The sequence below is a fragment of the Manis javanica genome, chromosome 7 (genome assembly GCF_040802235.1).
Source record: "Manis javanica isolate MJ-LG chromosome 7, MJ_LKY, whole genome shotgun sequence".
Lineage (NCBI taxonomy): Eukaryota > Metazoa > Chordata > Mammalia > Pholidota > Manidae > Manis > Manis javanica.
Window position 1 is genome coordinate 99,056,372 of NC_133162.1, and position 72,089 is coordinate 99,128,460.

Genomic DNA, 72,089 nt, shown 5'->3' on the forward strand with positions numbered 1-72,089 from the left:
AACATTGTGCCCCTGGTTAACACTACTGTATTGTATAGTTACAAATTTGTTAGGAGGGTAAACCTCATGTTGTGTCCTTTACCACAGTACACGAAAAGAAAAATAAAGACACAGGAGAAAAATTAGAGAATACACTAAATGACAATGCTGAAGCACAAAAAGAAAACAAAAACATAAAACATTGTAATCCTCTATTTATTCCTATTGTATGCTAAGTGAGATAGGTCAAAGACAAACACCAAATGATTTCACTTATATGTGGAATCAAAAAAAACAAAGAAACAAACAAGACAGAAACAGTCTCATAAAGAGAGAAAACAAACTGGTTGCCATAGGACAGGGGACGGAAGCATGAAAAATAGGTGAAGGGGATAAAGAGGGACAAATTTCCAATTATACAATGAATAAGTCATGAGGATGAAAAATACATGCATAAAGAGTAACACTTTTCCCCTTAGTTTATTGAGGTATATTGACAAACAAGTTTTTGAATATTTAAAGTGTATAATGTGACGATTTGATATACAAATACACTGTGACATATTTACCACAGTCAAGCTAATTAACACATCCATCACAGCGCATACTTTTGTGTTTGTGTGGTGAGAACATTTAAGATCTATTCTCTTAGCAAATCTCAAGTACACAATACAGAACTGTTAATGGTAGTCACCATGCTGTACATTATACCCTCAGAACTTATAACTGAACCACGTATCTTTGACCAGCATATCCCTATGGACCCCCACCCCTCTAGTCCTTGGCAACCTCCCTTCTACTCTCTACTGTGAGTTTGACTTTTCCACATACATAAGTGATAGAGCATTTGTCCTCTCTGCTTTATTTCATTTATTGTAATGCCATCCAGTTTCATCCATGTTGTCAGAAATGGCTGGATTGCCCTTTTTTTCTTCATAGTTGAATAATATTCCACTGTGTGTATAAGTATAAATATATATAATGAAATATAAATATATATAAATACATAATTATATATGTAAAATGAACATGAGAATACAGCTATCTCTTTGAGATGCTGATTTTGCTTATTTTGACTAAACACCCAGCAGTGGGATTGCTGGATCATATGGTTGTTCTATCTTCAATTTTTTGAAGAACCTCTATACCATTTTCCAAAATAGCTGCACAGATTAACATTCTCACCTCCAGTGAACAAGGGTTCCCTTTTCTCCACATCCTCACCAAAATTTGTCAAAACAATTTTCAAAGGAAAAAATCAAAATAGAAATACATCTTAATAAACATAATCAAAGTAAATAAAACACAGAAATGAGAAACTACTTATAAAAAATTTTACATTTTATTTGTTGAAAATATATATTGGAAATTAATAAAGAGAACTGGTGCTAAGTAGTAAGTTTTTCTTATACTGAGTAGTGATTACTCATATTAAAAGCACATAGGTAGATGGTGAACCAGTTTTGTGTGTGTACCTGAAAAAAATAGAAAATTAGGAATGTATAAACATTATAAGCACATAATGCACCTAACAAAAGAACAGCTAAGTATAGGAAGGGTAAACTGACAAATGAAGGAAGAAATAGACAATTCACAATAATAGTTGGACACCTAATAAATATGTGGAACCATCTATGAAATAAGTTGTCTAGAAAGAGCAGAATATACATTCTTCTCAAGTACACATGAAGCATTCTGTTAAGGAGACTATATTCTAAGCCACATAACAACACTCAAAAGAAATTCAGAATGATTGAAATATGCAAAGTATGCTCAAATAATACAAAGAACATTTTAATGAGATAAAATTAGAAATCAATAACAGAAAGATATTTGGGAACTTACGAAAATGTGGAAATTAACCAACACACTATTAAATACCTAACTGGTTAAAGAAGATATCACAGATTAGAAAAACTTTGAGGTGAATACAAATGAAGATACACAAACCAGATCTTATGACATATATTTAAAGCTTTGCTTAGATATAAATTAAAGCTACAAATGTCTGTTAAAAGAGAAAATAAATGCCAAATCAATAACCTAAACTTCCATCTAAAGGCATTAATAAAAGAAGAACAAACAAAACCTAAAACAAGCACTGAATGGGAATAATAATGCTTAGAGCAAAAATTAATAAAATAGGTAACTAGAAACAACAGAGAAAACAAATGAAACCTAAAGTTTGATATGGGAAAGATTTAAAAAATTAGCATATCTTTAACTAAACTGACTAAGGGAAAAGAAAGAAGATTTAAAGTTCCAGAATCAAAATGAAAGAGGGGACATCATTACAGATGTTATAGAAATAAAAAGGATTATGAAAGACTAATATGGACAGTTGTAGACCAATACAATTGATAACTTAGATGAAATATCCAATCTGTAGGAAAGACACAAACTACCAAAATTGACTCAAGAAGAAATAAATTATCTGAGTAGACTAAAAAGCAAGGATATTGAATTGTGATTTAAAAAACATTATTCTGAAGAAAAATTCCAGCTCCCAGTGGCTTTACTAGTGAATTATGCCAAAGTTTAAAGAATTAATAACAATTCTTCACCTCCTATTCCAAAAGAATAGAAGAGGGACCACTTTCCAGCACATTTTCTTGGGCCCATATTTGCCTGGTATAAAGATGTCACAAAGAATGTAAACTACAGACCAATTTCTTAGATGAATATAGACAAAAAATAAAGTAAAAATAGTACACTGAATCCAGTAATATACAAAAGGAATTACACACTATGACTAAGTGGGATTTAACACAGGAATGCACAAGTGGCTTAATATCCAAAAATCAGTAATATGAAACATGGTATCAATAAAATAAGCAAAAAGCGCACCAACATCTCAATAGAGGCAGAAAAAGGATTTTTTTGAAATATGACACCATTTCATTATAAAACATTCAACATAATAAGAGTTGAAGAAACTTCCTCAATTTGATGAAAGGTATCAATAAAAAATAACTAAGATCATACTTAATAGTGAAATGGTGAAAAACTTTTGCCTAAAACTGGAAACAAGATAAATATATACTTTTACCACTTCTAATCAACATTAGCACTAGAAATTTTTGCACAACTAAGCAAGAACATAAAAAGCATCAGATTAGAAAGGGAGAAATTAAACTATGTTTATTCACAGATGACATGACATTGTATATAGAGCATCCTGAAAAATTCACTAGAAAACTATGAAATCAATAAACAAATGTAGCAAGGTTATAGGATATAAGATCAACATAGAAAAATTAATTGAATTTCTATGTAATTGCAATGAACAATCTAAGAATGAAATTAAGGAAACACATAAGATATAAAGAATAAAATAATTAGGAATTTAACCATGAAATGCAAAACTAATGCTCTGAAAACTATAAAACATTGTTGAAAGAAATTAAAGAAGATTTAACTAAATGGAAAGTTATCCCATGTTCATTGATCAAAAGATCTAATATTATTAAGATGGCAATAATTTTCTAATGGATGTACAGATTCCAAGTAATCCCTATAAAAACCCCAGATGGTTTCTTTTGAGATCCTGAAATTCATATATAAACTCAAGGGACATAAAATAGCCAAAACAATCTTTAAAAGGTAGAAACAAGATAGAAGACTCGCATTTTCAGATTTCAAAATTTACTACAAAACTTCAGTAATGAAGACACTGTGTACTGGCATGAAGAGAGGCACATAGACCAGAAAAAGAATTTTCAGAGTCTAGAAATGAACCCACGTATTGATGGTCAACTGATCTTAGACAAGGTTGCCAAGAGCATTCATTGTAGTCTTGTCAACAAATGTTACTGGGACAACTAGATATTCCAGTGCCCTTTTGTAAAAGGATCAAATGGATCAAAGTCCTTTTGCAAAAGGCAAAATTACAAAATTATTACAAGAAGGACAGGGCAAATCTACTTAGAAGTGACACCAAAAGCACAAGCAAAAGAGGAAAAAAAATAGATAAATTGGATTTCATCAAAATTAAATATGTTTTAAAGAAAATTACCAGGAAAATGAAGTCAACCCACAGAATGAGAGAAACTATTTGCAAATCATTTATCTGATAAGGAACCTGTATCTAGAATATATAAATAATTCTTATAACCCAGAAATCAAAAGACAATCCAATTTAGAAATAGGCAAAGTAATGTATGTCAATTATTTCTCCATAAAACTGGAAAAGAAAATGAAAACAGAAAATGTGAAAAAAAGACACAAGAAGTTACTATTTATAAAGAAAAAAAGGCGAAGTATCTGAATAGACTTTCTCTATAGAAGACATAAAAATGGTCAATATGTACATGAAAATATGCTCAGAGTTAGTAAATCATTAGTCATCAGGGAAATGCAAATCAAAATCAAAATAAGGTGATATTTCATACTCACTAGGAAGACTATAACCAAAAAGTCAGAAAATAACAAGTTTGGGTAAAGATATGGAACAGTTGGAACCCCCATACTCTGCAAAAGGGAATGTAAAATGGTACAACTATTTGTTTTGTTTGGGAGTGACTCTAAAAGGTAAACATAGAGTCACAATCTGATCCAGCAATTCCATGTCTACGGCATGTCCAAGAGAAATGAAAATGTATGTCTCCACTAAAACTTGTACATGAATGTTCCTAAGTGGGACGGGGCAGTCAGCCAGAGGCACTGCAGCTGGAGGATCAGAGGGGTGGATTCTCCACAGGCAGGACAGGCCTTGGGGGACAGGGCTGCCCTCCACACAGCAGGCCTGGCAGTGACGACATGCCTGAGGAGGACATGCATGAAGATGCTCGGGCCCAGGGAGGAGGAGCAGGGCACTTGTCCCTGGCCCTTGCTCCAACACTAAGGCTTCTACCCTGAGGAATCTGTGGGCTGGGGCAGCTCCGCCTGCCTCTCCCATTCCTCCCTGGAGTCTGGGACCACCCTTGGAGCACCAGGCAGAAAGGGCTGACAGGAGGGAGATGGGCCCACCCCACTTAGCAGGCCTCTGACCCATCTGCAGTGCTGCTTCCTCACCAGGAGTGGTCTCTGTCTTTGCCTACATGGTGGCCAAGGAGGACCTCTGGATTGCTAGAAAAGAAGGTGCTGGAAAGCTTGGGATGATAGTGGTGAGCGAGTTCTCCAAGGCAAAGAGGCCCTTGGTCCTGATAGGCTTGACCCCAGGCCAAACTCCTAGAGTGGTACTGTGAGTACTTGCCCAGAATTCTGGTTTCCTCCTTGTCAATAAAGCCTCCCTCTTCATCACCTTAAAAAATAAATAAATAAATCTGATTTTATGTTCTTGATTATGTATAAATTAGGCAAATGTGTATGATGAATTTATTACTTTTTATTATTATTTTTATTTTTGGTTTCCCAAGGAGTTGACAGACCAGGGGACAGAAAGGCTTGGCATCTGAAAGGTGTAGGCCTTCGTGGTGTCTCTTGTGTTGGTGACACAGGGCCAGTGAGGCAGCGGAAACTTGATAGTGGGATGGGGGCACTACTTGGTCAGGCGGGTGGCCCTTGGTGGCCGCAATCTCCTGCACCTCCCACCCCCGTGATCTGGACGGAGCAGACCGGGGTGCGGTGCTGGGAGGGGCGCCTCCATTTGGTAGCTCTGGGTGATGGCACTGGCAGTGGTCAGGTCCCCCTACTCCCAGTACATGTTGTGGCACCATCACTAGTCAGCACAGCCGGGAGCCAGGAATTCTAGGAGGATTTTTCCAACACCTGCCCACAGTGAACAATTTATCCTGAAGACTTCATCTTCTTCATCTGAAACTTTTTTTTGTTTATAGCAGCATTATTTATAATATTCAAAAAGTTGAAATAGCCGTCATCAGCAGAATGCCTAAATAAAATCTGATTTATCTATACAATGGATACAATTGGATATTATTAATAAAAAGGAATGAAGTACTGATACATGTTTCAACATGGATGAATTCTGAAGACATTATGCTTTGTGACAGAAGCCAGTCACAAAGACCACGTATTACATGATTCCATTAACTTGAAATGCCCAGCATAGGCAAATACATAGAGTTAAAACTTAAATTAGTGGTTGCTTAGGGATTGGGAGAATGGACAGATTTGGGGTAAACAGTTAAGGGTATGGATTTCCTTTTATGGTAAAGGAAATGTTTTTAAATTGATTGTGGTGATGGCTGCCCAGTTTTGTGAATATATTAGAATTCTGCACTTTAGGAGGGCCCATTTTATGGTATGTAGATTATATCTCAATAAAACTGTTACACACACACACACACACACACACACACACACACACACACACACGCATGCATGAACTGGTGCAAGGACAGGTTCCCACAGGCTCTAGGATAATTAAGAAACAGGGTGTTTCTTCTTCACAGAAAACTAATAAAAAATGCATCTTACTTTGTAACCCATAGAATGGTTGAATGGTCTCCCTTCCAAAGCCAGACTTCCTCTTGTGTATCTGTGTTGAAGAAAATTAGGAGCTTAATATTTGTATGTGCCCCATTCTCTTTTTCCCAGACTATAGGGATTGAATTATTCTCTTTATTAATAAAAAAAAGATAATGACATCCCAGTTTCTATTTACTCAAGCAATAGGAGGTTTGTTATCTTTAACCTATGTGATAAAATAACATGCTGGAGTACATGAGGGCAGCAATAGACATACTCCTGCTGGGGCTTGGTCTTTCCCTGAGCAGTCTCAGTTGCATGCCAGTGTTTTCCAGCTTACAGAGTTCATGTAACCAAAAGAAATTAGAGGCAGATATACAGTGGGAACCACACAGAAAGATCCCAACCATGAAAACAAAATTCAATTTGTTTGTTTGTGTTGGTTTCATAATTTCTATTGAATTAAGAGGTTGTCACTCAAAATGGCCTTTGATTATTTAATCCCTAGGTAGTCCAACTGATGTCCCAATTATAAATGTGAACCGTTTGATTACATCATAAACAACTACAAGCAAAAGTATTGGGAGTAGTAAGGACACATACTGGCTTGACTTCTGTTTGTAGGGAAGTTGTGAGACTGGCATTCCTAAGGTGGGAACTAGAATCATGTCAGAGACATGGCAAAGGACAAGAGAGTTGATGCAATCAGTATATTCCTAAACCTTACCTTTTCTAAATTTCATCTCTCTGTCAGGAGTTTAGCTAAACAACTCCATAAAATTGCTGTCTCAGCAACCATTTTGTGTGGCCAAGTGACAACCCACACCCCTGCATTGAACATACACCTTCAATAATAGCCCCTGCACAATCACAAGTAAAAGTAAGTTCCTGATGTGACCCTTGTGATAAATAGTCTCCCCATCCTTCCAGTGTATTCCCCTTGTGCAACCATTATGTAAGACCCCTGCAGAGCTTCTTAAAGCTCTGTTCTTTTTTACTTAAACTGACTAATCCAAACATAGGTTGGGAAACCCAAAGCACTTCACCCACGGACCTTAATAATGACACATGCCCCAAGTCCTGCCACTCTCTCTGCCTGCATCGTCCTCCCGAGTGGAACCTGGAAGTGTGCCATGTACTTTCTCCAGGACTTGTGAGTAATAAACTTCTCTATTTCAATTCCCTTGTGATCTTCTGTTGAACCATGGCTCACTATCTGACACCTAAAGCTCTACTTAGTATTGTTAACTTAATGACACCCTCCATTTTTCACTGGACTATTTCCTTTATTAAAAGACACACTTTCTGACATAAATGACAGGTGGATGTGCTTTCTGCAAATGATGTCCCAAATTTCTGCATGTTTTGTTTATAAAATGTTTGACAATTCTACTTTTCAGATTCTAATAGATGGGCTGTTAAAAAATTAACCACTAAATCTCAATGACCTAACTTGACAAAGTTTATTTCATACTTACATTATAAGTATAATGTGGGATGAGGGTTATTCCAAATAGTGTTAAGAGTCCATCATCTCGTATGTGCACCATCTCAAAAATATGGCTTCCAATATCCAGGGAAGAGAAAGCATAGAGGTAGTATATTTACTCTTAAATCCTTATGCCCACAGTTAATTAATTATATGTTCCTCTCCTAACTGTAACAGAGGCTGAGAAACATAGATAGTAGATAGAATATTTGCTATGCAATACTAGCTGCCATTGACTTTTATGGATGAATTAGGAATTAATGGGAGTAGGAGAACTAACATAATTGTAGATTATGCTTTAAACAGGGATTTCACTGTTCAAAATAAATATTTCAAGGGGGCATCCCACACAGAGGAAATGTTTATTGGGGTATCTAGAGAATGACACAACACTTTTTGATGTATGGTAGAATTTTGCCCCAGAGAAGGTTGGCTAAGTACAATCTGCAACAGAGCTAAGATTCAGAGGTAGAATGGGTCTACCTCTGAGACTGTCATACTTTTGTTGACCTGTTCCTACTCTCAGCATGCTTTGCAACCAAACCTATATACAGGTCCGAATTGGACATATGATAAGGGAACAGTAAGTTTTAAGGGCCTTGTATGGGGTTAAACCTTACATTTGGCTTTATTAACACTATGTTCTTGTCACTAATTTAGATAAGTAATTATCCAATAGTGCCTTTTTATTTAATTTTTGTTATAGTTCCTGTTGTAAAGAAGTATATAAAAATACATTTTAGGTTTTTAAAAATTTCAAACATTTTCTCAATGCTCTAGGCAACTGATTATGAGATATGTGGAAGAAAATATACTTTGATAATTGCTTCTGTGAATGAAAAAATTTTAAAATCTTCAAAGAATATTTTATTTTCTGTTTACGCACATATATGTCCAAATGTATACCCTCAAACTGTTCTTTTTGGCCTGAAAATCCTAGATTTTTCTGTTTTGTTTAAGCTTAATACATTTGTGAATGGCCTAACATGATAGCATTTGTAGAGCCATGCCCATGAGGATTTTTCATTTCATATATCATCCACAACTGGTCCAACGAATCCCATATATCCTGGACCTATATCCTTTCATCACAGAAAGTTAATGTAAATGATCCATTTACGAGTAAAAAAATCCAGACCAGTCATGCATTGCCTCTTCTTTTTCAGCATTCCACTTCACCCCATCGGATTGTTAGTTAACTGGAAAAAAGCCTGAGGCTCTTCCAAGATACAAACCAAGTTTAAGATTTCAGTCCTGCCACTTGTTTATGTGAAGAAATTCATCTCTCTCCTGCATTCTGAATTGCCACTTTGAAACTATCACTGAAAGAAAAGAAAAGGTTGGGAGAGAAATATCTCAGGCCATTTCCTATCAGACTCTCCTATGTCCAGTCCCAGAATCCAAGATAAGGTCTTTTGCAAGTCAGTGTCCTAGAACTGCCATGATGGAAGGGGGTCACCTTTCCTTGTATAACTGAAGGTATTTTAGTCCAAAAGCAAATTCGAGAATTTGTGTGATATTGATACATATTAGCAGGGAGATGTTTTGAGCTTCCACACTCCTTAGGGCAGTCTCTTTATTCATCCTTTCCTCTACTGATTTTAGGAATGACAGAGAAGTCATCACCACCAGCCTTACAGAAATTAAAGGGATTGTACATGAATACTATGATGAATTGTATAGTAACAATTTAGAAAATATGGGTATAATAGTCAAATTTCCAGGAAGGTACAAACTACCAAAATTGACGCAAAAAGAAATATGCCATCTGTATAGACCTATAACAAGCAAAAATATTGAATTAGTAACCAAAACCTGCACACTAAAAAATTCCAAGTCCATACAACTCACTGCTGAATTCTACCAAATGTTTAAAGAAGAATTAACAGTAATCCTACACAAATTCTTCTTCAAGGTGAAAGAGGAAGGAATGCTTCCTAGTTTATTCTATAAGGCCATTTTTATCCTGATACCAAAGCCAGACAAAGACATCACAAGAAAAGAAACCTATGGATAAATATCTTTTATGAATTTAAAGGCAAAAACTGTCTACTAAACCTCAGCAAACCAAATCCAAGAATTGCAATTATGATTAAAATCCCAATTAACTTTTTTTTTCAGAAACTGAGCTGCCGATTGTAAGATTCACAAGAAAATGAAAGGGACCCAGAATAGCCAAATATATATGACAAGAAGAACAATGTTGAGGGACACCTACTTCCTGAATTTAAAACAATGAAAAGCTACAGTAATCCAGATTGTGTGGTAATGGCATAACGAGAGACAATAAATATTAATAAATCAGTAAAATAGAATTTAGAGTTCAGAAATAAACAAACACATTTTAGTCATTGCTTTTTAACAAAAGTGCCAAGATAACTTAATGGGAAAAGAATAGTCTTTTCAACAAATTGTGCTAGGACAATTGGTGCAAAAGAATGAAACTAGAAATATACAAAAAAATAACTTAAAATGTATCAAATAATTAAATGTGATATCTAAAACTTTAAAACTCTAAGAAATAAAGAACAATGTAAATTTATGAGAACTTCGATTAGCAATTCCTCAATATCAAACTTAAAACACAAGGTACTTCTGATAGAGAAATTGGACTTCATTAAAATTAAAAACTTTTGTACTTCAAAGGTCACTGTCAATAAAGTGGAAACCCACAGAGTGGGTGAACATACTTACAAATCATAATTGCATATTCAGTATCCAGGATATATAGGGACTAGCATCTAAAATATATAAAGAACTTGTACATTCAAAATATATAAAGAACTCCTACAACTCAAATAAAATTGGACATTAACCAAACTGAAAAAATGGACAATGATTTTAATAGACATTTCTCCAAAGAAGATATACAAATGGCCAATAAGCAATGAAAAGATGCTCAATATCATTAGACATCAGGGAAATCCAAATCAAAACAGTAAAGATATACTGCTTCATACTTGCTAGAAAGGCTATAATTAACAAGTCAGATAATAACAATTGTTAGCAGGGTCTTTAGCAATTGGAACTCTCATACATTGCTGTAGGGATGTAAAATGTCAATTGCTTTGCAAAAGAGCTTGGCAGTTCCTCAAAATGTTGAACCATGGAGTTACAATATAACAAGAGGAATGATTTTACTCCTAGTTATATACCTAAGAGAACTGAAACATATTCACACAAAAACGTGACAGGAATATTCATAGCAATATTATTCATAATAGCCAAACAGTAGAAACCATCTATGAGTTCCATCCATTGATGGATGCATAAACAAAACGTGCTATACCAAACAATGGATTATTAGGTTATAATCAAAGGCATAAATTCATGTTATAACATGTTATAACATGAATAAACTTTGAAAATGTTACGGTAAAGGAAAGTAGCTAGACAAAAATTCACATGTAGTATAATCCCACTTATATGAAATGTTCAGAATTGGCAACTTTATAAAGAATGAAAATAGATTAATGTTTGCAGGGACTGGGGACAGAGGGAAGTGAAAGAAAATGGTACTGTGCTTGAATGGGTCTGATGTTTCTTTCTGCTAAGATTAAATGTTCTGGAATTACACAGTGGTGATGTGTGCCCCATCTTGTTAATATGTAGAAAATCATTGAATATTACCTTTTAAAAAAATGAAATTTGTTGTTTATGAATTGTATCTCAATAAAAAAAGACTTGACACTGCCTATTTAATTATTTATCTACCAAGGCATGGTGTCATCTATAGCACCTAATAGTTAGGAGATATTTAATAAGATTTTGCCAAAAACACACTTTCTGTTGATATTTTCTTTTTTACATTGTTTCTTCTGCTAGCGCCTCTTATACTTTGTCTTCCTCCAGATGCCCATTGTATCTTTCTTAGCCTCATTCATCTAACCAGCATTTTCCACCCTACAAATTGGTCTTCTGTAACCTTGATGTATGTTCCAGAAAAAAAAAAAGAAAAGAACCAACTCATTCACATCATTAAATAAAACTGTCCTGGTATGTTCCTGGGAGATAGACCCTTCTAGAGGATCCGTCATTCTGTGATAGTTTTGCCTCCAATTAAGCATTTCTATCATCCTCCACTCAAAAAATATTTTTAGCTGGGTAGGGAGCCAAGATGGCGGCGTGAGTAGAGCAGTGGAAATCTCCTCCCAAAAACACATAGAGCTATGAAAATATAACAAAGAAAAATCTTCCTAAAATAGAGACCACAGGACACAGGACAACATCCAGACCACATCCACACCTGCAAGAACCCAGCGCCTTGTGAAGGGGGTAAGATACAAGCCCCAGCCCGGCGGGACCCGAGCGCCCCTCCCCCCGGCTCCCGGCGGGTGGAGAGAAACCGGAGCAGTTTTTTTTTTTTTTGGCGAGCGCTTTTTGGAAGCCTTAGAGGGACGGGCCCCCGTTGCTGGGGAGGCAGGGTGGCGGGACCGGTGAGGAGGTGCCTGGGAACAGCGCCGGAGGACAAAGAATATCCCGCGTTTCTCCCTGCGAGACCTGGGGGCGGGTGCCTGAGACCGGTGCCTGAGGACGGAGGAGGTCGCGCGTTTTTCCCCTTTTTTTTTTCTCTTTTTGGCAAGCGCTTTTTGGAAGCCTTGAAGGGACGGGGACCCCAGTGCTAGGGAGGCACGGTGGCGGGACTGGTGAGCGGGTGGCTGGGACCGGCGCCTGAGGACAAAGAATATCCCCCGTTTTTCCCTGCGGGACCGGTGGGCGGGTGCCTGAGACAGGCACTTGAGGACAGAGGAAATCGCGCGTTTTTCCCCTTTTTTTTCTCTTTTCTGCGAGTGCTTTTTGGAAGCCTAAAAGGGACAGGGACCCCGGTGCTAGGGAGGCAGGGCGGCGGGACTGGTGAGCGGGTGCCTGGGACCGGCACCTGAGGACAAAGAATATCCCGCATTTTTCCCTGTGGGACCGGTGGGTGGGTGCCTGAGACCAGCACCTGAGGACGGAAGAAATCGCGCGTTTTTCCCCTTTTTTTCCTCTCTTTTTGCCAAGTGCTTTTTGGAAGCCTTGAAGGGACAGGGACCCCGGTGCTAGGGAGGCAGGGCGGCAGGACTGGTGAGCGGGTGCGTGGGACCAGTGCCTGAGGACAAAGAATATTGAGCGTTCCTTCCCTGCGGGACCGGTGGGTGGGTGCTTTTTGGAAGCCTTGAAAGGACAGGGACCCTGGTGCTAGGGAGACAGGGCAGCAGGACCAGTGCGCGGGTGCCTGGGACCGGCACCTGAGGAAAAAAAAAAAATCGCGTGTTTTTTCTTTTTTTTTTCCTTTCTGTTCCCTCCCTCATTGTTGCTGTTGTTGTTTTGGTTTGGAGAGTGCTTTTTGGAAATCTTAAAGGGGCAGGACAGGTCACTTAGACCAGAAGCAGGGAATCTGGGGATCTCTGGGCACTCTAACCCCCTGGGCAGCAGGGAGCACAGAGGCCCCTTACGGAGATAAATAGTCTCCTGGCTGCTCCCCCTCTAACGGGGCTCCACCATTTTGGAGGAACAGCCCCAGCCAGGCCAAGCCCACAGCAACAGTGGAGATAAACCCCAAAGCAACTGGGCAGGAAGCAGAAGCCCTGTCTGCGCACAGCTGCCCAGCACAAGCCACTAGAGGTCGCTATTCTCCCAGGAAAAGGCTACAAACCAACAAGAAGGGAAGCTCTTCCAGCGGTCACTTGTACCAGCTCTGCAGACTATCTCTATCACCATGAAAAGGCAAAACTACAGGCAGACAAAGATCACAGAGACAACACCTGAGAAGGAGACAGACCTAACTAGTCCTCCTGAAAAAGAATTCAAAATAAAAATCATGAACATGCTGACAGAGATGCAGAAAAAAATGCAAGAGCAATGGGATGAGATGCAGAGAAAAATGCAAGAGCAGTGGGATGAGATGCAGAGAAAAATGCAAGAGCAGTGGGATGAAGTCCGGAAGGAGATCACAGATGTCAGGAAAGAGATCACAGAAGTGAAACAATCCCTGGAAGGATTTATAAGCAGAATGGATAAGATGCAAGAGGCCATTGAAGGAATAGAAGCCAGAGAACAGGAACGTATAGAAGCTGACATAGAGAGAGATAAAAGGATCTCCAGGAATGAAACAACACTAAGAGAAATATGTGACCAATACAAAAGGAAAAACATTCGTATTATAGGGATACCAGAAGAGGAAGAAAGAGGAAAAGGGATAGAAAGTGTCTTTGAAGAAATAATTGCTGAAAACTTCCCCAAACTGGGGGAGGAAATAATCGAACAGACCATGGAATTATACAGAACCCCCAACAGAAAGGATCCAAGGAGGACAACACCAAGACACATAATAATTAAAATGGCAAGGATCAAGGACAAGGAAAGAGTTTTAAAGGCAGCTAGAGAGAAAAAGGTCACCTATAAAGGAAAACCAATCAGGCTAACATCAGACTTCTCAACAGAAACCCTACAGGCCAGAAGAGAATGGCATGATATACTTAATGCAATGAAACAGAAGGGCCTTGAACCAAGGATACTGTATCCAGCACGACTATCATTTAAATATGATGGTGGGATCAAACAATTCCCAGACAAGCAAAAGCTGAGGGAATTTGCTTCCCACAAACCACCTCTACAGGGCATCCTACAGGGACTGCTCTAGATGGGAGCACCCCTAAAAAGAGCACAGAACAAAACACACAACATATGAAGAAGGGAGGAGGAGGAATAAGAAGGGAGAGAAGAAAAGACTCTCCAGACAGTGTATATAACAGCTCAATAAGCGAGCTAAGTTAGGCAGTAAGATACTAAAGAAGCTAACCTTGAACCTTTGGTAACCACGAATCTAAAGCCTGCAATGGCAATAAGTACATATCTTTCAATAGTCACCCTAAATGTAAATGGACTTAATGCACCAATCAAAAGACATAGAGTAATAGAATGGATAAAAAAGCAAGACCCATCTATATGCTGCTTACAAGAAACTCACCATAAACCCAAAGATAAGCATAGACTAAAAGTCAAGGGATGGAAAAACATATTTCAGGCAAACAACAGTGAGAAGAAAGCAGGGGTTGCAGTACTAATATCAGACAAAATAGACTTCAAAACAAAGAAAGTAACAAGAGATAAAGAAGGCCACTACATAATGATAAAGGGCTTAGTCCAACAAGAGGATATAACCATTCTAAATATATATGCACCCAATACAGGAGCACCAGCATATGTGAAGCAAATACTAACAGAACTAAAGAGGGAAATAGACTGCAATGCATTCATTGTAGGAGACTTCAACACACCACTCACCCCAAAGGATAGATCCACCGGGCAGAAAATAAGTAAAGACACACAGGCACTGAACAACACACTAGAACAGATGGACCTAATAGACATCTATAGAACTTTACATTCAAAAGCAACAGGATATACATTCTTCTCAAGTGCACATGGAACATTCTCTAGAATAGACCACATACTAGCTCACAAAAAGAGCCTCAGTAAATTCCACAATATTGAAATTCTACCAACCAATTTTTCAGACCACAAAGGTATGAAAGTAGAAATAAATTCTACAAAGAAAACAAAAAGGCTCACAAACACATGGAGGCTTAACAACATGCTACTAAATAATCAATGGATCAATGAACAAATCAAAATAGAGATCAAGGAATATATAGAAACAAATGACAACAACAACACTAAGCCCCAACTTCTGTGGGATGCAGCGAAAGCAGTCTTAAGAGGAAAGTATATAGCAATCCAGGCACACTTGAAGAAGGAAGAACAATCCCAAATGAATAGTCTAACATCACAATTATTAAAACTGGAAAAAGAAGAACAAATGAGGCCTAAAGTCAGCAGAAGGAGGGACATAATAAAGATCAGAGAAGAAATAAACAAAATTGAGAAGAATAAAACAATAGCAAAAATCAACGAAACCAAGAGCTGGTTCTTTGAGAAAATAAACAAAATAGATAAGCCTCTAGCCCAACTTATTAAGAGAAAAAGAGAGTCAACACAAATCAACATAATCAGAAATGAGAATGGAAAAATCACGACAGACTCCACAGAAATACAAAGAATTATTAAAGACTACTATGAAAACCTATATGCCAACAAGCTGGAAAACCTAGAAGAAATGGACAACTTCCTAGAAAAATACAACCTCCCAAGACTGACCAAGGAAGAAACACAAAAGTTAAACAAACCAATTACAAGCAAAGAAATTGAAACAGTAATCAAAAAACTACCCAAGAACAAAACCCCGGGGCCGGACGGATTTACCTCGGAATTTTATCAGACACACAGAGAAGACATAATACCCATTCTCCTTAAAGTGTTCCACAAAATAGAAGAAGAGGGAATACTCCCAAACTCATTCTATGAAGCCAACATCACCCTAATACCAAAACCAGGCAAAGACCCCACCAAAAAAGAAAATTACAGACCAATATCCCTGATGAACGTAGATGCAAAAATACTCAATAAAATATTAGCAAACAGAATTCAACAGTATATCAAAAGGATCATACACCATGACCAAGTGGGGTTCATCCCAGGGATGCAAGGATGGTACAACATTCGAAAATCCATCAACATCATCCACCACATCAACAAAAAGAAAGACAAAAACCACATGATCATCTCCATAGATGCTGAAAAAGCATTTGACAAAATTCAACATCCATTCATGATAAAAACTCTCAGCAAAATGGGAATAGAGGGCAAGTACCTCAACATAATAAAGGCCATATATGATAAACCCACAGCCAGCATTATACTGAACAGCGAGAAGCTGAAAGCATTTCCACTGAGATCGGGAACCAGACAGGGATGCCCACTCTCCCCACTGTTATTTAACATAGTACTGGAGGTCCTAGCCACGGCAATCAGACAAAACAAAGAAATACAAGGAATCCAGATTGGTAAAGAAGAAGTTAAACTGTCACTATTTGCAGATTATATGATACTGTACATAAAAAACCCTAAAGACTCCACTCCAAAACTACTAGAACTGATATCGGAATACAGCAAAGTTGCAGGATACAAAATCAACACACAGAAATCTGTAGCTTTCCTATACACTAACAACGAATCAATAGAAAGAGAAATCAGGAAAACAATTCCATTCACCATTGCATCAAAAAGAATAAAATACCTAGGAATAAACCTAACCAAGGAAGTGAAAGACTTATACTCTGAAAACTACAAGTCACTCTTAAGAGAAATTAAAGGGGACACTAATAAATGGAAACTCATCCCATGCTCATGGCTAGGAAGAATTAATATCGTCAAAATGGCCATCCTGCCGAAAGCAATATACAAATTTGATGCAATCCCTCTCAAATTACCAGCAACATTCTTCAATGAATTGGAACAAATAATTCAAAAATTCATATGGAAACACCAAAGACCCCGAATAGCCAAAGCAATCCTGAAAAAGAAGAATAAAGTAGGGGGGATCTCACTCCCCAACTTCAAGCTCTACTACAAAGCCATAGTAATCAAGACAATTTGGTACTGGCACAAGAACAGAGCCACAGACCAGTGGAACAGATTAGAGACCCCAGAAATTAACCCAAACATATATGGTCAATTAATATTTGATAAAGGAGCCATGGACATACAATGGCAAAATGACAGTCTCTTCAACAGATGGTGCTGGCAAAACTGGACAGCTACATGTAGGAGAATGAAACTGGACCATTGTCTAACCCCATATACAAAGGTAAACTCAAAATGGATCAAAGACCTGAATGTAAGTCACGAAACCATTAAACTCTTGGAAAAAAACATAGGCAAAAACCTCTTAGACATAAACATGAGTGATCTCTTCTTGAACATATCTCCCCGGGCAAGGAAAACAACAGCAAAAATGAGCAAGTGGGACTACATTAAGCTGAAAAGCTTCTGTACAGCGAAAGACACCATCAATAGAACAAAAAGGAACCCTACAGTATGGGAGAATATATTTGAAAATGACAGATCTGATAAAGGCTTGACGTCCAGAATATATAAAGAGCTCACACGCCTCAACAAACAAAAAACAAATAACCCAATTAAAAAATGGGCAGAGGAACTGAACAGACAGTTCTCCAAAAAAGAAATACAGATGGCCAAGAGACACATGAAAAGATGCTCCACATCGCTAATTATCAGAGAAATGCAAATTAAAACTACAATGAGGTATCACCTCACACCAGTAAGGATAGCTGCCATCCAAAAGACAAACAACAACAAATGTTGGCGAGGCTGTGGAGAAAGGGGAACCCTCCTACACTGCTGGTGGGAATGTAAATTAGTTCAACCATTGTGGAAAGCAGTATGGAGGTGCATCAAAATGCTCAAAACAGACCTACCATTTGACCCAGGAATTCCACTCCTAGGAATTTACCCTAAGAACGCAGCAATCAAGTTTGAGAAAGACAGATGCACTCCTATGTTTATCGCAGCACTATTTACAATAGCCAAGAATTGGAAGCAACCTAAATGTCCATCTGTAGATGAATGGATAAAGAAGATGTGGTACATATACACAATGGAATACTACTCAGCCATAAGAAGTGGAAAAATCCAACCATTTGCAGCAACATGGATGGAGCTGGAGAGTATTATGCTCAGTGAAATAAGCCAAGCGGAGAAAGAGAAATACCAAATGATTTCACTCATCTGAGGAGTATAGGAACAAAGGAAAAACTGAAGGAACAAAACAGCAGCAGAATTACAGAACCCAAAAATGGACTAACTGGTACCAAAAGGAAAGGAACTGGGGAGGATGGGTGGGCAGGGAGGGATAAGGGGGGGGAAGAAGAAGGGGGGTATTAAGATTAGCATGCATGGGGGGGAAGGAGAAAGGGTAGGGTGGGCTGCACAACACAGAGAGGACAAGTAGTGACTCTACAACATTTTGCTAAGCTGATGGACAGTAACCGTAATGTGGTTGTTAGGGGGGACCTGATATAGGGGAGAGCATAGTAAACATAGTATTCTTCAGGTAAGTGTAGATTAAAAATTTAAAAAAAAAAAAAAGAAAGAAAGAAAGAAAAGGGGGATTACTCCTTAACAGGATAAAACTATTGGTAAATCAAAGATCAACGCATGCTTTAAATATCCTTAATGTTGATCACTTAAAGGGTGTCAGATGATCAGCTATGGAGGTACTCTTTTCTGATAATATTCCTTTCTCTTAATTAAAAAAAAAAAAAAAAAAGCAGTTACTGTGTGCTGACCTCCAATGAGTTCTGCACAGTGGTATAGAGGGCATGTCAAAGTGTGGGCAAAGGGTCTGTTTGTTTCTACGCAGAAGATCAAGGCCTAGCTTGGATACCCAGAAAATGAACTAAGATACGATATGAGGAGGAGCTTCCGGCATCAGCACTCTCTGGAGGACTCGTGCCGGGGGATGATCATCAAAAAGCCTCCACAGGGATCCGGACGATGCTGCGGTTGTGGCTGCATCCAGCCCACCATCTCCTGGACTTGCCATGAGAAGGAGGAGGGAGATGTCTAGGCTGGCATGTGCATACAGTGAGACAACGAATTTGACTGGATCTGTACTGTTGGAACTCAACCAGGAGTTGGGAGGGGTGCAAGTTGTAGCACCCCAAAATCTCATGACTATAGACTATCTATGGTTAAAAGAACATATGGGATGTGAACAGATCCCAGAAATGGGCTGCTTTAATTTGTCTGATGGTTCAAGTACAGTTGGAAAATATCCATCATATCATAGATAAATTTTCACAAATGCCTAGGGTGCCTAAATGGTTTTCTTGGCTTCACTGGAGATGGCTGGTGATTATAGATTTGCTTTCTTTATGTCACCGTATTCCTATTATGTCAATATGTGTGTGCAAATTAGTTAGTAGTTTAAAACCTATACATACTTAAGGTACTATACAAGAAGATATGTCAAAGAAATAATCAATCCTCCCAAGTTTCCTTCATATGCTACATCTATAGCTTTTCTTCTTCCTTCCTAATTACAAACTTTAAATAGAATTCGTGCCTCATATCGAATTTACCGAGTATCATAATTCCTCCAGGTGGTAAAGATACCTCGAGACAAGTGCTGGGCATAGAAGCCACAGGGCATAAATCTGCAAAGAAGTAAAAAGCTAACCTTTGCAAACAATATGGCTTCTCTCTCACTTACCAACTTTACATTTCCCTGTATGGCCCCGGAAGATGACTGGTTAGCCAGAGACGGGTAAGATTCCTCAAGGGAGGAACAACCTAAGACAGGCACAGTCGCAGGGGGGCCATCAGGTGAGAATTTGGGGATCAACAGAGGTGAGGCTCAGAACCTCACCCCCCCTGCTTTGAGAGAAATCTTCTGCATCCGTGGATGTCTTGCTGCCCTTGTCTAGCCTGGATTAATACTTAGTCCATAGGCACACACCTGATCATCTGATCATCTACATTTGCCTTCTTACAGCACTAAACTATGTTTTCTACCTTTATCTTGCATCTACCTACCACTTCAGCATTTTATTAAAAATAAAAATAATAATAATAATAGGAGAAATGTGGGATCAACATATAAATCAAGTACAAAAATCAAATGAATATTCATATTTGACCTGATGGTTTATAGGTCATATTGCATGATCAAAACCGAAAGTTTCTGTGATGACTGCCCTTGTACTGTTCACCATGTAAGAATTTATTCACTCTGTAAGAATTCGTTCACCATGTAAGAACTTGTTCGTTATGCTTCAGAAGATTGGAGACTGACGAGAATTAGGCTTGAGATGGATTAATGATTGTACATTGAGCATTGACCCCCTATACTGAATTTTATTGTTGTTAACAACCATTTGATCAATAAATATGAGAGATGCCCTCTCAAAAAAAAAAAAAAAAAAAAAAAAAATGCACAATAAAAAAAAAAAAAAAAAAAAAATATTTTTAGAGAATGTGCATATTTTCAAAACCTAGATTAATTGTCAAAGTTGCTGTGGCCTGGACACAGATGGCATGACACTAAGATTCCCAAACATCAGCAATGGTATAGCTGAAAGTGAGAAACCACCAGCTGCGAGAGATTGGAAACAAAACAAAACAAAACATAATCTAACAAGACCATTTCTTAATCGGAATAGGAATTGAGATCTTATTGGAAAATGCAAGCTTTCTGAGAAAGACTTGGAAATTTAATAGCATGCAGAATAGACTAGGATGTGTAGGTTAAGAAAGAAAGAAATGAGTCTCATTAGTGAATTTCTATCCAAGTTTCTTTCACAGAGATTTTGTTAGACTTGATAACTATTTACCCTGGAAAGTCATTTATAAATTCTTGGCCACCATTCCTTATCTGTAAATTGACAAAGTTGATTTAGAGGACAAATACTAGGCGCTTTTAGCTCTAACACTCACCAACACTCTAATTTTCACAAGGTCATACTCTCAATCAAACGTTTCGTTAAGGACAAAAGTATGGTGTCAAGGCTGGTGACCCACATAAAACCATTAAAAGAAATATTAAGTTAAAATCTCTGGAAGGTCTGAGATGTCATCTATTTGTAACTAACAAGTTAGTATGTCACAGGTACGCACACATATAAATAGAAACACCAGACATCTGACTCAGAGCATCTTAGCGGTACTGGTTCTCCAAGCTCCCATACCCCATGAACACCTAGAGGGTTTGATGCTACCTGTATGTGCAGTGAGGGTTAACACCAAGGCGAGGAACGGCAAAATTCTGAGACTCAGAGCTCACATGGGGTGGTTGCAAATCTGTCCCTCCTCCCCTGGGTGAAAAAAGGGCAAGAGAGAAAGAATGGATAGAGGAGGAAGAAAGTTCCAGAGATCTTTTTACTCTGGACTCCTCTGTAGGGAGAAGGAAAAGCCTCTAGACATATTACACATGGAATATAAACAAATAGCTCTGGGGGAGATAGGTGCTTAAGGCCTAACATCCAAGGCATATTTACCACTCAAATCCTTTTAACTCTGGTTGAAAGTATTCTTTACTCAAAAAGCCCAGACCTTTTAAAAATGTGCAAATATTCATGGAGACTTCTTTTATTAACAGACATCGTTAGTATTTTCTGAGAATTAAAATAAATGTATCACAGGGATTTGAGGCTGTTTATTTGGCAGTTAAAAGAAAGGAGTTTTCATTTTTTATAAATCAACCTAGTCCACTGAAGCTGATCCAAAACGTGGTATTTTGTTGGGGATACATACAGTAACAAAATAAATGAAACTATTAATGGTACTCTCAGGAATTGCAGCATGTAAGTTACTGGCATCATTTCAGACTCTATATTTTGTTATATGTTTTGGAACATTTTACATGCATACCTACTTGACATTTTCATACCTAGTATAGGTGCATATATATTTATAACATGGATGAGGACATATTGTGTTTCCTTGTCATTATGAATTATCTATTCAGATGTCATATTATTTCTGATCTCAGTTCCTATTTGGGCATACCTCCCTCTGTTCCCTTCTCTTAGTGGCTCCACTTAATTGAATTGCAAATAGAAATGGCAACATGCCTTCGGAAAGCCAGATCTACCCATGTCTCTTTGACACAGAACCTATGTAGCTGCCATTATTGTTGAGGGTCATATTGATGATGTAATTGATCATGCTGGGATACCAGATCTTGTCTCAAACCTCACCCTTGTACCTGAAGATACTCTGATCCAACTGTTTCATGCCTCCCATGTTGTCTTCAAACACATTCATCACTGCTGATTGACTGATCTGCGTCTTCTTTTTAACTGCAGTTGAGTAGTGTTTGGGCCTTTTTTTAAAGGCTCGATGCCCACAGGTTTGGAATAAATGTTAATGATGTCATTGTTGTCAGTGGCACACTACTCTCTCTTCTTGAACATCCACTTGGAAATTGAATCGCTCTCCTTCTGTATTTGAGTTCTGTGCTGTTTTTGAGAGGGCACTGTTCAGTCTTATTTTCATGAATCAGTCCTGTTGTTTGCCTCTCCCTTCTTCTAAGCTGACATCAGCTACCTGCTAGTGAAAGAGTCACAGTACATAAACGACAGGGGTACTGGCTTTGTTCCCAAAGACTATTAGCTAAGTACATCATCACACTCTGCCTTAGCCCAGGGTCCTTGTTTATAGGAACTAGTGGCTTTGACTAGTTCTAATTAATTCAAGCAGCCAAGCTTAGTTATACCACATCAAATTTTATAATCAAATTGAATTGGCATTCTCTATATATTGTTTAAATCCTTGATACCTAAAATATTCATGGACTTGTCAAAGGTTTAAAATTCTTCTAGGGGTGGATATAATTTTTATTCATTCTTGTGATGGAAGATCTAATTCTCATAAATTTATTTATTCCATCAAGGCAATCTGCAATCTATTATGGCAATTGGCAAAATGGAGATGAGCAAAGATCACTTCAAACCTGTTTCTCCTAAGGCATTTGTGACTAGGCTGTAATGTACATCTGGAGAATTGTTCAAAACATCCTCCTCCTCAAGTATGGAACATATCCTCTCAAAATTGAAACACCCAAAACACACTTCAGTTTCATGAAGTGAACTTCAGGTATAACTTTTTTTGAGAGCCATACCTGATTTCATTCACAGGGAAGTCAGCTGTTTCTTCATCCCAAAACAATTTAGAGAGTTCTTTCACACTCAGAAGCCAACTCTGAAGTTTTGAAATGTGAAAGTCTAGCCTAGATCAGTTTAGCAAACCTGGTTTGAAGTCACTTTTGGTCCATTTCTGTAGAACTCTTGACCCCTTTGGCTTCTTTCTTATTTGTTCTATCCCTGGATTAGAGATGCTGTCGCCTGGGTGGAAATCCATCGGAAATATGGTAGCCTGAAATGTGTTCCCGGGAAAACTGCTCATGCTGTCTGCCTCCTTTTCTCCTGAGTCTTCCTCAGTGTGGTCTCCTGTGGTACTGTCTGGGGGCTGGGAGGAGGCATGAGATGTATAGACTGATCCTGTGACCCGGGGACATCTTCTTCCAGGGTACTCAGAATATAAACCAGCTTCAAAGTTGAACCAGAAGAGGCTATCAGGTGATAGGTCCTTGGAATACAGATTATAGCTTATCAGGGAAAGACTGAGCCAGAACTGGGCAAACTAGACATTATCTTTTGAGGGACACAGACTCAAAAGAGAAGGCTGGTCTTCTGGAGGCTGATCACATGTCTGCAAGGCTTCCATTCAGAATCACCCCCTAGCCTATTGTTGATTTGAAGTCACCATTACAGATTGAAAATTATCAAGGTGGGGCCGTTCATTTATTCAAAACTTTAATCACCATGCCTTATATATATCCCTGCACAAATAGTTTATAAAACTTTTAAGTAGGAGAAAATAAATGTCCTGAAAGAACAGAACACAATACAGTTAAATACACACAAGTATAGACCAGAAGACAGTGAAAGTTTGAGTGTGGATAGAGCCTTGAGTTTATGAGTTTGAGTGGAGCAGTAGCTTAGGGTAGATGGGAAATGTGTTCAGTTCTTAGAAACATGAGGCCATTTTGTTAGGGGAAGAAAATGGCACATTGGTTATTTCTCAAGAAATTGTATCCTTCACCAAATCCTGACCTAAAACCAGTCTTGCCTACCAAAACAAATATCTATCCATCAAACCCAGTGAGTTTATAAGATGAGTGAAAAACAAAATCAACTATCAAAGGATAAAGGCATGGCTATTGGCCAAAGAAGTTTGCTTTGTAAAAATGATGATCAAGGCCAATTATGTTTATATAAACTGTCTCTCTCTATTTTAATAATCTCTCTCTCTCTCTTTCTGATTTGTCCCAAATGAACTATGTGATTATATGAGCATGGACAACTCTCTCAACCTTCCTTCACCTATTGATCTGGAAATAACTGTAGAACTTTCAAAGCTCTTTTCAGTACTAAAATTCTACACCTAAATAAAATAATTAGGCATTGGTCCATTTTTCCAATAACCCAAATTTGAATAGAGAAAAACTACTGAATTGAAATACCAGATTGATAATAATATGACTATACTCAGTTAATTCCAGAAGTTCCCATATTAGGTATTGTCATACTTTGGCTATTCTAATAAAAAATAAAGGAGAAAGATGAACTAATTCAGTCCTATATTTTGCAACTTGTTGGCTTTGTTTGCAATAGTTTTCAATGACTTGTCATATTTTTCCAAACTAAAGGATTGGCTCTAAATAAAACCAAAAATTGGAAGTATTTCACCATCTCACAAAAAAGAGACTCATTACTTTTCTCAGAATTCCTATGGACACAGAATTTCATGGCAGGTCTACTGTCCATCTTGACTTAAGAAAAAATATACACGTTGAATTACTTTCAAGGGCTTACTAGGTAGGTCTTTGCAGAGGTAAAGCAGGGAACAACACTAAGAGGTGTTAAAGGACACTTCCTGCCTTTAAAGTGCTGAAGCTCCATTTGTAGAGAGAAAACATACATTCCTGAAAAGCAGCAAACAATGCACTGGGTGAAGGGTGGTAAGTCCCCTAACAAGCAGAAAGAAACAAGACACTCAAAGAGAGGGGATGGGGTGCCCTGGATCTACTCGTCCCTGGTCCAAAGCTTTCAGCAATTCTCTGACAAGGATTAGAACAGAAACATTCTGCGCTGGCTTGAAAAATCCCCAAGACATTTCTACCCTCCCTTCTCCACCGTCTTCAGTGACAACACAGAAAATAAATCCCATCTCTCCATGGCTGCATGTGTCTTGACAGAGTTATACCAGTGGCGGGACTCACCCATTGCAGGCCCAGCGAGAGCGGTTAGGTCACCTCCGCGGGTCCCCTCCTCGAGCAGAGCTCGCTCCAGCTCCTGGCGGCAGCTCCAGTAAGCGCAAGATTCACGTAGAAAGAAAGAAGGTCCAGCTTCTAAATGAAAAAGTTCTGATTGCTGTCAGCCTAGGGAAGACAACGCGAGGTGTGCGGGGGCAGTGCTTCTCCTCTTTCCAGCCCTCCCTCTTTCCTTCCCTCTCTCCTTTCCGTCTACCCTCTCCCCTTCCTTCCTTTTTAAATTCCCTTCCTTCTTCCCTTCCTCCTTCCCTTCCCTTCTTGCCTGCCTTACATTAATTTAAAAATCTCTCAATAATCCATAATAGAGAGGAAACAAAGACAACATTTTTTAAGGAATTTCGTCATTTCAGATAAACCAGTCTCTCTGAGGCCCCAAGCCCCTCCCTCCATTTCCAGCAAGACCAGCCCCAAAACACAAAGGTAAAGAAAACAACTCTTTTGAAGGTCAATAAGGCCTATCAGGGAGGCACTAAGACATCAACAGCTCTTTAAATGCTTTCCTGAAAGTCAGGAGCTCCTTGCCTCACAGAAGGCTGCAAAGCTCTTTGAATTCCATGGGAAAAGAAACTTATTTCAAAAATAAACTTTGAAGTTGTTTGAAGATGAAAACAGAGACTTGCCTCTGAGCCAGCCCTGAACCAGTGGGGAGGGACTATGATATTTTGAAATATGCTTCAGAGAAACTCATTAGAATTTAAAAGGACTGTGCAAACAGGTCCCCCATGGATCTGTTCCACTGAAAGTATGTGACAGGTTTTAAGAGCACAAATGAAGTTAAAGTTGATATTGACCACTATCAAAGTCTTAATTTGATTATACAAGGTGATTTTTCATTCAACAAAGATACAAAGCAATTATTTCAGAAACTTGCCTGTAAACTTAACTCTACTGACTCTGTCAATCTGATTTTACATTAAGAAGGGCGCTACATTGCACTTAGCACAACCATAGTACACCCAACCCATGACAGTTTTCCCTTTGACAGTTCTTTGGTTTACCTTTGACTTCCAATGAAACCGTCCTAAGTTACAAAGTGACAAATAGAAAACTATGCTTTATTTAATCAATTATTTAGGCATAGATTTTTTTTAAATTTTCATATAAACTCCCATTAATTGAGCACTTACTACTTACTATATCTCAGGCTTTATACACACACACACACACACACACACACACACGCACACACACACACTGTATTCCAGGTAAAAACACACACACACACACATGTATACACATACATATTCCCTTCTCATACCAATCTTGAAAGGTGAATGTTGCTAACTCTGCTACCAGATAAAGAAACTGAGTGATCAAGCAAGTCTCTCCAGTGCATTCAGCTGTAAGCAGTGCAACTAGGATTTTAATCCAGAATAAAAAATGCATGCTATTGTCATTTCATTTACTTTTGACTTTCATAATACCAACAGGCTTAAAGATTGGAAACTGTCATTATACCCACTTTCATCTTTAATCAATGTTCTGAACTGTTAAAATGCTGAAGTGTTAAAATACTTGGGTGACTGGTGTTTTCTCTTTTCTTTTGACAAAACACAGAAAGAAACCTTACAGAGGTGGAGCCAAGATGGCGGTGTGAGTAGGACAGTGGGAATCTCCTCCCAAAAACATATATATTTTTGAAAATACAACAAATACAACTAATCCTAAAAGAGATACCAGAAGACACAGGACAACAGCCAGACTACATCCACATGTGTGAGAGCTCAGCGCCTGGTGAAAGGGGTAAGATACAAGCCCCGGCCTGGCGGGACCCAAGTGCCTCTCACCCCAGCTCCCGACGGGAGGAGAGGAGTTGGAGCGGGGAGAGAGAGGGAGCCCAGGACTGCTAAACACTCAGCGCTAGCCATCCGCACCAGAGCACAGACAAAGTGCATGCGTGGAGGGCTGGAAACTAGGGAAACAGGGCAGCAAGATCTCTGAGTGGGTCCTGAAGCTGATGCCCCTGTGACAAAAAAAAGCGAGTGCTTTTTGAAAGTCTTAAAGGCACAGGGATGTAACAGCTGGACAGAAACAACGCAGGTCACAGTCCTGCAGCTGGAAATTCCAGGGAAACCTGGGCTCACTAAACCCCTGGGCAACAGCTCTGAGACCCCTCATGGAGGTAAACAGCCAAACAGCCCCCTGTCCATTACCCCTCTGGGGCGTGGCCATACCAGAGAAGCAGCCTGAGACTGGTCATGCCCTCAGCCAGGGAGCTTCCTCCATACTGGCCGGGCAAGACAGAAAGACCCAGTCTACACACAATTACTCAACACAAGCCACTAGGAGTCGAAGTTGTCCCAGTAAAGAAAGGCCAGTAGCAAGTGGAAACTTTGGCTCTCCCAGTTGACAGTCAATAGCACATATCAACATGAAAAGGCAAAAAAATTTGATCCAGACAAGACTAACGCAGACAGCTTCGGCATCTGCAACATCTTCCCCTGAGAAGGAACCTGGAGAGACAGATTTAACCAGTCTTTCTGAAAAAGAATTCAAAACAAAAGTCATAACCATGCTGATGGACTTGCAGAGAAATATGCAAGAACTAAGGAAGGAGAATACAGAAATAAAACAAGCTCTGGAAGGACTTCAAAACAGAATGGACGAGATGCAGGAGACCATTAATGGACTAGAAAACAGAGAACAGGAATGCTTTGGACTAGAAAACAGAGAACAGGAATGCAGAGAAGCTGATAGAGAGAGAGATAAAAGGATCTCCAGGAATGAAAAAATTTTAAGAGAACTGTGTGACCAATCAAAATGGAACAATATCTGCATTATAGGGGTACCAGAAGAACAAGAAGAGAGAAAAAGGGATAGAAAGGGTTTTTGAAGAAATAATTGCTGAAAACATCTCCAAACTAGGGGAGGAAATGGCCTCTCAGACCACAGAGGTACGCAGAAGTCCCATGACAAGGGATCCAAGGAGGGCAACACCAAAATACATAATAATTAAAATGGCAAAGATCAAAGACTAGGACAAAGTATTAAAGGCAGCCAGAGAGAAAAAAAAGGTCACCTACAAAGGAAAACCCAACAGGCTTTCATCAGACTTCTCAACAGAAACCCTACAGGCCAGAAGAGAATGGCATGATATACTTAATGCAATGAAACAGAAGGGACTCAAACCAAGACTATTGTATCCAGCACGATTACCATTTAAATATGAAGGAGGGATTAAACAATTCCCAGACAATCAAAAGTTGAGGGAATTTGCCTCACACAAACCACCTCTACAGGGCATCTTACAGGGACTGCTCTAGATGGGAGCACTCCTAAAAAGTGCACAGAACAAAACACACAACATATGAAGAAGGGAGGAGGAATAAGAAGGCAGAGAAATAAAGAATCATCAGACTGTGTTTATAATAGCTCAACAAGCGAGTTAAGTTATACAGTAAGATAGTAAAGAAGCTAACCCTGGACCTTTGGTAACCACAAACTTAAAGCCTGCAATGGCAATAAGTACATACCTTTCAATAATCACCCTAAATGTAAATGGACTGAATGAACCAATCAAAAGACACAGAGTAATAGAATGGATAAAAAACCAAGATCCATTCATATGATGCTTACAAAAGACTCACCTCAAACCCAAAGACATGCACAGACTTAAAGTCAAGGGATGGAAAAAGGTATTTCATGCAAACAACAGAGAGAAAAAAGCAGGTGTTGCAATACTAGTATCAGACAAAACAGACTTCAAAAAAAAGAAAGTAAGAAAAGATAAAGAAGGACATTACATAATGATAAAGGACTCAGTCCAACAAGAGGACCATTATAAATATATATGCACCCAATACAGGAGCACCAACATATCTGAAAGAAATACTAACAGAACTAAAGGAGGAAATAGAATGCAATGCATTCATTATGGGAGACTTTAACACACCACTCACTCCAAAGGACAGATCCACCAGACACAGAGGCACTGAACAACACAGTAGAACAGATGGACCTAGTAGACATCTATAGAACTCTACATCCAAAAGCAACAGAATACACATTCTTCTCAAGTGCACATGGAACATTCTCCAGAATAGAACACATAAAAGGCCACAAAAAGAGCCTCAGTAAATTCCAAAAGATTGAAATCCTACCAACCAACTTTTCAGAACACAAAAGCATAAAACTAGAAATAAACTGTACAAAGAAAGCAAAAAGGCTCACAAACACATGGAGCATTAACAACACGCTCCTAAATAATCAATGGATCAATGACCAAATCAAAATGGAGATCCAGCATTTTATGGAAAAAAATGACAACAACATCAGAAAGCCCCAACTACTGTGGGATACAGCAAAAGCAGTCTTAAGAGGAAAGTATATAGCAATCCAGGCAAATGTAAAGAAGGAAGAACAATCCCAAATGAATAGTCTAATGTCACAATTATCAAAATTGGAAAAAGAAGAACAAATCAGGCCTAAGGTCAGCAGAAGGAGGGACATAACAAAGATCAGAGAAGAAATAAATAAAATTGAGAATAAAACAAAGCAGAAATCAATGAAACCAAGAGCTGGTTCTTTGAGAAAATAAACAAAATAGATAAGCCTCTAGCCATACTTATTAAGAGGAAAAGAGAGTCAACACAAATCAACAGAATCAGAAACGAGAAAGGAAATCTCACGACAGACCCCACAGAAATACAAAGAATTATTAGAGGGTACTATGAAAACCTATATGCTAACAAGCTGGGAAACCTAGGAAAAGTGGACAACTTCCTAGAAAAATACAACCTTCCAAGACTGACCCAGAAAGAAACAGAAAATCTAAACAGACCAATTACCAGCAATGAAATTGAAGCTGTAATGAAAAAACTACCAAAAAACAAAACCCCCGGACCAGATGGATTTACATCGGAATTTTATCAGACATACAGGGAAGACATAATACCCATTCTCCTTAAAGTTTCCCAAAAAATATAAGAGAAGGGAATACTCCCAAACTCATTCTATGAAGCCAAAATCACCCTAATACCAAAACCAGGCAAAGAACCCACCAAAAAAGAAAACTACAGACCAATATCCCTGATGAACGTAGATGCAAAAATAATCAACAAAATATTAACAAACCGAATTCAAAATACATCAAAAGGATCGTACAACATGACCAAGTGTGATTCATCCCAGGGATGCAAGGATGGTACAACATTCGAAAATCCATCAACATCATCCACCACATCAACAAAAAGAAAGACAAAAACCACATGATCATCTCCATAGATGCTGAAAAAGCATTTGACAAAGTTCAACACCCTTTCATGATAAAAACTCTCAGCAAAATGGGAATAAGAGGACAAGTAGCTCAGCATAATAAAGGCCATCTATGATAAACCCACAGCCAATATTATATTGAACAGCAAGAAGCTGAAAGTTTTTCCTCTGAGATTGGGAACTAGACAGGGATGCCCACTCTCCCCACTGTTATTTAACATAGTACTGGAGGTCCTAGCCAAGACAATCAGACAAAACAAAGAAATACAAGGAATCCAGATTGGTAAAGAAGAAGTTAAACTGTCACTATTTGCAGATGACATGATATTGTACATAAAAACCCCAAAACTACTAGAACTGAAATTGGAATACAGCAAAGTTGCAGGATAGAAAGTTAACACACAGAAATCTGAGCTTTCCTATACACTAACAATGAACCAATAGAAAGAGAAATCAGGAGAACAATTCCATTCACAATTGCATCAAGAAGAATAAAATACCTAGGAATAAACCTAACCAAAGAAGTGAAAGACCTATACTCTGAAAACTACAAGTCACTCTTAAGAGAAATTAAAGGGAAACTAACAAATGGAAACTCATTCCATGCTTGTGGCTTGGAAGAATTAATATCATCAAAATGGCCATCCTGCCCAAAGCAATATACAGATTTGATGCAATCCCTATCAAATTACCAGCAACATTCTTCAATGAACTGGAACAAATAATTCAAAAATTCGTATGGAAATGCCAAAGACCCCGAATAGCCAAAGCAATCCTGAGAAAGAAGAATAAAGTAGGGGGGACCTCACTCCCCAACTTCAAGCTCTACTATAAAGCCATAGTAATCAAGACAAATTGGTACTGGCACAAGAACAGAGCCACAGACCAGTGGAACAGACTAGAGACTCCAGACATTAACCCAAACATATATGGTCAATTAATATTTGATAAAGGAGCCATGGACATACAATGGCAAAATGACAGTCTCTTCAACAGATGGTGCTGGCAAAACTGGACAGCTACATGTTGGAGAATGAAACTGGACCATTGTCTATCCCCATATACAAAAGTAAATTCAAAATGGATCAAAGACCTGAATGTAAGTCATGAAACCATTAAACTCATGGAAAATAACATAGGCAAAAACCTCTTAGACATAAACATGAGTGACCTCTTCTTGAAAATATCTCTCCAGGCAAGGTAAACAACAGTAAAAATGAACAAGTGGGACTATATTAAGCTGAAAAGCTTCTGTACAGCAAAAGACACCATCAATAGAACAAAAAGGAACCCTACAGTAAGGGAGAATATATTTGCAAAAGGCAGATCTGATAAAGGCTTGACATCCAAAATATATAAAGAGCTCACATGCCTCAACAAACAAAAAATAAATAATCCAATTAAAATATGGGCAGAGGAACTGAACAGACAGTTCTCCAAAATAGAAATACAGATGGCCAACAGACACATGAAAAGTAGCTCCACATCACTAATTATCAGAGAAATGCAAATTAAAACTACAATGAGGTATCACCTCACACCAGTAAGGATGGCTCCCATCCAAAAGACAAACAACAAATGTTGGCGAGGCTGTGGAGAAAGGGGAACCCTTCTACACTGCTGGTGGGATTGTAAATTAGTTCAACCATTGTGGAAAGCAGTATGGAGGTTCATCAAAATGCTCAAACAGACCTACCATTTGACCCAGGAATTCCACTCCTAGGAATTTATCCTAAGAACACAGCAATCAAGTTTGAAAAAGACAGATGCACCCCTATGTTTATCGCAGCACTATTTACAATAGCCAAGAATTGGAAGCAACCTAAATGTCCATCGGTAGATGAATGGATAAAGAAGAAGTGGTACATATACACAATGGAATATTACTCAGCCATAAGAAGAGGGCAAATCCTACCTTTTGCAGCAACATGGATAGAGCTGAAGGGTATTATGCTCAGTGATATAAGCCAAGTGGAGAAAGAGAAATACCAAATGATTTTACTCATCTTTGGAGTATAAGAACAAAGGAAAAACTGAAGGAACAAAACAGCAGTGGAATCACAGAACCCAAGAATGGACTAACAGGTACCAAAGAGAAAGGGACTGGGGAGGATGTGTAGGTAGGGAGGGATAAGGGGGGGAAGAAGATGGGAGGTATTAAGATTAGCATGCATAATGGGGGGTGTGGGAAAAATGGGAGGGCGGTACAGCACAGAGAGGACAAGTGGTGATTCTGCATCATTTTGCTATGCTGATGGACAGTGACTGTAGGGGGTTTTGTAGGGGGAACCTGGTAAAGGGGAGAGCCTAGTAGGCCTAGTGTTCTTTATGTAAGTGTAGATTAATGATAACAAAAAAAAAAGGAGAAGAAAGAAAAGGGGGATTGCTCCCTGATAGGATAAAACTAACTGTAAATCAACGATTAATGCATGCTTTAAATATCCTTAATTTTGATCACTTAAAGGGTGTCAGATGATTGGCTATGGAGGTACATTTTTCTGATAATATTCCTTTCTCTTAAAAAAAAAATAGCAGTTCCTCTGTGGTGACCTCCAATGAGTTCTACACAGTGGTATAAAGGGCATATCAAAGTGTGGGCAAAGGGTTTGTTTGTGTTTATACAGAGGATCAAAGCCTAATTGGGATACCCAGAAAATGAACTAAGATATGATATGAAGAAGAACTTCCAACATCAGCGCTCTCTGGAAGAATCATACCAGAAGATGATCATCAAAAATCATCAACAAAGATCCAGGTGCTGCTGCAGTTGTAGCTGCATTCATCCCACCGATTCCTGGACTTGTGATGGGAATGAAGAAGGAGATATCTAAGCTGGCCTGTGCATACAGTAAAACAACAAATTTGACTGGATCTATGCTGTTGGAACTCAACCAAGAATTAGGAGAAGTGCAAGTTATAGCACTCCAAAATCTTACAACTACAGACTATCTACTGTTAAAAGAACATATGGGATGTGAACAGTTCCCAGAAATGGGTTGTTTTAATTTGTCTGATTTCTCTCAGACTGTTCAAGTTCAGTTGGATAATATCCATCATATCATAGATAAATTTCACAACTGCCTAGGGTATCTAACTGGTTTTCTTGGTTTCAGCGGAGATGGCTGGTAATTATAGGTCTTCTTTGGTTATGTAACTGTATTCCTATTATGTTAATGTGTGTGTGCAATTTAATTAGTAGTTTAAAACCTATACATGCTTAAGTTACTCTACAAGAATATATGTCAAAGAAATAATCAATCTTCCCATGTTTTCTTCCATCTGCTACCTCTATAGCTTTTCTTCTTCCTTCCTAATTACAACCCTTAAATAGAATTCGTGCCTCATATTGAATTTACTAAGTATCATAATTCTTCCAAGTGGTAAAGATACCTCAAGACAAATGCTGGGCATAGAAGCCACAGGGCATAAATCTGCAAAGAAGTAAAAAGCTAACCTTTTCAAACAATATTGCTTCTCTCTCACTTACCAACTTTACATTTCTCTGTATGGCCCTGGAAGATGACTGGTTAGCCAGAGACGGGTAAGATTCCTCAAGGGAGGAACAACCTAAGACAGGCACAGTCACAGGGGGGCCATCAGGTGAGAAATTGGGGATCAACAGAGGTGAGGTTTAGAACCTCATCCCCCCTGTTTTGAGAGAAATCTTCTGCATCCGTGGATGTTTTATTGCTCTTGTCTAGCTTGGATTAACACTTAGTCTACAGGCACACACCTGATCATCTACATTTGCTCTCTTACAACATTTAACTGTTTTCTACCTTTATCTTACATCTACTTACCACTTCAGAATTTTATAAAAAAAAAAATAATAATAATAATAATAATAATAAGGGAGAAATGTGGGATTCACATATAAATCAAGTATAAAAATCAAATGAATATTCATATTTGACCTGATTGTTTATAGTTCATAATGCGTGATCAAAACCAAAAGTTTCTGTGATGACTGCCCTTGTACTGTTCACCATGTAAGAACTTGCTCACTATGCTTCAGAAGATTGGAGACTGACGAGAATTAGTCTTGGGGTGGATTAATGATTGTGCATTGAGCATTGAGTCCTGTATACAGAATTTTATTGTTGTTAACAACTATTTCATCAATAAATAGGAGTGATGCCCTCTCAAAAAAAAGAAAGAAAGAAAGAAAGAAGCCTTACAATGAATAGTTTTACGAGCAGTTTAATGATACTTAAATATGTTTGTGTAACTTGCCTAAATTTTAAAACTTATTTTCTGACTTTTTTCCTTTCTCTATAATTTGTATTTTAGCCAGGCAGCCACTATGACATAGGGATAAGGCCATGAGGGAAGATTAAGAAAAAGAAAGATGTATCCTAAATTAAGGAAAAGTAGAGAAACAATCGAATAGAATGTTAGGGGTTCAGGGTCAAATGTGAGTAGTCTTGTAAATAATGTGGTTTCCCAAGGCCACATGTCTTTTTGCTATACTAAGACATTATCTATAATTCATCATATTAAAGACCAAGGATTTATCTCTCTATATCTTGTCAACTCAGTCCAAAAGCTGACTCTGGTGTGATGTCCCAGAGGCAGAACCACACAGTAGTTAACCAGGTAACCTCTGAAGCCAGTTTGTCTCAGTTCAAATGTTCGCTGTACCAACTATTAGCTGTGTGTCTTTGAACAAGTCCCCATATTTTCTGTGTGGCTCAATATTTTCATCTATGAAATGGATATGAATAGAATGTATGATACAAAGCTTTTGTAAGGATTAAGTAAAAGAAATACATACAAAACATTTAGAACCATCTGACAACAGAATTTTCCAATAAATGGTAGCTAATATGGTCAATATAACATTTTTTTCTCTCCACATGGTAACTTTTCACCCTTTTTCATCAGTATTTACCACGAGTTTTCCTAGTCCACTTTGCCTTCACTAATTTTAACACTTTAGAAAAATGTTCTGGTATCTATATATTTTCTTTCTAATAGGTTTCTAGGAACCTTATGGAAATTGGTCACACACTTCAAAAGCTCTGCATTCCAACACATGTAGAGGGGAAAGAGCCTTTTAAAGTTTCATTCACATACATACCAAACCTTCACAAAACGTTCTTATTTATATACCTGTTCTTTAGGAAAGTGTGTGCCTGCTTTTCTTCCAGGAATATTACTGATTGATGACTCAACTGATATTTGTTTCAAAATAGAAAATATTGTCATTCTGTCTCTACTTCTATAAAAGGAGCATCTCGAAATATTTTTGTCTTTGCAAGAAACATGATCCTGCATAACTCATCACACTTATACAGCTTGGAGAAGTTTGTATTATTGTTTCCATTTTATAGATAAGGAAATTAGAGTTCAGATGTACTAAAAGGAAAGTTAACATTATTAAGTACAAGTAATGTGCTACATACTTCACGCATAAAATCTTACTGATTTTGTTTTATTTTGGTATCATTAATATACAATTATATGAGCAAAACTGTGGTTAGTAGATTTCCCCCATTATCAAGTCCCCACCACATACCCTATTACAGTCATGGTCCATCAGCATAGTAAGATGCTATAGAATCACTACTTGTCTTCTCTGTGCTATACTGCCTTCCCTGTGCCCCCACCTCTGCTACATTATGTGTGGTAATCATAATTCCTCTTATTCCCCTTCTCCCTCCCTTCTCACCCACCTCCCCCTGGTCACTTTACCTTTGGCAACTGTTATTCCATTCTTGGGTTCTGTGAGTCTGCTACTGCTTAGTTCCTTCAGTTTTTGCTTTGTTCTTATGCTCCACAGATGAGCAAAATCATTTGGTGCTTGTATTTCTCCACCTGACTTATTTCACTGAGTATAATACCCTCTAGCTCCATCCATGTTGTTGCAAATGGTAGGATTTGTTTTCTTCTTACAGCTGAATAATACTCTATTGTGTATATGCACCACATCCTCTTTATTCATTCATGTACTGATGGACACTTAGATTGCTTCCATTTCTTGGCTATTGTAAATAGTGCTGCAATAAACATAGGGGTGCATATATATTTTTTTGAGACTGGGAAACTACATTCTTAGGGTAAATTCCTAGGAGTAGAATTCCTGATTTTTGAAAGACAGATATCATTATCTCTTCAAGATGTGGAAACAGAGTCACATAAAAACTTAGCAAAAATGCAAACTTGTCTTGTGGACATGACAAATGCCAGTTTCCACTCTGGTTTGGTACCTCTCTAATGACATAGCCAACAATGGTTCCTAGCTGACTATTACAGTTTTTCAAACTTAACTATTGAATGGAAAATTAAAAAATAATTATTACAGATATCCCATTTTGATTTGTCATTTACAGTTACTTAAATATGTATAAAAAATGTGGTGTGAGTATAAACTATTGATATTTATATGTATGATCCAATTGTGAAAACAAAATAGCAGAAATATATTAAATAAAAATAACTAAAAGCAATATGATTCAATTCACTATTTTATTTTAGTGTCATTGTTGATGTCATATAGCAAAAACCAAAAAAATCTTGAAATAAAAATATGAAACTCAATGCTGTCTTTTGAGTCTGCCACACCTCCTATGGCCACCTGATGACTGCACTCCCCACCATAACCTCCATGCCAACTCCAGATTGCTGCAATTCATGTAGCAGTGAAGCATTTATCATCATTGTCATTATTTGTCCTCTGGATAGCATGACAAATGATCCTGTTAGGTATTCATTCAGCCTCTGTTTTGTTTTTTTTTGGATTTTTTTTTGTCATAAGCCTGCAGCAATTCCAGAAGAGTATTCTACAACATTATATAGTTTCAAGGTGCCAAATGAAAAATCTTTCATTAAGTTTAGAAACTGGATTCTTAAATCTATCAAGAGATCAATTGCATGCTGTTAGTAGGAAAGAAAAAATTATCTTTATAACTGCTAAGTGAACTTAAAATATGTGTGAGGATAAATGGGAGAGTTTTGAGTATTTTTCACATTAGGATATATTAAATTAATAATGGTTAAATATCCTGACAATATATTAAATGTTAAATGTCACTTTAAGTGATAACTCATTTCTATTTGACTGCAAACAATATTCTCATCACCCCCCAAAAAATGCCCTTACATGATAGTACTTAATTATATTGCCCTTACCCAGATAATTCAATGCATATGTGTGTACCTGTACAATCATTGTGTATGAAAAAGCATAAAATATTCAGATGGTTTTCTAAATTGTTATTGAAGTATGTATACATATAACTTATGGACACATCCCAGTTGGATAAACTATTGCCTATGTAAAAGCTCAAACTTCTTAGAATAACAAAGACTCCAAACTCTAGATTGTGTATGAATTTCTAATCTTCTACAATTCTTCAACTGGCCTTTTACTTTTTATTGTTTCTTTTTTTGTTTTTTGATATACAGAATCTGAGCAGATGAATTTTTTTTATAAAGGTATCATTGATACACAATCTTATGAAGGCTTCACATGAGCAACATTCTGGTTACAACATCCACCCATATTATCAAGTCCCTACCCCTACCCCATTGCAGTCACAGCCCATCAGAGTAGTAAGATGTCACAGAGTCATATACTAGTCTTCTCTCTGCTATACTGCCTTCCCCAAGACCTACCTATATTATGTGTATTATGTGTGCTAAACACAATGCACAGTAATCTCCCTCTCTCTCCCTCCCCACACAACCTCCCCCACCCTTTCCCTTTGGTAACTGCTAGTCCCTTCTTGGAGTCTGAGAGTCTGCTGCTGTTTTGTTCCTATAGTTTTGCTTTGTTGTTATATTCCACAAATGAGTGAAATCATTTGATACTTGTCTTTCTCTGCCTGGTTTATTTCACTGAGTATAATACCCTCTAGCTCCATCCATATTTTTGCAAATAGTAGGATTTGTTTTCTCCTTATGTGCTACATATTCCATTTTGTATATATACCACATCTTCTTTATCCATTCATCTACTGATGGACACTTAAGTTGCTTCCATATCTTGGCTATTGTGAATAGTGCTGCGATAAACATAGGGGTTCATGTGTCTTTTTGAATCAGGGGTCTTGTTTTCTTCAGGTAAATTCCTAGGAGTGGAATTCCTAGGTCAAATGGTATTTCTGTTTTGAGTTTTTTGAGGAACCTCCATGTTGCTTTCCACAATGGTTGAACTAATTTACATTCACACCAACAGTGTAGGAGGGTTTCCCTTTCTCCCAATCCTCACCAGCATTAATTGTTCCTTGCCTTTTGAATGTTGGCCATCCTAACTGGTATGAGTTGATATCTCACTGTGCTTTTAATTTGCATTTCCATGATAATTAACAATATGGAGCATCTTTTCATGTGCCTGTTGGCCATTTGAATTTCTTCTTTGGAGAAGTGTCTGTTCAGTTTCTCTGCCCATTTTTTATTCAGGTGATTTGTTTTTTGCGAGTTGAGGCTTGTGACTTATTTATATATTTTGGATGTTAACCCCTTATCAGGTATGTTGTTTACAGATATATTCTCCCATACTGTAGGATGCCTTTTTGTTCTGTTAATGGTGTCCTTTGCTGCACAGAAGCTTTTAGTTTGATATAGTCCCGTTCATTCATTTTTTATTTTATTTTCCTTGCCCAAAGAGATGTGTTCAGCAAAAAGTTGCTCATGTTTATATTCAAGAGATTTTTGCCTCCATTTCCTTCTTTGAGTTTTATGGTTTCATGACTTACCTTCAGGTCTTTGATATTTCAAATTTACTTTTGTGTATGATGTTAGACAATAATCTAGTTTTATGTTCTTACATGTAGCTGTCCAGTTTTGCCAACACCAGTTGTTGAAGAGGCTGTCACTTCTCCATTGTATAGCTAAGGCTCCTTTATCTTATATTAATTGGCCATATATGTGTGGGTTTATATCTGGGCTCTTTATTCTTTTCCATTGATCTGTGGGTCTGTTCAAATTGTTTTGATTACCGTAGCTTTCTAGTAGAGCTCAAAGTTGGGGAATGCATCTTCCCAGCTTTATTTTTCCTTCACAGGATTGCTTTGGCTATTCCAGGTCTTTTTGTGGTTCCTTATGAATTTTAGAACTATTTCTTCTAGTTCATTGAAAAATGCTGTTGTTATTTTGATAGCGATTGTATTGAATCTGTAGATTGCTTTAAGTAGGATGGCCATTTTGCCAATATTATTTCTTCTTATGCATGAGAATGGGATGTATTTTATGTATTTACATTTATTGGTATCTTCTTTAGTTTCTTTCATGAGTATCTTATAGTTTTCAGGGTATAGGTCTTTCACCTCCTTGAATAGGTTTATTCCTGGGTGTCTTATTATTTTTGATGCAATTGTAAATGGAGTTGTTTTCCTGATTTCTCTTTCTGCTAGTTCATCATTAATATATAGGAATGTCACAGATTTCTGTGTATTAATTTTATAACCTACTACTTTGCTGAATTCAGTTATTAGCTCTAGTAGTTTTGGGGTGGATTCTTCAGGGTTTTTTATGTACAATATTGTGTCATCTGCAAAGAGGGACAGTTTAACTTCGTCCTTACCAATGTGAATGCCTTTTTTTTTTCTTTGTTTTGCTGTGGTTAGAACCTCTAGTACTATGTTGAATAAAAGTGATAAGAGTGGGCATCCTTGTATTGTTTCTGATCTTAAAGGAAAAGCTTTCAATATTTCATTAAGTATAATGTTGGCTATGGGTTTGTCATATATGGCCCATGTGTTTGTGGGCTTCTTTGTTTCTTTGCATAATTAATTTCTAGTTTCATACCTTTGTGGTCTGAGAAGCTGGTTGGCAAAATTTCAATCCCTCCTAATTCACTGAAGCTCTTTTTGTGACCTAGTATGTGGTCTATTCTGGAAAATGTTCCATGTGCACTTGAGAAGAAAGTATATCCTGCTGTTTTTGAGTGGAGTGTTCTGTAGATATCTGTTAGGACCATCTATTCTAATGTGTTGTTCAGTGCCTCTGTTTCCTTACTTATTTTCTGTCTGGTTGATCTGTCATTTGAAGTGAGTGGTGTGTTGAAGTCTCCTAAAATGAATGCATTGCATTCTATTTCCCCCTGTAATTCTGTCAGTATTTGTTTCACAAATTTAGGTGCTTTTACATTCAATGCAAGTATTTTAATGGTTATATCATCTTTTTGGACTGATCCCTTTATCATTTACGTAATGTCCTTCTTCGTCTTGTTACTTTCTTTGTTCTGAAATCTATTTTTTATGATACAAGTACTGCACTTCCTGCTTTTTTCTCCCTATTATTTACATGAAATATCTTTTTCCATCTGTTTAATTTTAGTCTGTGTATGTCTTTTGGTTTGAAGTGAGTCTCTTGTAGGCCGCACATAGATGGGTTTTGTTTTTTGATCCATTCTGTAACTCTATGTCTTTTGATTGGTGCATTCTATCATTTACATTTGGGATGATTGATAGATATGTACATATTGCCACTGAAGGCTTTAGATTCATAGTTATCAAAAGTTCAAGGTCAGCTTCCTTACTATCTAACAGTCTAACTTATTTAGCTCATTATGCTATTTCAAGCACATTCTAAAGGTTCTTTTTTTATCCACCCTTCTTTGTCTTCTTCCTCCACTCTTTATATATTAGGTGTGATATTCTGTTGTCTTTGTGTATCCCTTGACTGACTTTGTGGGTAGCTGGTTAAATTTTGCCTTTGCTTAGTTATTAATTGTTCTACTTCCTTTAGTGTGGCTTTATTTTCTCTGGTGACAGCTATTTAGCCTTAGGAGCACTTCCATCTAGAGCATTCCCTTTAAGATACACTGTAGAGATGGGTGGTGAATTCCCTCACTTTTGCTTATCTGGAAATTGTTTAATCCCTCCTTCAAATTTCAATGATAATCTTGCCTGGAAGAGTATTCATGGTTGGAGGCCATTCTGTTTCATTGCATTAAGTATTTCATGCCACTCCCTTTTGGCCTGTAAGGCTTCTAATGAGAAGTATAATGATAGCTTGATGGACTTTCCTTTGTACATGATCTTTTTTCTCTCTCTGACTCTTTTTAATACTCTGTCCTTGCCCTTGAAATTGCCATTTTAATTGCTACATGTCTTGGTACTGTATTCCATGTGTTAGGAGATCTGCATTTCCATGACCTGAGAGACTATTTCCTTCCCTAGATTGGGAAATTTTTCAGCTATTATTTCCTCAGAGGACTTTCTGTCCCTTTTTCTCCTCTTCTTCTTCTGGTAACTCTATAATGCAAATATTGTTCCATTTGGATTGATTGCACAGTGCTTTTACTATTCTTTCATTCCTGCACATCCTTTTTTCTCTCAATGCTTCAGTTTTTCTGTTGTCCTGTTCTCTAATTTCTATTTCATTTACCATCTGCTCTACCTCATCTAATCTGGTCTTAAATCCCTCCATTGTATGTTTCATTTCACATACTGTATTTTTTTTAAGTTTCTGGCTCTTTCTTGAAATTGTTCCTGAGATCTTGAATACTTTTTTCTATAGCTCCATGAGAATGTTTATGATTTTTATTTTGAAATCTTTATCAAGAAGATTGGTGATTTCAGCTTCACTGAGCCCTCTTTCTTGCGTTTTTTCTGGTAATTTTGTTGTGCTAAATTTCTTTGCCATTTCATATTTCTAATGATTACTATGGAATAATAGCTTTGTGTAGGCCGTGCCTTCTGGTACCCAGGAGCTCTACTTTCTGGTGCTGCACAGCACCTGGAGTGATGGTGGGAGTTGCAGGTGTGCAGCACTGGCCCTTCCAGGAGGAAAGAGCAATTTCCTGCTTCCTGGTTGCAATGCCTGCCTCCACTGCCAGGTACAGTGGGCCAGTGCACAAGTAGTCTCTGAGTTATTCCTCTGTGTCTTCCATAAGTGTGGCTGCCCTGTGGCTGGCCTAGTGTGATGGCAGTGGCAGCAGGTATGCAAACTGGTGCCTGCAGGAGGAAAAAGCAGCAGGCTGTGTATCACAGTAGGGGGCCTTGGGGCTGCCTTGCCAGCCAGGGGGATGGAGTGTCTGAAGTGCCTGAAAGTTCCCAACCTGCTGGGCTGAGTGTGCTGGGACAATTTTGTCCATGTGTCCATTTTCCTAAGCTGCAAGCCCTGTGTAATCTTTGCCCCTTTAGCACTCCTTTCACTGTTGGGAAGTCTTTCATAGTACCCACCTTAATTTTTTTCCAGAGCGGCCTATTGTTAGTCCCTGTCCTCCACAAGTGGCTGGAATCAATCTCTCTGAGTATTCCACCTGTCTTTGCTTTCCAGCCCCACTCATCTCCAGAGCACCATGTAATGTGGGTTTGTTCTCCCAGAGCACATCTCCAGGGGTGGGTATTCAGCAGTCCTGGGCTTCTACACTCTCCTCATCCTCATTCTGCTTCTCTTCCTCCTGCCTGAGAGCTGGCATGGGGGAAGCATTTTTGCTCCTTTACTCCTTTATCCTTTTCTGTGAGGACTTCTCTTTTCTCCAGAGACAGGCAGTCTGTAGCAGCCTATGGGTTGCTGTTTCAGGATTAGTTGTATTTGCTGTATTTTTGTGTTATATGTGGTTTGGGGAGGAGATTTTTGCCTCACTTCTCACACTGCCATCTTTTTCTCCCCCCTTCCTCTTTATTCTTTATTAACAACAAACTGCTTGTACTTCTCTTCACATATGGTATTTTTGCAAGACTCTGTATCTGTGCTGCTTCTTCACCTTCAATGCCCTGTCTTTCTTCACATGACCTACTAACTCTATCTAGATCAACTCAGATGTGTGCTTTATGAAAATTAGTGTCACCATCACTCAAAACAGAAAATAGTTGAGAGATTTCTACTTTGTGGTACTCTGATCTTTTGTCACACTGCCTTATATTTGTTTGCTTACTTGACCAGCTCCTTCATCAGTTTGTGCCTTGAAAATAGAGATTATTTTATTTATTTGTGTTTCTGCGGCATTTAATACAGTGTATGGTGCATGGTAGGTGTTCATAAAATAGAGTGAATGAGTGGATGTGCTTAGTTCTGCAAAGATAAATCAAAGAAGGCATGGCTTTTCCCAGAATTAATTATTATGCCCTTTCCTGTATTAGCAGAGAGCATATGTCTCAACTGAGCAAGACTAGGAGTCAAATCGCTATGGGATACTTGGAGAGGAAAGCTATGGTTCATGAAATGCTTTCTGTTGGGGAGACACTGTAAAGAAAAGTGGGATATACAGAAAATAAATGTTTCCATCCTGACGGCCTCTAGCTTTGGGCAAAAAAAAATTCAAAATAGACAGAAGTAATGGTAATGAAGAGGCATAGAAAAAAAAGACAAGACAGAGAGTTGTGTGTGTGCATGTATCTGAATAATATGCAGAAATTTTGAGAGGCTTGCAGTGCATAAAGTGTCTGTTCTGACTCAAAAATTCTCTCATTTAGCATGAAGAACACAATTTCTCTATGTTATGCTGACAATATGGTGGTGCTCAAGTGGGAATACACAGATTGTCAACACTGTTGGTTATTCATGTCTGCAAACCAGCCAAAGATAAAACATGCACAGAGCAGGGAAAGGATTGAGTTCAGGGACTCTAGAAAACTGTCTTTGCTCACTCACTGAAAAAAGCTGGTGTGTAAGAACTTATAAGCTATGTAAGTCAAGTTAGAAAAGCAGCTCAAAGCAGATTTACAGAAGTTAAATAAGGGGCCTTTGGAGGGAAAATATTTCAAAGCAATCTGCTTAGTTAATTTTATGGCCTGGGGGCCTGACATCAGCAGACAATGAAATGCCTGTGGGAAACTAATGAGCAGAATGTGCAAACTAACAGTGCACAATCTAAATCTGTAGCATTTCGTGAGAGAGGTAAAAACATTATCAAAAGGGAAACAGGAGCAAAAGCTGATGAAAATTATTTCAGCAGTCTCAAGGGTCTTATTCTTCCCATTTATTGTTAGGGATATAAATACATCCTTGGGAGAACTTGACACTTCTTTTTGTTTTGTGATAAAGGTGATATAATAGAGAAAATACCTGAGCTCACCCACTGGTCCTGCACACTACGACTTGTGTATATTTTGTGAGTCACTGATTTCTCATCTGCAGAATGAAGAAAGTGACCCCTAACTTTCAAGACTATCGTAAAGATTAGAGATAAAATTTGCAGTATTTCAGAAACAGTAAATGCAACTTGGTAGGCACTCAGACAATGGCAGCTGCTACGAGCATTTCTTTTCGTAATAATAATTTTTCATTTCTCTAACAGTTTAAGAATGTTTTGCTAATATTGCACTAAGAATTCTAAGTCCCCAGCCTAAAACACCCATTTTTTTCTTGCTACACTAGAAACAGCAGAATGTAATATCCTAGACCTGCTTAAACTGTCCCTTCTCCTTGTTAAACACCAACCTGAAGAATGTTCTTTTCCAGACTTGCTTAACCTTATGCCATCTACTTCTGAACTGATGAGGGAACATTTGACTTGCTCTTCAATCATATTCTTATTTTCTTACTCCCTTTACTTTTGCTCTTTGACTGATATCTAAATCATTTCCCTTTATTGTACTATGTTGGTGGGTTTTTTTAAGGACCCTTGATACTATCCTAACTTCTACTGCCTTTTATAATAAATAGCCCCTAGACAACAATTGAAAGCAAGTTACCGACAACCAAGAGAGATTGTAATTACTTCTTTGTATTAGTGATGACTTCTAATTTTTTGAAGGGAACTCTGAGGCTGTTCACGCTTCTCATCTATCTCCACATGTAAAGTATGGCTCAGGATGGCTACCTTCCCCTCATGGCCATTCCCATTTCATTTCCTCACTTGGGCAATGTTCACATCCAAAGTGTCACACCACTAACCAGCATTCAGTGGCAAGGAGCCATAGTTTCCAGAATGACAGTTTGCCTGCTTAGAAGGATTAAGCTTTCCCTTCCTCTCAGAGTTCTAACTATTTATGAAGCATGGTTCACCATGAAATTTTATTTGAAAAGTTTTCACCAACGGACTTACTGGGACATTTTTATTTATTTTCTATGCTTCTTGTCTGTACCTCTTACTTAGTACACTTACTGGGTGTGACAAAGTATCTCTCTGTGCGTACAATTTTGCCCCTAGGTTCTGCTTATTTCTCTAGGGCCAAGGCATCTTTGAGTTCCCAGTGACTAATTTGCCCAATGCCACTGCCTTTTTATGATGATGACAATGCTGATGATTGTGTGGTTGTATTCTTCTATAAAATTTAACCTTTGCCCAGAAATCTCAGGAATCTATCTTTTATTACTCTTAAATATATAATTAAGGTTTGTGTTTAGTTTATCGTTTACATTTATTTAAAGCAAATTATTTATTTGCATTACATTTAAAGCAATGATAATAAAAAACAATGTGAAACATACAAAAATATATAAAGGATGATAATAATGCATAACACCGATAGATGACCATTCTAATATTTGCATGGGCATATGAAATATAAAACGATATATGTCATATAATTTTTAATGAAATGATTGCTTTTTATGGTGTTTTAACTAGTTTTGCAGCTGTTGTTTTAAAAATACCTGTAATGATAAATATTAGCACTTCCATAACTTATTCATTCTTTAGAAACACAATTTTTATTGATTGTCTGTGTTATTAAGTAAATGCACCTTAATGAACTGAATTCTTCTGTTTAGTGTAATAGGGAAACTATATTCTCTCTTGTTGCTTGAGAAGGACATTTTTCCTGTTCAACCTCAGTGGAGGAGGAACTTTGGTACAAATACTTTCAGTCTTTGACTTCTAGATATAAATTACTGGCTCCTGTTTTCAGCAGATGGGGTCATGGTGTTAAGGTTATTGTTTCTGTAAGGATTTGGTTCCTTTCATTTTGACCTTCCAAGGCCCAGTAGCATGCTCTTTTTCATGGAGCTTCCTTGCTCTAAGCATTTTGCTATAAAAACCTGAGGTAAAACCCTCCTATTGGCATAAGAAGTTTGATTGTGTCTACAACTTTTTTTCCCTGCAGTTTCTTGCCTACAACCCTGGGGGGACTCAGGAATTGCTCCCTCAATTCCTAGTCTCAAGATCAGGATTACTTAGAGGTTAAATTCTCCAATCTAGTTATAATCTGAGAACTCTTCATTTTGGGGGAGAAGTCATTTTCTTAAACATTACTAAAGGTAATATTTTGTTCTCTGTTAACAAAGATTACTTGGTCTGTTCTGTTAGAACCAAAAGGAGGGAGTACCTTCCTTTTCAGCCTATTAATACAAATGAATACTGAAAGATAAGTTTGGAACTTAATGTCATGGTTCAAATTACTTTATAGTGATATTATAAACAGCAAAATGCACAGATTAAAGAATACAGTTCGATGTGTCCACCAGAAAGCCCCCACCACAGTCACCTAGAAATATCCCTCATGATCATTTCCAGTGAACGTCTTGTCTAGAAGAGAAAAACACTCTTTGATTTCTAAGCCTTAAATTAATTGTTTTTTCTTAGAATTCTTATAAGTGGAATCAGATCATGTATACCATTTTGTGTGTCTTCTCTCAGTCAACACAGTACCAAGATGTACCCCCATTGTTGCATGTATCAGTTTATTCCTTTATTCCATTGAATATGTGAATGTTCATTCTTTTGTGGATGCATATTTGTGTTGTTTCTGCATATTCCTGCACATGCCTTTTAATGTACATGTTAAGCAGAAGAATAGAAATGAGTGAAGTGGAGAGAGAATTAAGGCCAGTAAAGCCCACTAGAGATAGAGTACTTCTCTCCACACTTGGAAACACCTCCTGATATGGAAAGGAACTAAGGCCAGGTGAGAGATTCTGGAAATATTGCAATTTTACCCACAGCCACTCTTTGAAAAGATAAATTATAAAACCAGAAATGTAATTCCTTAAGAACAGTCAATGTCAAAGGGAAACTTGAAGGAAGTAGTTTAGAACTGAATACTTTATATCCATGTAGGCCCTAGTTTTAAATTCAGTCCCGATGCTATAGAAATGGTGGCCTGAAATGGAATTTTATTTTACATGTACTATTTAAAAAACTCAGTAAAATATTTGATTTTTTGAGATGGCTGCATTTTGTTCCTTCTCAGCCCATATCAAATATTTCTGATGGTTGCTTTGCAAAAATTCAATATGAAACTTTGTTCCTTGCATAGTACAGTACTCAGATTGATTCAATTAGGAAGTGATTATGTAGTAAAAACATTGACACAAGAAGGCTCATTTGATAGTTTTCTGCCAAATGAGTTTGAAAGCATGTCTGAAGATTACAGATGGAGAGTGCAAAATTTTTATATTTCAGATTATCTACTGGGTGTGGTGTGTGTGTGTGTGTGTGCATGTCTGTGTGTGTGTGAGAGAGAGAGAATGGAGTCAGGAGAAATATGTATTGAGCCCTAGAGACTAAAGGAAGCATCACCTAGGCAAGTGTCTCTGTCAAATAAATCATCATTAGTGATTAACTAACATGATGTGAAATGTCAAGTGATACCCGGGTTCTTTATTTTTGAAAAGACAAATTTAAATACAGAGATATCAAGTGAAATTGGTTGAGTCATGGAATTGTTTTGGGGGGAGTGTATGATGGATTTTCCTTTCAGAAAGGGGAGATAAGCAAGTTTATCAGATAAACAGGAAACAGGAAAGACATATTAAAAAGTGCTGAGAAGACTTGGTTGATGAATGAAAAACCTGGAGGAGAAAAGAATGGATTTCAGGGCCCACAGAGAAGGAACTTAGGATGGTGTCTCAGTGGCCAGTGAAGAGGTGAAGAGGTTGTTCTATGTTTTCCTAATATATAAATGAGTGTAATATGACTGTTTCCAACATTATGCCTATTACCTGTATGATTTCCTAGTGAGGAAGCCAGGAATGAATTTATAAAATAAGAAATCAAGTTTTCTTTTATGAAGTAGGTATGAGTATATATATATGTACATATGCACTTATTATCTTTACCAAGAATTTTATGTATAGAATTCTTAGAAACTTTGCACTCATATTTTTTACATTCTGGATTGTCTTTGAATGAATCTGTTAGAGCAGGCAATTAGTTAGACATAAACAGAAGAAAGGAGCCAGCCCATCACCAAGGAAGACTCCACCTTGACCAACTAACTGCTCAGCCTTCCTTAGTTCCCAGTTCCACAGTCAAGGACACCTAGATTGTCAAGGGGCCCAAGACCACAGGGGTTTCCCTGTTTACGGGTATGTGCAAGGTCCAGAGAGCTTGTCCAGAAGTAACCCCACCTCATTAAAATAATATCTAAACCCAATTAGCATTGTGGTTTTGCATGCCCCCCTCCACCCCCGTGGGCTTCACTTATGTACTTATGGGTAAGGTGCCTGTGCAATGCTAAAAAGGTTATACAACCTAGAGCTGTCAATTCACCTGTCAATCAAAGGACGTAAGATGCAAGGCAGGACTTCCTGCACTCTTAAGAAAAAAACAAAAGCCCACCTAACCCTCATATGGAGCTACTTCTTGTTTCCAGACAGCCCCTCTCCTATCTCTAGAGTGTAATTTTCACCATAACGCAATAAATTCCTCACTGCTTTTTCTTGCTGCCTGGTCTCTCGACTGAATTCTTTCCTTTGAGAAGACAAAAATCCAGGAAACACAGCACATTTTACTGGTAACAAATCTAGTAACTAATCTTAGTCTGAGGGAGGTATCTGTATAATAATTAATGATAATTAAGAAATTTCTTTTTGTTTAGCTTAGACTACTTTTTCTCATCTGTAGTCATTGTTATCTGAAATACTGACATACTTCAATTTTGTTAAAGAATAATCACAGATGCACATACTGCTAATTTGTGTTAAAGGAACCAGTTCTACTCAATTTGTGGCATATCATGCTATTATGTTACTTTTGAGTCCAAGGTCCTGGGCAGAGATAATGTAGGAAGTTATGTAAGAGATATTATTTTGAAGATTTTGTGTTCTCTAGATCTAGATTTTGTGTTTCTCTAGAGTCCAATCAACAAAACACCTACTGAATTATTTCAAAACACTCTGGACAAAATAACTGTTTTTCAGTGCACTACCTGGATACTAATTACTTCTACCTACAAAGTAGGATAGAAGTTTCTTAGCCCCTTCCCCTCAAAATCACAAAGAGCATGCCTAAATCTCATTCATTTACATATAAACTTCAAATTGTTTCAAAACCTATAAATTTTTGTTTTACATAAGATGCTGCTAGTCTTCCTTATAGGGTAAACTTGACAAAACCACATTAAAATTACAAAATATAAGGCTATAGTTAATTAGAGAAAGAAATAGTAAAATCAAATACCTGTTGAAACTGCATGTGAACTACCACTCTCTCAAAATAAAAAGTTTAAAAACTGTCAATAAAGTAGGTACTAAATGAGGAAACAGAACCAATGAAAATAAAATTAAAATTACTTAAAAATCACAACTAAGAAATTGAGATAAAACCACTATAAGATACAAATGCATACGCATCAGAATGACTAAAATTTTTAAAAGGGAAACAAAGATTGGCGATACAAAGATATAAACAAGGATATGGGAACACAAATTCTCATTCATTGCAGAGGGGAATAAAAATCACTATAGATACTATGTGATACTACTTGGCAGTATTTACTAAATGCTACATTCCTACGGTATGTGCTCAAGAAAATAGAGTGCAATATACCAAAATATAGGTGCTAAAATACAGGTGAGTTTTATTCACAATATGTAAAAATTGGAAACAATATAAATCTTTATTAATAAAAGAATGGGAAAATAAATTATGGCATATTTCAAAAAATGGACTGCTTTACAACAATAAATTATAATAACTGATTCATGCAGCAACATGGCGCAATTACATTGACATTATTATTGGAGCAAAAATGCCACTGCAAGTGAACACATACCATATCAACCTTATATGAGGTTTAAATATAGGTAAAATCAACTGATAATGAAAGCTGGAATAATGATTACTCTTTGACATGGGCCAGTCAGGAAGTATGGATCTGTAGGGCGATGGAGTAATGAACACACCTTAAGCTTGCACGAATCACACTGTTTATTCTGCAATTTTGTTTCACACAACACTCAAAGGGGGATCAAGCATATCTAAAAATCACACATATCACGGATCAATACATCTCATACTGGTCACGCCAGATGGTTCAGATCCGGGCTTTCCCAATCAGCCTCTCCTCTGTCCTAAGGAAAAACGATGCACTGGAGGCAGCTCCAGTGGAGTGATGCCTCAGAGCAATGTCTGTGGTCCGGCGTCAGGGACTTGTAGGACAAGCTTGCCACAAGGGCTCAGTGTCCGGTCCCTCATATAGTCCAGTCCATCCATACGGGGGTTGAAGGTAATAGGGGACAGTCCACATGTAGTGTTATCCAGCTCGGCCGTTCACTGGCATGCCTGACATACGGAGTTATCTGGTTTGGGCCCTCACCGGCATGCCTTTTAGGGTGGGGTATGTTTGCAGAGACAGCCTGACATAAACAACTCCATATTGGAGACCTGACAAAAGCAACTCCATGTTGGATGCTCACATCACTCTTGGAGATATTATTGATGGTAAATAAGCTTAAGGGGGCATTCTAATGTCCTAGATTAGTTTCTGGATCTGACTTGCAGTTATTTTGCTGTATAATAGGGTTACATGACTTCAGTATATAGACATTAAGTTTGTAAATTCTAAGAACTTTATTGTATGTGTTCTATGTATCTTTTTTAAGAAAAGCTTTTTTTTTAATGAAATATGTGAGAAGCTATAAAAATCATATACTAATGGCGGAAAATGTGCCATTTTCATGTAATCAAATGTCTAATGAAGCTTCTATTATAGCAATTTCTTTTACCTCAATTTAAATATACTACTAATTGTTTACAAAAAATTAATTGTAGAGAAATGAAACTTCCTATATACAAAAAATAATAATAATCTGGGGATATAATATGGAATGGGTACAGATACAGATAGATAGATATAGATATAGATAGAGAGAATACTGTATATAATATAAGAAGGTAAGAATGGATGTAATACATTTTAGAAATATTTTCATCAAAAAGGATAGCTTGAGGGGTGTACTTCTGCGTCTCAGATTGTTAACTTATTTGCATTCTTTCTATGCTGGGTGAATGAGTTTCCCTAAGGTTATCTTCAACCCAAAAAGGTGTGTTGCTTAGAAAAATATGTTATTGTTAAGCTCCCTGGGAGCTCTGAACACTCCTTTATTACATGGGATTACCCAGGAGTCTAAAATATATAGGTTTCTACTAGTCATTAAGAGGGTTCCAAGTGACCTTTGTATAATCTTGTTCATTGTATTTGATCTACTCTGCTAGATCAGATGGGAAGGAGATTTAAAAGAAAAAGAAAAGAAAGATTAAAGTCAACCTCTCCCATCTAAAAAATGACTTCTTTAGCAGGGATGTGTTCTCCTGACATAGGTTTTTAAAACTTAAAATCTTTAGGAGGTGCAGAAGCTGATGGTATTCATAGAAATATCTTTTCCTAGCCCTTCTTTATGCACTTGGGTGTTGGGGGTGGGGGTGGGAGGTGGCAATAAAAAGGTAAAGAATTGTTGATGGAGAAAGGTAAGATGATTGACAATCACGCAAGGCAAAATGCAGGAAGCAGTCTAAGGTCTGTTGTCCCTCCAGGGGAGATCTGATGGCTGATACAATGCCTTTGTCATGTACAACCTCCACAATTGATTTCGGACCTCCTGAAGACTGACACAGAACCTGGTAGCATGCATGCACAATGCATATGACTTAGAGAATTCTTTTCCTCTGAGTGGTGGGTTATCAATTGGAGGTTGTCAGGAACTAAAATCAGCATCAGGAACAGGGAAAGTTAGTTAAACATTCAAGTTGAAACTATCTTTCCCTCAATTTACCAACATGTGTTCTATTGAGAAACTGCTGAAACAGTCCTCTACCACTGATCTTGACCAAAACAAAAGCAACTCCACACCAACCTTCAGGATAAGCATGCCCAACCCAAACCAACAGTGACACTATTACAAAGATTGATGAGGGGTCTTTTTCCTTCAATTGTTCCTGATTAACTAGATATGAATAGTAAGGCCAAAATCTCAAGACCAAAAAATTAATAGCATAGATCATGTCCTCCATGTTTCCAGGACTTAATACAATCAAGAACTTGCTAGACACATGGAAAGACAATGGGTATTGATGTCACTTCATCTCTGCACCTTTGCCTTCGATTATTTTCTGAACTCATCATTTTGCAGAATTTTATGATATTAAATGGAGGAACCCACAGAGACTCCATTGTAAGGTTGAAGGCACTTGGGGGAGGGTGACATGTCAGACACTGATGACGTGCCAAAGTCCCTGGCTGCTGCCCCTTCCCAACCTGAAAAATGTGCCTTAGGCTAGCCAATCCTCATGCCGCTGTAAATTTAAGCTCTGCTTCCCCCTACCTTCTTTAAAAACTTGCTGCCTGCTCTGCTGGGCATGACTTTTCCAGTCTCAATTTCTGGAGACTGAGAAACCTCACCCGGGAACTTGCGTTCAAATAAACTACCTGGCCCTTTGTTACCTCTCTTCACCTGCTTATTTCAGCTAGAATTTATCTTATATTTGGTGCTGAAACCTGGAAAGCATGAGCATGGGGCCCCAACCAGTCACCGGTGACCCCACCCCATTCTTCCCCGACCCGGGACCTCAGCCTGCTCTCCACTGCGTGGACTATTTTCCACTGAGCCCATCAGTTTCCCCTGGTCTGTTTCCCTTCCTAACTCCATTTCACTTGGTCTGTTAGAGATCATAGCTACATCCAGGTGGGGCATCGGGCCTGTTGGGCATCCAGTCCACCCTCTACGGGCATCTGGCCCATCCCTGGCCCTGTGGTATAGGAGATGTCCTTCATCCAGGCTCTCAGGATGTCTCCCCTGACTTGGCGTGATTGAGACACTGGGCGCTCCTCTCAGCAGGATTAGTTGGGAAGTGGCGCAGACATGGGGAACCAGCCCTCGAAAGCAGAGGCACAGACCCTGCTGCGGTGTCTCATTTCTAATTTGGCTACTCTATATTTGTCCCAGGAAGTTCATAAATGGAAGCTAGTCTTCCTTTGCTCTGAGGCCGGGCCTCAGTATCCCTCGGACAATCAATCTCGCTGGCCCTCTGAGGGAACTTTCAATTTTGGCTTCCTCACTGACTTGATTAATTATTGCCACTGGAGCGGAAAGTAGAGTGAAATCCCATATGTACAGGCTTTTTGGACTTTGTGATCCCACCCAGACCTTTATGTTGTGTTCAATGACTCAGGTTCTCCTGGCCCGATCTCCAGTTAAAGATTGTCAGCCTCTTACTCTGCCCAGTCCTTCTTCCTTTTCAGATCCGCCAGAGGACCTCAGTCACTCGCCTCCCTCAGCTCGCAATCCCCTCCCCCTCTCTCCACCACCACCATCTTTAAGTCCTTTGTCTTCACATGTGTCACTGCCATCTTAAAGTCCTACATTCTCAACCTGCTCTCCTCTTCCGGTGGCTGCACCACCCCCTCCCCCTCTCCTTCTTCCTTCACTGCCCTCTTCCCCACCAGAACACGCTCCTCCTGCCCTCTGGTTCCAGAAGCCACGGATAAGAAAATGAGGAAAGGGAAAGCAATTATATATCAGTGACTCAAGTCTTTATATCAGTTTGTCTGTCTGTGTATATGTTTTTGTATGAGAGGTGTTGCTAACTGTAGTCATTGTGTCTCAGTTTGTATGTTTTTGTGTCTAAGTGTGTAAATGAAAAATATTTTCCTACCCCTGGATGGTATTAATAAAAATTGATTTAAAAAGAAGCACTTGTGAAAATTGGGCATTCTAAAACTTCCAGAAAATCTGATAAAAAATGTTAAGCATTAATGCTAATTTAAGTTTGGCTGAGGCGGGCATGTCCTTGTAGTTATCAGCTGCCTAAGTTTACCTACAGTCATTTAAGTTGATGTTATCTGCTAAATCTTTTTAGAATAAAATGCTTAAAGGCTTGGCTTTGTCTAATATTCAGTAAAGGTCTTGTAAGTAATCTAGCATAGTTGTTATGAATGAGTGAACTAAATAAGTGTGGCAAGTGAACATCTTTTTAATTGTGTATTACAGTGCGTATACCTATCTACAGCCTAAAAATCTTTGCAGTAAACTAAAACCTTAAAATTTTGCTAAACTAAGAAGATATACTTTGTGCTTAGTGAGAGATTGTGTTGTAAAGTACATAGTTAACAGAAATTATAAAATGTTCATAAATTTGTCAATCCAAACAATGCTTGTGTAACAGTTTACAATAGCATGCCTCTCAGTGTTCACTAAAAATTAAAGTACCTAATAGTTTTAAGTTCTAATTAAAACTACTTAAAGTAATAAGGAAAACATTTCTGCATACTAAAGAATGTATCTTGATAAAATAAAGTAACTTTGTTCTAAAGTACAGCTGTTTATTTGGAGAGAGAACTCTAAATATAAAAAGAAAGTTTGTAGAAGAGTTTAATATGGTCATGCTATATAAAATTAAAGCTAATGAATTTCGGTGTCAAGTACACAGCAAAATTAGAATTTTGTTTTCAGTTAAAAAAATGAAGTTTTCTTAACTGTTAGTCTGCTCTTAATATTGAAAAATTGCAAAAAGTTCTCTAATTGTTTTATCAAAGCAGTTTCTCATGCTTAAATTCTCAATGAGTTGTCAGAGTATTGAAGAAAATGAGATCTTAATATTAAAAGAACTAAAAGCTAAAGTTTGATAACAACTGTGTAACCTTCATTATTTGCCTTTGAAGTATTTTGTTGTCATTCTAGTTAAATAGATAAGTATTGCTTCATAGCAACCTATAATCCTATTTAAGCAAGTGCCTTAAAACTTTTAACAGCTTCCCACAACTAAATTCCAAAAAGTACTTTTACCTCTAGTTAACACTAATATTTTCCAGAGGGCCTCTAGAACATGTCAGAAGAACTTTTTCTCACTGGAGAAAGTATTTGGTTAATTTAACTTATTTATCTAATATATAATTACCTGCTTAATTACCTAGAAAGCACTGTCAAAAAAAATAATGCTAAACTTTGTTACTGAATGTCTTGTGTTACAGAAATATCAGAATTTCCTTATGTCAACGGTCTTACAGTAAGCTCTCATCAGATCTTTAACCATTGTCATTTGTAAGTCTTTTATTATCTATAGTCACTATTTTATTACTTTTAAGCTAGTAAAGAACTAGATTTCAGCAGAACAAGTATTAGTTACATAAGATTAAATAAACTAAAGAAGATGATTTTGTAGCTTTTTGTTTCAAATGGTGCTGATAAAGTGTTTTAAGCTTTTTCTCTTAAGCTGACAGCAGTTTAGTAAATGACTGTCTTTATAAGCAGTATTGAGACTTTATCTTTCTACCTGATCTCTCCAGAATGAAAAAAAAACTCTCAGTGACTATTTTTATATTTCAAGGCAGTATATTTATTTGCACAAGTTTAATAAGAATCTGCTTTCCTTGTAAGAAAACCAATTAGAAACACTTGTTATATTACCAAGGCTTTGACTAGAATGTCATACCTGAGAAACACGTGTGTAAACTCAGATATGAGCAGACAGCTTTAAAGAACTAAGATTGACTTTATAAAGCCAACAAAGCCCCTTAGAAGTATTGGCCTAGTACCTTGCTTACAGAGTTCCCAACAGCCTTACCAGGTGAGTAAGGAAAGTCATTTCCTGGCAGGTGCAGGAACCTCAGGAATGTCTTAAAAACCTCAAGAAGAAAAGAATTCACCCAAATCTATAGGTACTGCAGGCACAACCTGATAGCAAGTCTAGCTTAGCTTTCTAGCCTCAAGAAGCCCTTAAAAATTCAATCTGAAATTCCTTACAAAAGTTCCAGCAAAGGGGGCGGACCCAGGATGGCGGCGTGAGTACAGCAGTGGAAATCTCCTCCCAAAAACACATAGAGCTATGAAAATATGACAAAGAAAAATCTTCCTAAAATAGAGACCACAGGACACAGGACAACATCCAGACCACATCCACACCTGCAAGAACCCAGTGCCTTGCGAAGGGGGTAAGATACAAGCCCCGTCCCGGCGGGACCTGAGCGCCCCTCCCCTTGGCTCCCGGCGGGTGGAAAGAAACCGGAGCGGTTATTTTTTGGCGAGTGCTTTTTGGAAGCCTTAAAGGGACGGGCCCCCGTTGCTAGGGAGGCAGGGTGGCGGGACCGGTGAGCAGGTGCCTGGGACCGGCGCCTGAGGACAAAGAATATCCCGCATTTCTCCCTGCGGGACTGGTGGGCGGGTGCCTGAGACCGGCGCCTGAGGATGGAGGAAATCGCACGTTTACCCCATTTTTTTTCTCTTTTTGGCAAGTGCTTTTTGGAAACCTTAAAGGGACAGGGACCCAGGTGCTAGGGAGGCAGGGCGGTGGGACTGGTGAGCGGGTGCCTGGGACTGGTGCGTGAGGACAAAGAATATCCCACGTTTTTCCCTGCGGGACCAGTGGGCGGGTGCCTGAGACCGGCACTTGAGGACAGAGGAAATCGCGCGTTTTTCCGCTTTTTTTTTTTTTCCCTTTTTTGCGAGTGCTTTTTGGAAGCCTAAAAGGGACAGGGACCCAGGTGCTAGGGAGGCAGGGTGGCGGGACTGGTGAGCGGGTGCCTGGGACTGGCACCTGAGGATGGAGGAAATCGCGCGTTTTTCCCCTTTTTTTTCTCTCTGTTTGACGAGTGCTTTTTGGAAGCCTAAAAGGGACAGGGACCCAGGTGCTAGGGAGGCAGGGCGGCGGGACTGGTGAGCGGGTGCCTGGGACCGGCACCTGAGGACGGAGGAAATCGCACGTTTTTCCCCTTTTTTTCTCTCTGTTTGGCGAGTGCTTTTTGGAAGCCTTAAAGGGACAGGGACCCCGGTGCTAGGGAGGCAGGGTGGCGGGACTGGTGAGCGGGTGCCTGGGACCAGCGCCTGAGGACAAAGAATATCGAGCGTTCTTTCCCTGCAGGACCGGTGGGTGGGTGCTTTTTGGAAGCCTTGAAAGGACAGGGACCCTGGTGATAGGGAGACAGGGCAGCAGGACCAGTGAGCGGGTGCCTGGGACCGGCACCTGAGGACAAAAAAAAAAAAGCGTGTTTTTTCCTTTTTTTTTCTTTCTGTTCCCTCTCTCATTGTTGCTGTTGTTGTTTTGGTTTGGAGAGTGCTTTTTGGAAGAATTAAAGGGGCAGGACAGGTCACTTAGACCAGAGGCATGGAATCTGGGGATCTCTGGGCACTCTAACTCTCTGGGAAGCAGGGAGCACAGAGGCCCCTTACGGAGATAAATAGCCTCCTGGCCGCTCCGCCTCCAACGGGGCTCCACCATTTTGGAGGAGCAGCCCCAGCCAGGCCAAGCCCACAGCAATAGTGGAGATAAACCCCATAGCAACTGCGCAGGAAACAGAAGCCCTGTCTGCACACAGCTGCCCAGCACAAGCCACTAGAGGTCGCTATTCTCCCAGGAGAAGGCCACAAACCAACAAGAAGGGAAGCTCTTCCAGCGGTCACTTGTACCAGCTCTGCACACTATCTCTATCACCATGAAAAGGCAAAACTACAGGCAGACAAAGATCACAGAGACAACACCTGAGAGGGAGACAGACCTAACTAGTCCTCCTGAAAAAGAATTCAAAATAAAAATCATGAACATGCTGACAGAGATGCAGAGAAAAATGCAAGAGCAATGGGATGAGATGCAGAGAAAAATGCAAGAGCAGTGGGATGAGATGCAGAGAAAAATGCAAGAGCAGTGGGATGAAGTCCGGAAGGAGATCACAGATGTCAGGAAGGAGATCTCAGTAGTGAAACAATCCCTGGAAGGATTTATAAGCAGAATGGATAAGACGCAAGAGGCCATTGAAGGAATAGAAGCCAGAGAACAGGAACGTATAGAAGCTGACATAGAGAGAGATAAAAGGATCTCCAGGAATGAAACAACACTAAGAGAAATATGTGACCAATACAAAAGGAATAATATTCGTATTATAGGGATACCAGAAGAGGAAGAAAGAGGAAAAGGGATAGAAAGTCTTTTTGAAGAAATAATTGCTGAAAACTTCACCAAACTGGGGGAGGAAATAATTGAACAGACCATGGAATTACACAGAACTCCCAACAGAAAGGATCCAAGGAGGACAACACCAAGACACATAGTAATTAAAATGGCAAGGATCAAGGACAAGGAAAGAGTTTTAAAGGCAGCTAGAGAGAAAAAGGTCACCTATAAAGGAAAACCCATCAGGCTAACATCAGACTTCTCGACAGAAACCCTACAGGCCAGAAGAGAATGGCATTATATACTTAATGCAATGAAACAGAAGGGCCTTGAACCAAGGATACTGTATCCAGCATGACTATCATTTAAATATGATGGCAGGATTAAACAATTCCCAGACAAGCAAAAGCTGAGGGAATTTGATTTCCACAAACCACCTCTACAGGGCATCCTACAGGGACTGCTCTAGATGGGAGCCCCCCTAAAAAGAACACAGAACAAAACACACAACATATGAAGAATGGAGGAGGAGGAATAAGAAGGGAGAGAAGAAAAGAATCTCCAGACAGTGTATATAACAGCTCAATAAGCGAGCTAAGTTAGGTACTAAGAAACTAAAGAAGCTAACCTTGAACCTTTGGTAACCACGAATCTAGTGTCTGCAATGGCAATATGTACAAATCTCTCAATAGTCACCCTAAATGTAAATGGACTTAATGCACCAATCAAAAGACACAGAGTAATAGAATGGATAAAAAAGCAAGACCCATCTATATGCTGCTTACAAGAAACTCACCTTAAACCCAAAGATAAGCATAGACTAAAAGTCAAGGGATGGAAAAACATATTTCAGGCAAACAACAGTGAGAAGAAAGCAGGGATTGCAGTACTAATATCAGACAAAATAGACTTCAAAACAAAGAAAGTAACAAGAGATAAAGAAGGACACTACATAATGATAAAGGGCTCAGTCCAACAAGAGGATATAACCATTCTAAATATATATGCACCCAATACAGGAGCACCAGCATATGTGAAGCAAATACTAGCAGAACTAAAGAGGGAAATAGACTGCAATGCATTCATTGTAGGAGACTTCAACACACCACTCACCCCAAAGGATAGATCCACCGGGCAGAAAATGAGTAAAGACACACAGGCACTGAACAACACACTAGAACAGATGGACCTAATAGACATCTATAGAACTCTACATCCAAAAGCAACAGGATATACATTCTTCTCAAGTGCACATGGAACATTCTCCAGAATAGACCACATACTAGCTCACAAAAAGAGCCTCAGTAAATTCCAAAATATTGAAATTCTACCAACCAATTTTTCAGACCACAAAGGTATGAAAGTAGAAATAAATTCTACAAAGAAAACAAAAAGGCTCACAAACACATGGAGGCTTAACAACATGCAACTAAGTAATCAATGGATCAATGAACAAATCAAAATAGAGATCAAGGAATATATAGAAACAAATGACAACAACAACACTAAGCCCCAACTTCTGTGGGATGCAGCGAAAGCAGTCTTAAGAGGAAAGTATATAGCAATCCAGGCACACTTGAAGAAGGAAGAACAATCCCAAATGAATAGTCTAACATCACAATTATTAAAACTGGAAAAAGAAGAACAAATGAGGCCTAAAGTCAGCAGAAGGAGGGACATAATAAAGATCAGAGAAGAAATAAACAAAATTGAGAAGAATAAAACAATAGCAAAAATCAACGAAACCAAGAGCTGGTTCTTTGAGAAAATAAACAAAATAGATAAGCCTCTAGCCCAACTTATTAAGAGAAAAAGAGAGTCAACACAAATCAACATAATCAGAAATGAGAATGGAAAAATCACGACAGACTCCACAGAAATACAAAGAATTATTAAAGACTACTATGAAAACCTATATGCCAACAAGCTGGAAAACCTAGAAGAAATGGACAACTTCCTAGAAAAATATAACCTCCCAAGACTGACCAAGGAAGAAACACAAAAGTTAAACAAACAAATTACAAGCAAAGAAATTGAAACAGTAATCAAAAAACTACCCAAGAACAAAACCCCGGGGCCGGACGGATTTAACTCGGAATTTTATCAGACACACAAGAGAAGACATAATACCCATTCTCCTTAAAGTGTTCCACAAAATAGAAGAAGAGGGAATACTCCCAAACTCATTCTATGAGGCCAACATCACTCTAATACCAAAACCAGGCAAAGACCCCACCTAAAAAGAAAATTACAGACCAATATCCCTGATGAATGTAGATGCAAAAATACTCAATAAAATATTAGCAAACAGAATTCAACAGTATATCAAAAGGATCATACACCATGACCAAGTGGGGTTCATCCCAGGGATGCAAGGAGGGTACAACATTCGAAAATCCATCAACATCATCCACCACATCAACAAAAAGAAAGACAAAAATCACATGATCATCTCCATAGATGCTGAAAAAGCATTTGACAAAATTCAACATCCATTCATGATAAAAACTCTCAGCAAAATGGGAATAGAAGGCAAGTACCTCAACATAATAAAGGCCATATATGATAAACCCACAGCCAGCATTATACTGAATAGCGAGAAGCTGAAAGCATGTCCTCTGAGATCGGGAACCAGACAGGGATGCCCACTCTCCCCACTGTTATTTAACATAGTACTGGAGGTCCTAGCCATGGCAATCAGACCAAACAAAGAAATACAAGGAATCCAGATTGGTAAAGAAGAAGTTAAACTGTCACTATTTGCAGATTATATGATACTGTACATAAAAAACCCTAAAGACTCCACTCCAAAACTACTAGAACTGATATTGGAATACAGCAAAGTTGCAGGATAAAAAATTAACACACAGAAATCTGTAGCTTTCCTATACACTAACAATGAATAAATAGAAAGAGAAATCAGGAAAACAATTCCATTCACCATTGCATCAAAAAGAATAAAATACCTTGGAATAAACCTAACCAAAGAAGTGAAAGACTTATACTCTGAAAACTACAAGTCACTCTTAAGAGAAATTAAAGGGGACACTAATAAATGGAAACTCATCCCATGCTCATGGCTAGGAAGAATTAATATCGTCAAAATGGCCATCCTGCCCCAAGCAATATACAGATTTGATACAATCCCTCTCAAATTACCAGCAACATTCTTCAATGAATTGGAACAAATATTTCAAAAATTCATATGGAAACACCAAAGACCCCGAATAGCCAAAGCAATCCTGAAAAAGAAGAATAAAGTAGGGGGAATCTCACTCCCCAACTTCAAGCTCTACTACAAAGCCATAGTAATCAAGACAATTTGGTACTGGCACAATAACAGAGCCACAGACCAGTGGAACAGATTAGAGACCCCAGAAATTAACCCAAACATATATGGTCAATTAATATTTGATAAAGGAGCCATGGACATACAATGGCAAAATGACATTCTCTTCAACAGATGGTGCTGGCAAAACTGGACAGCTACATGTAGGAGAATGAAACTGGACCATTGTCTAACCCCATATACAAAGGTAAACTCAAAATGGATCAAAGACCTGAATGTAAGTCATGAAACCATTAAACTCTTGGAAAAAAACATAGGCAAAAACCTCTTAGACATAAACATGAGTGACCTCTTCTTGAACATATCTCCCCAGGGCAAGGAAAACAACAGCAAAAATGAGCAAGTGGGACTACATTAAGCTGAAAAGCTTCTGTACAGTGAAAGACACCATCAATAGAACAAAAAGGAACCCTACAGTATGGGAGAATATATTTGAAAATGACAGATCCGATAAAGGCTTGACGTCCAGAATATATAACGAGCTCACACGCCTCAACAAACAAAAAACAAATAACCCAATTAAAAAATGGGCAGAGGAACTGAACAGACAGTTCTCCAAAAAAGAAATACAGATGGCCAAGAGACACATGAAAAGATGCTCCACATCGCTAATTATCAGAGAAATGCAAATTAAAACTACAATGAGGTATCACCTCACACCAGTAAGGAGAGCTGCCATCCAAAAGACAAACAACAACAATTGTTGGCGAGGCTGTGGAGAATGGGGAACCCTCCTACACTGCTGGTGGGAATGTAAATTAGTTCAACCATTGTGGAAAGCAGTATGGAGGTTCATCAAAATGCTCAAAACAGACCTACCATTTGACCCAGGAATTCCACTCCTAGGAATTTACCCTAAGAACGCAGCAATCAAGTTTGAGAAAGACAGATGCACCCCTATGTTTATCGCAGCACTATTTACAATAGCCAAGAATTGGAAGCAACCTAAATGTCCATCGGTAGATGAATGGATAAAGAAGATGTGGTACATATACACAATGGAATACTACTCAGCCATAAGAAGTGGAAAAATCCAACCATTTGAAGCAACATGGATGGAGCTGGAGAGTATTATGCTCAGTGAAATAAGCCAAGCAGAGAAAGAGAAATACCAAATGATTTCACTCATCTGAGGAGTATAGGAACAAAGGAAAAACTGAAGGAACAAAACAGCAGTGGAATTACAGAACCCAAAAATGGACTAACAGGTACCAAAGGGAAAGGAACTGGGGAGGATGGGTGGGCAGGGAGGGATAAGGGGGGGGGAAGTAGAAGGGGAGTATTAAGATTAGCATGCATGGTGGGGGAGGGAGAAAGGGGAGGGTGGGCTGCACAACACAGAGAGGACAAGTAGTGACTCTACAACATTTTGCTAAGCTGATGGACAATAACCATAATGTGGTTGTTAGGGGGGGCCTGATATAGGGGAGAGCATAGTAAACATAGTATTCTTAATGTAAGTGTAGATTAAAAATTTTAAAAAAAAAAGAAAAAGAAAGAAAGAAAGAAAAGGGGGATTACTCCTTTACTCCTTGACAGGATAAAACTATTGGTAAATCAAAGATCAACACATGCTTTAAATATCCTTAATGTTGATCACTTAAAGGGTGTCAGATGATCAGCTATGGAGGTACTCTTTTCTGATAATATTCCTTTCTCTTAATTAAAAAAAAAAAAAAAAGCAGTTACTGTGTGCTGACCTCCAATGAGTTCTGCACAGTGGTATAGAGGGCATGTCAAAGTGTGGGCAAAGGGTCTGTTTGTTTCTATGCAGAAGATCAAGGCCTAGCTTGGATACCCGGAAAATGAACTAAGATACGATATGAGGAGGAGTTTCCGGCATCAGCACTCTCTGGAGGACTTGTGCCGGGGGATGATCATCAAAAAGCTTCCACAGGTATCCGGACGATGCTGAGGTTGTGGCTGCATCCAGCCCACCATCTCCTGGACTTGCCATAGGAATGAGGAGGGAGATGTCTAGGCTGGCATTTGCATACAGTGAGACAACGAATTTGACCGGATCTGTACTCTTGGAACTCAACCAGCAGTTGGGAGGGGTGCAAGTTGTAGCACTCCAAAATCTCATGACTATAGACTATTTATGGTTAAAAGAACATATGGGATGTGAACAGATCCCAGAAATGGGCTGCTTTAATTTGTCTGATGGTTCAAGTACAGTTGGACAATATCCATCATATCATAGATAAATTTTCACAAATGCCTAGAGTGCCTAAATGGTTTTCTTGGCTTCACTGGAGATGGATGGTAATTATAGATTTGCTTTGTTTATGTCACCGTATTCCTATTATGTTAATATGTGTGTGCAAATTAGTAGTTTAAAACCTATACATACTTAAGGTACTATACAAGAAGATATGTCAAAGAAATAATCAATCCTCCCATGTTTCCTTCATATGCTACATCTATAGCTTTTCTTCTTCCTTCCTAATTACAACCCTTAAATAGAATTCGTGCCTCATATCGAATTTACCGAGTATCATAATTCCTCCAGGTGGTAAAGATACCTCGAGACAAGTGCTGGGCATAGAAGCCACAGGGCATAAATCTGCAAAGAAGTAAAAAGCTCACCTTTGCAAACAATTGGCTTCTCTCTCACTTACCAACTTTACATTTCCCTGTATGGCCCCGGAAGATGACTGGTTAGCCAGAGACGGGTAAGATTCCTCAAGGAAGGAACAACCTAAGACAGGCACAGTTGAGGGGGGCCATCAGGTGAGAATTTGGGGATCAACAGAGGTGAGGCTCAGAACCTCACCCCCCTGCTTTGAGAGGAATCTTCTGCATCCGTGGATGTCTTGCTGCCCTTGTCTAGCCTGGATTAATACTTAGTCCATAGGCACACACCTGATCATCTGATCATCTACATTTGCCCTCTTACAGCACTAAACTATGTTTTCTACCTTTATCTTGCATCTACCTACCACTTCAGCATTTTATTAAAAATAAAAATAATAATAATAATAGGAGAAATGTGGGATCAACATATAAATCAAGTACAAAAATCAAACAAATATTCATATTTGACCTGATTGTTTATAGGTCATAATGCATGATCAAAACCGAAAGTTTCTGTGATGAATGCCCTTGTACTGTTCACCATGTAAGAATTTATTCACTATGTAAGAATTCGTTCACCATGTAAGAACTTGTTCGTTATGCTTCAGAAGATTGGAGACTGACGAGAGTTAGGGTTGAGATGGATTAATGATTGTACATTGAGCATTGACCCTCCTATACTGAATTTTATTGTTGTTAACAACCACTTGATCAATAAATATGAGAGATGCCCTCTCAAAAAAAAAAAAAAAAAAAAAAAACCTAAAAGAGTAAAATGGGATTCTAGTAAAACAATGAAAAGTAATAGTGAATACTCAAAGGAGTCTTTAATACCTTCATTTTTGGATTGTTGCAGAAATTAGTATTAGTATTGCATATCTCTGTGTAGTAAAAAAAAAAAAAAAAAAAGTTCCAGCAAAGCTTATTTAAAAGAGCCTATGTAACCAATTGTTCTTCTTGCTGCACTTATGCAAATAATCAATTACTTATTTTCTTAACCTAGTTACTTCTAATAAAAATGAGAGTGATTTTAGAAAAAAGTATTGTTTCAATAATGCAGTCTTATCTATACTAAATCCTAATACTAGTCATTGAGATGAAAACTCGATCCAGAATTCTAGTTTCCCCATGATACCTGGCTATGATTCTCAATTAAACTCTTCATATTTCTAGTTCTCATATTCAGCTATGCATTCTTAATCTCATCAAGTTTGTCCTTCCAGAATAGAAAATCCAACTCAGATGTTGCTACCTAACCTAATAACAATTTGTTCTATCTTGCCTAGAAGCCACAAAACTGCAAATAGTAATAGAAATGAAACCCATAATAGAAGCGCCAAACTTCTGAGGCCCACTCAACTGTCCAGTGATAGAGACCCAGCTGCACCCTTTACTGCACCCTCTCTCAGCATGAAGCAGCCACAGCGGTCATCACCCCTTTTTCCTAGCAGCAGCTAGAGTCTGTATCTGTAGAGGAGAGAATGAGACAGAGACCACAAGCTTAGACAGAATAAAGTGAGAGCCTCTAGAGAAAGCAAGATAAGATATTTGCAGTCAGAGCAATGTAACTACATGCTACAAACCACCCCCCATGATGCCCTTGTCAACCAGAAGTAGCCAGATCAAGTCATCACCCATTGTGACCAAAAGGCTAGAATGTAAGGTTGAAGGCACTGGGGAGAGGGACGAGCACTTCAGACACTGATGATGTGCCAAAGTCCATGGCTGCTGCCACCTCCCAAACTGAAAAATGTGCCTTAGGCTAGCCAATCCTTGTGCCACTGTAAATCTAAGCTCTCCCTCCCCTACCTTCTTTAAAAACTTGCTGCCTGCCCTGCTAGGCGTGACTTTCCCAGCCTCCATTTCTGTAGACTGAGAAACCTTGCCTGGGAATTTGCCTTCAAATAAACTATCTGGCCCTTTGTTGCCTCTCTTCGCCTGCTTATTTTGGCTAAAATTTATCTTATATCCATAATCAATACCTTCATTAGTTTGCCCAAGGTGTGTAGGTACAGAATGACTCAGAAGCATGAAAATACAAATAATCTCTTTGCCCTTAACTAGGTTCATGCTTTCTTCTGTGCTGTCACTGGAGCCTGTGATTATCTGGGTCACCAATTACATAGGATTGAAACAATCATACTCTTCAGTTCCTGGCACACAAATCACTAGTCCCTGAAGACTCCTGTCTACTACATTTTATAATTTTTTATTTTCATTTTATATTCCTTAAATGATTTCCACCTTGATTTTCTTTTAGTTTTCATGACATATGTTTATACCTCAAAATAATATACTGCTTAATTTTGTACATTTTTGAAAGTTGCATGAAATGCAGTTTTCTAAACTTTTCTTTACTCAGTATTATGTTCCTGAGAGTAATCCTTGTTAATGATTATATCTAATTAATTCATTTTCATTTGTGTATATTTTTTCACCAAATAAATAGAGGTTCTTTACCCTATTATCACTGAGTTATTTCAGATTTTTTGCTTTTATACACAATGCTCCCATGAAAATCTTGATCTATATAATGCACAAATCTGCAAGAGTATCCTCATGGTTTGAAACTAAAGGGGAATACCTACACCTTATGGTATAAATATTTTAACTTTCAAACATAATATCATTTTTTCCAGACTGAAGTTTTTTTCAACCACCTTACACTACCACTAGCAGTATGTATTTTTTCAAATCCTTAAACACACTACATATGATATGACTTAGTATTTGCCAGTCTGTTAGGTGTGCAAGGCTATTTATGGTTTTTATTTGAAAAAATCCCTGATTATTTTGAGGTTGAACATCTTTTTAAATATCAATTGGCTACTTTTGAGTTGTTCTCTGTAAATTACCTTTATTGTTGTGTATTTTTCTATTTTTCCCTAATTGATATCCAGATGTTTTTTTAATATGTTTTGGATACACATTCGTGGGTAAAAGTTGCAATATTTCCAGAATCTGTCACCAGGTTTTAGTGCATCTGCATGCAATAGGTGTTTCAAAGGCATGGAGAGGAGTAGTCCATCTCCACATGAATAGGTAATTACAGGTGTGAGCCACTGCTTATACGGATGGGAGAGGTTGGGTGGGGGCTCTTATTCTGCAGGCTGGTTGCAAGAGACATGGGGGAACAGAAGTGGATGACTGCTTGTAAGAAATAATCTATATTTCTGCCTTTGACTGACTTCAGTTTCAAAGGTATTTACATTGGATTTTCCCCCTGAGTTACACCTGGTGGTAGTTGATAAGGCCTCTGAACATGAAATCTGTCTACATGGTGTGACCCTTAGGTGGGCTCCCAAGAGTTGGTGGGAGATGTCTGAGTCCCCCGCCGTGGATAGTGGGGAGGCCCCAGTGGTAGAGGGTACAGCTTCACCTGGGAGCCCCCTATCTGTGGGAGCTTCCAATTGAGGATCCCCTACTGGAGAATTGGTGGAGGGTATAGCACATTCTAAGGGGTGGGGTTTTCCCAAGAATTGGGGGAAGGGTGGTGTGGGTAAAATTATAGCATTTCCAGAATATCTCGCCTGGCTTTAGTATGTCTGCATATCAATAGGCGTTCAGAGGTGGAAAGAAGTGTGGCTTTAGTGCATTTGCATCTTTCCTCAGGGGTAGAGAAGTTCTTCTCCATATCAATGGGTTATTACCTGGGCAACAGAGGTCTTATCTGTACCTGAGAGGTTGGGGGGGGCGGTGTGGTTGCTGCTGGAGCATAGAAGAAGGACGTCCTGAGACTGAAGTTTGTGAGAAATAAACGGGCTTTAAACTTTATTACTCCCTTTGACTGATTTTGTTTTTTAGGGGTATTTTGCCCCAGGATTTCCTTTCCCCAGGCTGACAGGTGGAGACACTGGAAGCTGTGGAATTAGCCCTCTGTGAGATAGAAGACAGCTTAGAGGCCCTGAGTGGCCATGTAGCAGCTAGCATTGTAGGGTCTCTTTTCCTGGAGATAGTGGGAAATGATATGGAGGAGAGAGAAAGAATTCAGCAGGAGAGAGACACACTTTAGCTTTGCTTGTGTTAGGGTGCAGGCTTCCGAGGCTTCCCCAAAGAACAAAATACACAGGCATAGAGATGTAAATTCAAGCAAAGTCTTTATTCAGCCAACTAGTTGGGGTCCAAGTCAGCCCGATGCAGTGGGTCTCAACAAGGACCCCGAGCACTCAGAGCCAAGGGTTTATATAGCAATTTCAAAGCACTTAACTCATAGCAATTTTCTATAACTATACATTATTCTTGCAAGACATATATCCTGGGGTTAAGCAAGGGCAGGGTAAGACTACTCCTCAATGGTTAGGGAGGTTCTGCACGATAAGCTTGGTATGTAAGATTTACTGACCAAGGTTAGCTGACCAAGGGTCACAGCTGCCCACCACCCGGTGCTCATGATTAACTTGTTTTTCAAGGCCTTACCCAGTTCCAGTTTTTCTTTCTAAGTCACATACTCAGAAAATGGCTTCTAGGCCTTTAAGATGGCTATGCTTATGCTAACCTATTTCTATTCTTACATTCCCCTCTTCTTCTTGTATCTATTTCAATCATGAAATTAGGGGTCATCTGTTTGCTTAACACTCTGATAGTTCTGTCTCAACACTATGATTTGCACGGTGCTAATGCGTTCTTTGATAAAGGTAACACATGGAGTGACTCCGGTTTGGCGGGCCTACTACTTGTTAGAATAAGCTGGGGTGGTGCTGATTACTTCTGTCTTGTTGTAGAGGGAGGTGTAAGTTTTAGGAACTCTCTCAATGCAGGTTCTTTGCCTACTTGCAGAGGATAAAGTGAGTCTCGGTCTTTGTCTTCTACAGATAGGGACTCTAGCTGCTGCTAGGGAAAAGGGGCGATGACCGCTCTGGCTGCTTCGTGCTGAGAAGGGGGTGCAGTAAAGGGTGCAGCTAGGTCTCTATTACTGGTCAGTTGAGAGGGCTTCAGAAGGCTGGCGCTTCTATTACTATTTGCAGTTTTGTGGCTTCTAGGCAAGATAAAACAAATTGTGTTATTAGGTTATGTAGCAACATCTGGAGTTGGATTTTCTATTCTGGAGGCTGCAGTTATTGAAACAATACTTTTCTCTAAAATCACCCTCATTTTTATTAGAAATAACCAGGTTAAGAAAATAATTAACAGCTGGCTTGATCATTTGCACAAGTGCAGCAAGAAGAGCAATTGATTACACAGGCTCTTTTAAATATGCTTTGCTGGAACTTTTTATAAGGAATTTCAGATTGAACTTTTAAAGGCCTCTTGAGGCCAGACAGCCAAGCTAGACTTGCCATCAGGCTTTGCCTGAAGTACCTGTAGATTTGGATGAATTCTTCTCTTCTCGAGGTCTCTGAACCTGCCAGGAAGTGACCTTCTTTACTCACCTGGTAAGGCTGCTGGGAACTCTGTAAGCAAGGTACTAGGCCAGTTCTTCCAAAGGGCTTTGTTGGCTTTATAAAGTCAATCTTAGTTCCTTAAAGTTGTTCACATCTGAGTCCATGCACATGTCTCTCAGGTATGACATTCCAGTCAAAGCCCTGGCAGTATAACCAGTGTTCTTAAGTAGTCTTCTCACAAGGAAAGCAGATTCTTATTGAACTCATGCAAATAAACATACTGCCATGGAATACAAAAACAGTCACTGAAAGTTTTTAAACTCTGGAGGGATCAGGTAGAGAGAAGGAAGTTTCAATTCTGCTCATAAAGATAGTCATTTACTAAACTGTTGTCAGTTTAAGAGAACAAGGTTAAAACACTTTATCAGCAACATTTGAAACAAAAAGACACAAAATCATTTTCTTTAGTTTATGTAATCTTATGTAACTAATACCTGTTCTGCTGAAATCTAGTTCTTTACCAGTTTAGGGATAATACTATAAATGACAAAAGACTTACAAATGACAATGGTTAAAGATCTGATGAGAGCTTACTGTAAGACAGTTGACATAAGGAAATTCTGTTATTTCTGTAATACAAAACATTTAGTAACAAAGTTTAGCATCATTCTCTTTGACAGTGCTTTCCTGGTAAATAAATAAATATATATCAGATAAATAAGCCAAATTAGTCAAATACTTTCTCTAATGAGAAAAAAATTCTTCTGACATGTTCCAGGGGCCCTCTGGAAAATATCAGAGTTAACTAGAGGTAAAAGCACTTTTTTTTTGAACTTAGCATAAGTGTCCAAGACTAGATACAAAAAAAGCAGAGAAAGTGCTTAAGTCTACAGGTCTTCTCTGAAAGCTTCAAGAATGTTTTACTCTTTAATAGTAGATATAAGCTGCTATGCAAATTCTATTAAAAGCTCTAAGATCATTTGCATTAAAAAATATGAAGAGTCCTCTGAAGGACTACTAGTAAGATGGCAAACTTCCGGCTTCTCTTCGGGGTCCTTGGTTTCCGCCGGCGCCACCTGAAGCCCAATCACCTCTCGCTCCCCTCCCAATCCCAGCACCTAGCCAACAGCCACCAGCTCCGTAGAAGTGACACCTCAATCAATTCATGCCCCTTCCTATATAACCTAGCACTTTTCCCTAATAAAGCGGAACTCTCCGGTTAATTGCTGCTATGTGTCACTCCTTTCCTTTCATCCCCCATTTTTTTTTTTTTTTAAAACATACAGCATATAAATTAAACAAGAAGACCTGGTGGTTGTCAAAAAAAATCTATTACAACCTTTCTCAAAAGTGGTCACACGTTTGTCCATTTAAACTTTTACAGTGAAACTTGTTTTTCTGGGAGAAACATAATCTTGTCTAGATTCTAGTTTAATTTTTAAGAATAAATTTTGGTTTGTTAACTAAGTGCATTTAATCAGCTGAAAAAAGCTTTGTTACCATTCTGCTTAGGTGGATAAATTAAGAAAACAAATAATCAGTAACAACTTTAATCATTTGTTGGTTAGAGATTTTTCCACTTATAAAAATATATGGAATAATTCAATTTCTCAGGCCATGCAATCGTTTTCAATAACAAAATATTTCAAAGGCAAATAAAGCTTATACAGTTGTTAACAAACTTTAGCTTTTCGTCTTTTTAATATTACGATTTCATTTTTTTTTTTTTTTTTTAATATTCTGGCAACTCACTGAGACTTTAAGCATGAGAAACTGCTTTGATCTTTCAACATTAAGAGCAGACTAACAGTTAAAGAAAACTGTTTAACTAGAAACAAGATTCTAATTTTGCTGTGCACTTGATGTCAAGACTCACTTGCTTTAATTTCACTAGGCACGACTATATCTGTAAGAATATAGTAATTTATTCTTCATTTGCCCTATGGTCCCAAGCACATAAGCCGGTGAGAATTAGCCTGGGCTTGCCTGCGGCTTGACTGGGTTTATCTCACTTAATCTCTAAACATCCTGACCCTCCCCCCCAAAGCAACATGCTGAGCGGGTCTTCTACAACAAAAGGCACCACGCTGTTTTCTCTCTTTAAACAAATAGCTGTA

The 72,089-nt window shown here is 38.4% G+C and overlaps 1 long non-coding RNA gene across 1 annotated transcript; it reads right to left on the reverse strand.

Moving 5' to 3' along the window:
* Nucleotides 1-5,005: 5,005 nt before the first annotated feature.
* LOC140850607 (uncharacterized) lies at nucleotides 5,006-22,781 on the reverse strand. Its single transcript, XR_012133549.1, has 3 exons — nucleotides 22,446-22,781; nucleotides 6,358-6,418; nucleotides 5,006-5,221 (listed from the first exon to the last, which is right to left on the reverse strand). It is a non-coding gene; the product is annotated as an uncharacterized lncRNA (long non-coding RNA).
* Nucleotides 22,782-72,089: the final 49,308 nt, after the last annotated feature.